This window comes from Macaca thibetana, chromosome 15 (genome assembly GCF_024542745.1).
Source record: "Macaca thibetana thibetana isolate TM-01 chromosome 15, ASM2454274v1, whole genome shotgun sequence".
Classification (NCBI taxonomy): domain Eukaryota; kingdom Metazoa; phylum Chordata; class Mammalia; order Primates; family Cercopithecidae; genus Macaca; species Macaca thibetana.
In genome coordinates, this window is record NC_065592.1 from 94,386,095 (window position 1) to 94,458,183 (window position 72,089).

The 72,089-nt window shown below is 40.5% G+C and overlaps 2 pseudogenes; one reads left to right on the forward strand and one right to left on the reverse strand.

Moving 5' to 3' along the window:
• Positions 1 to 3,640: 3,640 nt before the first annotated feature.
• On the reverse strand, positions 3,641 to 6,255 carry LOC126937174 (probable ATP-dependent RNA helicase DDX10; annotated as a pseudogene).
• Positions 6,256 to 16,769: 10,514 nt separating this feature from the next.
• On the forward strand, positions 16,770 to 52,832 carry LOC126937325 (40S ribosomal protein S2-like; annotated as a pseudogene).
• Positions 52,833 to 72,089: the final 19,257 nt, after the last annotated feature.

Below are 72,089 nucleotides of genomic sequence, written 5' to 3' on the forward strand. Positions count from 1 at the left end.
TTATTCCATTAAACACTGATTTTCCTTCCAGTTTTTGGATTTTTCTTGGCTACGTGCCTGGAAAAACCTTAAAACCTATCAAGAAGACATATACCATTCATGCCACACATATAATATCATTCATTGTTTTAATAATTCTTTTATTTATTATTATTTATATATATAAACAGCTCTGGAGGCATCCTATAGAGATAGAAACCATGGCACAAATCAGGTTTCACTGCCACTTTGTTTGTTAGTAAACCAAGTATCCCCAAGTCCTCTGGCTATCAGGGCCTGCAGGCCCCTTTTGTATCTGGATAGTAATAGTAGATCTCCCTACTGCCACATTCAGCATAACCACAGGAAGACTTGTCTTCAGGTTCTCATCCCTTTTGTATCTGGAAATCCCCAAGGAACACATTCTGTTTTCCAAATTTAATTCTGGGGGATGGATTTGGGAGTCTTGTGGCAGCTTCTCCAGGCTGCTTCCACACTCCCTTGCAACTTTGTTCCAAATGTGAAAACAAGGCTCTCATCTGACTCTCTGTAGTATACTTATGATTAAACGCAAACATTTTGCAAACTCTGCTGAAGAGCTGCAGGTAATTCAGGAAATTACAACACAGAAAAAAATCTTAAATATGAATTTGCCTATTATAACTCCATAATATCAGATGATGTCTACTGATTTTCCTTCTCTGTTCCAATCCAGTGGCAGTGTTTACCTCCACAATAGGAGTGAGAACATTTGACCAGGTTTCCTTTTATTCAGAGACCTGACACCCCAACTTTCTCTTGGGCTAACTGCAAAGAAAAAAGAATAACAAAACCCTTTCTCTTTACCTTCAGGCTGTGGTCCATGTTGCAGTAAACCTAACCTCCTTTTCAGATGAAACTCTACCTCTATTTAAGAAGGCCTTTTATGTTATTAGATAGAAGAGTTTAGCATCTGGTTTTCTCAGCTCACCCATTCCTGAAAAGCAGGATTTATAAATTCAAATATCTTTGTAATCTGGTAAATATAAATGGGTGATGGGCCGAGCACAGTGGCTCATACCTGTAATCTCAACACTTTGGGAGGCCAAGGTGGGCAGATCATGAGGTCAGGAGATCGAGACCATCCTGGCTGACATGGTGAAACCCGTCTCTACTAAAAATACAAAAAATTAGCCCAGCATGGTGGCAGGTGCCTGTAGTCCTAGCTACTCAGGTGGCTGAGGTGGGAGAATGGCATGAACCCGGGAGGTGGAGCTTGCAGTGAGCCGAGATTGTGCCACTGCACTCCAGCCTGGGTGACAGAGCGAGACTCTGTCTCAAAAAAAAAAAAAAAAATATATATATCCATATATATATATATGGGTGATGTGGGCTTGTTATAAGAAAAAGTATGCTGTCTTCAATCTTTTTGAAATAAATGGTCGGGCTTCTTGGGTGTATTTTTTAACACAACCTTTGATAGGAAAAAGTTTAGGAAATATTTAGCTTAAGTGTGATGACATTTATCATCTGACATATATAATAAATAGGGAAAGATGGGAACCGTGGTTAGTGGATAACAGATGCTTCACCTACAGAGAACCTGGGACTCAACTTTAGCTGTTGACACCACATGAGAGCATGAGTGGGGCATTCCCAACTCTTCCTACTATTTGGAGAGACAACAGGAATTCCCATTTCTATGAGGTGACTGGGTTTTGCTTCCAAAATTTAAAAAAACACTATGAGGGTTGATACTGTATGTTTCAAATGAAGCATGTTGGTAGGCCACATCTGACCTCTAGGGTGCAGTTTCTCAGCCTCTGTTGAAAAGGATTTGGGCTTCACTTTTGCAAAGCCAAAAGGCCAGAAGGTCAATGGAAAGTTTTTTGGTTTTGATTTTGTTTTGGCCAAATCTATACATAGTGTTTTTATTGTTTTGTGGAATAACAGCATCAACAAGTTATGACATTATAATAGTATTTTGTCTCTGCTACATAGACAAGATGAAGATTTGGGGAAGAACAGTAGTTCACCTGAAAATGTTTGATTTAGTTACAGGAATTAGTTTGGATAGAAGAAAGGACATGAGAGGTTTGGAATCAGACAGACCTAGGCTTAAACCCATCTCTGACATTCAAATGTAAGTTGGTGTAAAAGACAAACTCTGACTCACCTTCTGATCTGTAAAATGGGAATAATAAAGCTTACCTTACAAATAAGAGTAAGGCCAGATAATTCATACAACTGGCTGGTCCATAGTAAGCATTAAAAAATACCAGTTTCTTCTTTTCTACCTCCTGTTTACTTGGTTGTTTATTAATTTCCACCACTTGCCTTAGTTCCAAAGCCAGAACTTTTAAGTTTGTTTTGTTTCTCTGTGTAGGTTTTGCAGTGTTTAGAAGTGGGATGGCTATCTCAACAAGTTCCAATAAATTCCTAGTTTTATCAAATGGAAGACTGTCTGGTCTCTTGCCCAGGATTTGTTATGGCACTTCCCCAGTACATTTTGTTGTATTCCTAGTGTTGCATTAATCCATCTAGCTGTGCTCACTTGACGTCTAATGGTTGGTCCTGCTGACATAACCTTAGCAACCTTATTCTCCTTGTTAGTATCACCCACAGCAGCCAAGTAGCTCCTCCACCAATTACGCATTTAATTGTTTAACTAGTTGCATGTATTTCTCTCTTACATTGTCATTCATATTATTTTTAGTGGAATTTGGGACAGAAAAGCTACTATCATTTTTTCTCTTTGTCATTATTAGTTTGTACAGCCAGTGCAAAGCAATCGGGGGAAAACACAGGTTGTTTATCAGGAATGCTGTGTTCTAGTTGTTCTAGTAGCAGAAGGTCTGCCATTAGCTGTATGCCACTAGGCAATTCTCCTGCCCCTTGGGTGCTTGGTTATCTCTTTTGTAAATCGAAGTTAATAGTGTTTGCCCTGCTAGCTCTCTGGGTTGTCATGAGATAATAGATAACAAGGAATTTCACTCTACAAATGTAATGTGACTGAAAAATAAAGGTCATTATTTTAGAGTTTTAAGGAATGGGACAGGGTTCCTCAAACTCTGCTCTACACTAGAACCAGCTGGGGAACTTTAAAAGCACCCCATGCTCAAACACAGTTTATAGTCATTAAATCACACTCTGATGTGGAACCTAGGTGTTGGTATTTTTTTTAAATAGGAAATATGTTTATTATTGATCATCTCAATTCGAAAATGTTCTTTCTCAGGGCTGGTCCATCATACTCAGTCTCTTTGCAAATATTAAATACATCAAAATCATGATCAATTTTAACAGTAACACAGAAACTTCTGTACAGTAAGCAACACAGGAATTTCTAACAATGACACAAGAGCTCCAGAACTTGCCAGTAAAACAAAGGCAGCATTTCCAATGACAAGGCGTAGGAGCCCATGGATAAAATTCTAACAGAACACATGCTGGAAACTAGGGTCAGGAAATGGTATCATCCACCCTTGATCTGAGTATGCTCAGTGATGGCACAAAGCATGTCCTGTGAGAGGGACTTGGAGATAGATCGCTTCTATCCAGAAATGTGCCCTTTGGGAATGGGACATGTGGTACCTAAGTGCCCCCAAATCAATTGTTTTTCAACTTCCTGTCTACACAATCGTAACCAAGGTTTCAAGGAGAAGGCAGGCGCAGGAAGTATTTAGCTTTGACTTCTTAGCTGATGTAACACGAGCTCTTCATCCTCCGCTGAAGACAGGCCGGTATCCAAAGGCTCGGAAGTGTCCCACTTGGCCTTCTTTCTGTTACGACTTGTTGGTCCCATGTCTTCCACTTCACTGTTTTTCCTCCTCTTCATCCCCTGCTTCTTCTTGGTATCACTAATTTCATTTTCCATATCTTCACTATCTGAATCTTCAGAGCTTCTGTACTTATCTGGATCTGGGAGTGTGCTTGGATCAAATCCATCATCATCATCATTCCAATCCAGAAAGGCTTCCTCTTCATCTTTGGCCTTCGCTTGTCTCTTATTGGCTTCTTTTCTAGCTTCCCTTTCTTTCAGTCTTTCCTCCTGATGCTTTGCCTTAATTTTCTTCCTATATTCTTCTTTGTCAAATTTGTCCTCCTCCTGAAGTCTTCCCTTTGCTTTATCTAAGTTGATACCACCCGTGTCATCATCTTCCTCAGCATCCTTGATGGTAGATTTCTGCATTTGTGGCCACTGCTGAACCAACTCTCCTTCATCAGTACCTGTTATCTTCTTACTCACTTTAAAATTCTCTTCATTACTTTTTTTGCTTCTGCAACTTTGGTCACTTTTTTTCTTGATGCTAGATTTAGAAGGTTCTTTCTTCTGTAATGTTTTCTCCTCTTTAAGGTCAAATCCAAACACATTGTGCCACTTCACCTTCAAGAAATCAGCATCTTCTTCCTCCTCATCTCTGTCTAGGAACTGCATAGGAACTTCCTTGATCTTCTGTGCCTCACTGGTGTTAGGAAGAGATGGAGCTTGAGATCCTTTTGCCTTTGCCAGTTTCTCTTCCATTTCTTCTTCATCGTCTTCCTCTTCTTCCTGTTCTTCATCACTAGTATTGTTAGCCAGTCTGTGCTCTGCCCCTTTGAGTCTTTTTCCACCTTTCAGAAGGATGGACATTTTCTCATTGGAGAAGACTCTAAATTCTTCCACTTTGTCATCAGTGAGGGAGGGAGCCATTGACTCAATTACTTCATCAGCTTGGCTCATTACCAATTCTTTGATGGGTTGTTTCTGCACTTTCTGAAGAAATCTTATGCATGGTGCCACAGCAAGACCAAGAGACAGGGCATATTCAGGTATAGATAACTTACATCAAATACTTCTTTATCCTTCATCAGGTATACCAATTGTGTATAGGAGACGAAGCACCTTTGAGCTGTTTCTTTTAAATCGTGATCTTGAGCTAAAAAAGATTCCAATTTTTTTTCTGGACATCTATAAGATTTTCTGGATTGATTTTGATTTCCTCCACAGGTACTTTCTTCTGAAGAAGCTGCTGCACGATAGCTTTTTTCTGAGGCAAGCAAAATTAATAAAGTTTCACCATCCTCTTTGTACCCAGCAGTTCTACCTGCTCTGTGAATATATGTGTTGGCATCCTCAGGACAATCAAACTGAGGAGTGCAATTCACACCCGGGAAATCCGGCCCCCTGGCTGCAATATCACTAGCAAAGAGTACCGCAGCTCTATTACGGACAAACTCATTATAGACTTCCATTTTTCTCATATGCTGCTGTCAACCGTGGAGGGCAAGGATAGAAATACCAGGACATAGCTGGCAAAACACTCGGTACAGATATTGGACCTCTTTGCAACTGGAAAAAAATACAATGCTCTTCTTCAGATGGCTTCTCAAAAAGGAATACAGCAACTCATTTTTTGCTGCTGCTCACAAACTATGTAGTTCTGTTCCAAAGTGGCAGGGGTGCTACATTGTGCTTTTTATGAACCCAGACATACTCAGGGTTTTTCAAACTCAAGCGTGCAAGGTCCTTTACAGATTTAGTTTGTGTTGCTGAGAAAAGTAAAGTCTGACATTTCTTGGGGAGATTTTCAGTATCAGTAAAGGCCATTCCAAGGTTCTATCTACTTCATCAAGAACTAACATTTGGAGATCGTAGCGTGAAAAGATACTGTTTCATCCATGTGTTGAAGAAGCCGACCTGGTGTGCACACAAGTATATTTATGTTGTTGATCCTCTCAGCTTCATGTTTCAGATCCTTTGCACCAATGATGAGACCAGCTGAGAAGCCATGATTCTTTCCCACTTTTTGGAGAACCTCAAAGTTCTGATAGGCCAGTTCTCTCATAGGTGATATTATGAGAACTCCCAGCCCATCTGTTGAGGTCCATTGCAGACGATATAAGGCTTCCTGCACTGGAACAAGGAAAGCCAAAGTCTTGCCAGATCCAGTTTTGGCCGCTCCAAGTACATCTTTACCTTGCAAAGCCAATCCAGTGGTCTGCTTCTGTATCTCAGTTACCAAACGGTACTGAGCTTCTTGCAAACCTTTCAGTGTTTTTTCTGGACAAGGAAAAAGCTGAAAATCTTGTAATTTCATTTACATTTATCTTCTCATAGTTCTGCATGAGGCGGCTGATACCCTCGCACCCAACCTGCCATTTGGGTTTCTTCAGTTGCTTCCTCAACTGCTTCTTTTTTTTCTGCCTGTGGCTGTATTTTTTCTTCCAGCGATTGAAGCTCTGCACTGGGTCAGGTTGGGCTCCCGAACCCGGAGAGTCTGCAGTTTTGCCCATTACGGAGGCAGCGACAGCTCGGGTCACCCCCAGACATGAAGCACCTAAGGCCAGGCTCGTAGAATAAGCGTGGGGAAAACACACAGAGGCACATGCGTAGGTGTTGGTATTTTTAAACTACTCATGTGGTGCCAGTGCACAGCCAAGTTTGTGAACAGTGCTCCAGCACCTTGCTCTCAGAGTGTGGTCCATGAGGCCAACCATTAACAGGATCACCTGAGAGTTCATTAGGAATGCAGGTTGTCAAGTCCATTCTAAATCTTTGTATTTTAACAAGATCTTCAGGTGATTCATTTGCATCTTAAAATTTTAGAAGCACTGCTTTAGAAGTTACTTCATCTGTTTTATTCTGAAGTTGAAGAAAAATCCAGAGAAGTTACGGAGTTTACTGATGGTCACAGTTCTAGCTAATGAAGCCAGGACTAGAATTAAAAATTCTTGAATTCCAAACCTGTGCTTCTCTCCAACGCTGTGGATGTGGGCCTGTGTTATCCTTCACATAGAAGAAAAAGGTGTGGATAAATTGTCAATAATGTGTAGCTAATGTCTTTTTCAGATGTAGCTAATGGATTTGCTGTAATTCTCATCTCTCTCCAGACCTATCACCTTTGAGAACAATGTTCATGAGATGGAGAAACTTACTGGAAGCTGCACCTAGATAGATTGCTTTGGATATTTCGGGAGACAGTGGAAGAGTTTGCAATTTAATTGTGCTTGTTATTGAGTTTTGTTTTGTTTTTTTTTTTTTTGGTGTATGTGTGTGTGTGTGTGTGTAGCAGGGTCTCAGTCTCTTGCCCAGGCTGGAGTGCAGTGGCACGATCTCAGCTCACTGCAACCTCTGCCTTCTGGGTTCAGACGACTGTCCTGCCTCAGCCTCCTGAGTAACTGGGATTACAGGTGTGAGCCACTGTGCCTGGCCTGTTATTGACTTATCTTACTAAAATTATCTACTTCCAAAGCATAAATACTAATAAAAAATATTTATAAAATAAGACTTTTCTGCTCTTCATTAGCTGATGGACCAGTCTCAAGACTAAAAGACCATGGTATGAGACAAGAATACTAGTCTAAAAAGATGATGATATGGGAAAAGAATATAATTTTTTCTTTCAGTTATCAACTTGAGGCTTTTGGGAAAGGGAAAAACCTGGGAATTTAGGGATGCAGTTAGTTTTGTAAGAAGCCAACCGAACGTTCCAAAGACAGAGCTTATGCTGGACTCTGTGCTCAAATTGATCTAGCCAGAGTATGAAGGAAGCTGGAGAGAAAATGCAGGCTAGGTTGGTGTTGATCTGTCCAATCAAACACCACATGGGTTTAGCAGATGTATGCCATGCACATCGAGATGTGCTATTTTAAATTTCCTGGGGCAATACTTGTTAGAGAAGAGCAGTATGTTGGACTCATCAGGCTTCTTAGTAATATGTACCTAGCTCTCTCCTCCTCTCTGCACCTGCTGTGATACTGATTATACAGTAAGTAATGGCAGCTTTGCCTTGGGAGGTTATAGATATGCTGCAGATGAGGCATCTCTCCTGTGAAGGTGTGTAAATTTCAAATTGCTAGTTGCAGCTCCTTGCAAGGGGGCCATGGGGAGCAGGAGGGAGAGAACACCAGTGGGAGTGACACCCAAAGCCATAATAATTTCTGATGATTAACCTCCAGTTTTTCACATCCCCTATTATGTGTGTTTCCAGGATCACAGACAAAATGATTGCTCTGCTGCATGGAAAATCTGGCACTGTATAACTATCTAATTTTCCACGCATGATATCATAATACCTCTAGTAGCACTATTTGTAGCTAAAGCCTCCCTCTCCTCCTCCTCCTCCTTCCTGTTTTTTCCTCTATTTGATGTATTTTCCTTTCTTTCATTAATTGCAAGGGGCTTTAGCCCAGGGTGAGGATAGTGAGTAGTGCAATAGGAGTGGTGGCTTCAGAGCCTCCGGTCTGCATGGTAAAAAAATATATGTGTGTGTTTAGCTGTTTAGGCGAAGATTTCTAAAGACCCAGAGTGATATTATTACAGCTAGAATGTATTTAGAAACTCTAATGAAATGCATGTAAGGACAGAGGCAGGTAATAGAAATGAGTGACTGGATCAAGAGAACTGTGGTGGACTGGGCGGCTCCTAGCCTGTCTTAGAAGGGACATACCAGCCAGCTCCATCCATTGTTGCTATAGAGAGTGACAACCAGTGCTATGAAATCTCATTTTTAAACAGAAGCTAAAAATTCAAGTTTTACATGAAATTTTCTGCTCTCTAAATGTTCATAATTGAGGTTTCTTTTTAACTCCATCAACTATGCAGCCCAAAAACCACATCTGAAGGACTAGATTGGGCCTGTGGGGCAAGAGTTTGTAAACTTGATTTAGTCTGATGTCCTCATTTCATGGAAGAAAAGGAATTTGTCCAAGCTCACTCTTGACATTAGTGAGGTGCACAGTTGAGAAAAGAATGCAGGTCAGAATGCTCCTCATTCTTTTCACCTCTGAAGATACCTACAGTAGGATTTATGTGCCAGGCAGTGAGCCAGGTCAGGGTTAGGTTACAGATATGGCTCCAGCCCTCAGTGACCTCACAGTCTGGCAAGGGTGACAGACAAGCAAACAACTAACTATAATTCTTTGAGGTATGTGCAACAAAGAAGTAGCTATAAATGCAGAGGCAACATCAGGAGGAACAAGTTCATTTCATCTGTGAAGAGGGTGACATGGTGTGAAGAATCAGGGAAGGGCTTACAGAAAAGGTAATGCCTTGGTTGGGTATTGACGCTTAAATATTTTGATAATAGTCACGGTGTTTTGTTTGCTTGCTTCTTTTACATTTGTTAAGCAGCTGGGTTGTTACTGTGATTCTGATGAATTTAGGGGGGCAGGAATTGATAATAAATTGTCTCGTATTGACTTAAAGTTCACACATACCAACTTACTTGGACCTCATAATGTTTGGTGAGGGTAAGGAATAGGGCAGGTATTCGTAGATAAGGACATTGTGACTCGGGAAAACTAAATCAAGGCCCAATGTCACCTCATTATATATGCAGCAGTAGAACTGGGTGGAAGGGAAGTTTCTCATTTGTAGTTGGTGCTATTTATATTTTGGGTCCTGACTTAGCGTGGCAACACAAATCATCCATCCTGTGCTGTAAACCAATTCCAAGTTCTGGAATCCTCAGGAGTTTTTGCCTCAACTTTCCTGGGAAATTGTTCATTGGAGATAAGGTGAAGATAAAGGTTTGGCAAGACTCTGATTCAGAGTGCAGAAACACTCAGTCTTTGAGCCCGGCCCCATTCCACAAGTTGTAGGCCTGCAGGGCTGTGTTCAGTGGGACACTGGTGAGGGTAGAAGGTTGGGGGATAGGAGGCCTAATTTTCACGGAGTCCCAGTGTAGGCTAGCAGGAACCTTGGGAATGCTATTGTGTCTGGAATTGGTGGGTTCTTGGTGTCGCTGACTTCAAGAATGAAGCCGCAAACCCTCGTAGTGAGTGTTACATCTCATAAAGGCGGGGTGGACCCAAAGAGTGAGCAGCAGCAAGATTTATTGTAAAGAGCAAAGGAACAAAGCTTCCCAGTGTGGAAGGGGACTGGACCAAGTTGCCACTGCTGGCTCAGGCAGCCTGCTTTTATTCCCTTATCTGACCCCACCCACATCCTGCTGATTGGTGCATTTTACAGAGAGCTGATTGGTCTATTTTACAGAGTACTGATTGGTACCTTTACAATCCTTACACCTAGACAGAAAAGTTCTCCAAGTCCCCACTAGGTTAGCTAGATACAGAGTACCAATTGGTGTATTTACAAATCTTGAGCTAGACACAGAGTACTGACTGGTGTATTTACAAACCCTGAGCTAGACACAGAGTGCTGATTGGTGTGTTTATAATCCTTGAGCTAGACACAGAGTGCTAGTTAGAAAAGTTCTCCTAGTTCTCACTAGGTTAGCTAGATACAGCCTACTGATTGGTGTATTTACAAACCCTGTGCTAGACATAGAGTACTGATTGGTGTATTTACAATCCCCTAGCTAGACATAAAGGTTCTACAAGTCCCCACTAGACTCAGGAGCCCAGCTGGCTTCACCTAGTGGATCCTGCACCATGGCGGCAGGCAGAGCTGCCCACCAGTCCTGAGCTATGCCTCCACTCCTTAGCCCTTGGGCGGTCAATGGGACCGGGCGCCAAGGAGCAGGGGGCAGTGCTCCACGCTGGAGCCCACCGTGGAGGCGGGTGCTCGGACAGCCCTGCCCCGTGGGGAGGCAGCTGAGGCCCGGCAAGAACTGGAGCACAGTGCCAGGGAACTGGCACTGCTGGGGAACCCTGTGCACCCACTGCAGGTGCTAAGCCCCTCACTGCCCTGGGCCTGCAGTGCTGGCGGCAGCTCAGTGTGCCGGCCTGCCGAGCGGGCGCCCCTACCTGTGCCCCAGCTGGCGCTTGCCGGAACTCGTGCTGGCCCAGGACCACAGTGAGCAGCCCTGGTTCCTGACCTCGCCTCTCACTCCACACCTCCTGTCAAGCAGAGGGAGGTGGCTCCAGTCTCGGCCAGCCCAGAGAGGGGCTCCCACAATGCTGTGGCAGGCTGAAGGGCTCCTCAAGCACCGCCAGAGTGGATGCCGAGGCCGAGGAGGCACGGAGAGCGAGGGCTGTTAGCACATTGTCACCTCTCACTATGGGCATGGGGTTAAGTACATACAAACAATTTCACACTTATAGTGGGTTATTTTAGAAATTCATTGGCTGGCTGGGCGCAGTGACTCAAGCCTGTAATCCCAGCACTTTGGGAGGCTAAGGTAGGCAGATCACAAGGTCAGGAGATTGATACCATCCTGGCTAACAGGGTGAAACCCTGTCTCTACTAAAAACACAAAAAAATTAGCCCGGCGTGGTGGCGGGTGCCTGTAGTCCCAGCTACTCGGGAGGCTAAGGCAGGAGAATGGCATGAACCCAGGAGGCGGAGCTTGCAGTGAGCCCAGATCTTGCCACTGCACTCCAGCCTGGGCAACAGAGCAAGATTACATCTCAAAAAAAAAAAAAAAAAAAAAGAAATTCATTGACCATGTGACCCAACTTCTTAGGAGAAAATTGAGACAGTAAGAAAGGGGATACTTTTACTGAGTGCTCACTGTGTCTTTGCAGTTGCAAAGGTTGCAGTTGCACTAGGTATTTTTATGTTATCCAAGTTAACACTGCCAGAAAGCCTGAAAGATGAACATCATCAACTCTATTTTCCAGAAGAAAAGCTGAGACTCAAAGAAGAGGTTATGTAACTTGCCAAAGGTTAGATGGGTATTAAATGATGGAGCTTGTATAGAGTTAGGTCTGGTAGTCTGACTGAATCCAAAGAAACCTAAGAAATGGGACATAATTTTCTGCGTAATGAAGGTGATTTATTTCATATAATAATTTTACTTGGGGTACCTATGCGCACGTGTGCATGTATGTGTTTGTATGTGTATGCTTATGGTGATGGTGAGGTGTCAACAGAAAACAGCATAGGAAAGGCAGAGGAAAGAACCAAATGGGTGAATTTACTTCTAGTCTAATTTACCATGTTGGCTATTCACTTTCAGTTACTCTGCATTAACAGAGATAAAAGAGTCTGGTGGAAAATCTCAAAACTGGATTAATGAAATTATTTGTATTTGGCATTGGGTTGTGAGTGTGTGTAATGGTTTAGAAAATTATAAAACAAATAATGAAACCATTTAGTCAATGTTCAACTTAGGAGGAAGAGAAACGCTGTGCTTTTCATCAACTCTGCTAAATAACATCTCTCTCCTTCCTTCTTTCACATAGCAGTGTCTCTTAGGCAGGCACAAGTTATCCTTACAAAGGGAACTGGTTTCTCTCTCTCAATTTGCTTGTTTACTTTTTCAGATTTCCTGGAAGAGTTAAGGTAATTAAACAGCTTGGTGTAATTGCGGTACTTTTCAGCTTTCTTTCCCAATTTCTGTTAAACTATAGCCTATGGTTGGTTGTAAGGACGACTACCAATTAATTTACCTAACATAGTTTAATTGAACACCTACCATATGCAAGGCACTGTGCTACCTTCTGGGGAATACAAATATCAAAGTGACAAAGGCAGATATGCAACTTACTGTATTGTAGTTAGATTGTAACAAAAACAGGCCCAGATGATATCAGGCAGAGATGCTGGGAAAGATAATTCGATATCCTTAAAAAACAATATTTAAAAAATATTTGTTCTGCATTTATTTAGCAGGAGAGAGGTTATTACCAGCCTGAATTTTTAATTTTCTATTAAAGTGTACCCTCAGCTTTGATGAGCAAGATCTACTTTTTTTTTTTTTTGAGGCAGGGCCTTGCTCTGTCACCCAGGCTGGAGTGCAGTGGCACGATCTTGGCTCACTGCAACCTCTGCTTCCCAGGTTCAAGTGATTCTTGTGCCTCAACCTCCCAACTGGGATTATAGATGTGTGCCACCATGCCCAGCTGATTTTCGTATTTTTAAGGTCAATTTATATGTGTATATTTTCAGCTATTTATGGAATTGCATGTGGGTACCATGGTACCATTTTATGTCAATGAAAACCCCTCCTATAGATTGTTACTCTGGGCTACCACCCAACTGGCCCAGCCCTTAATGCTCTCTATAGAAGAATGGAGCTCATGGAGACAGGGGAGGGAAACCAAGGAGGGAAAGACTAGTTCTGACTGCTACTGAGCCAAGCCTCAAAGAATGATTAAAGTTTCTAAAAGCTGAGAAACTGAGGCCCAGGACAAGATAGGTCTGTCAGGAAGAGAGGGCAGTAGAGGCAAATGCAGGGCCAACTAAGCTAAGGTACAAGGGCTACAAACTGAAAGTGAGATATAGGAAGTCACTAGCTGACTGCAGAGGACAGATCTGATGAAGTATTACTGGCAGATTCAAAGGTCTTACTTCTACCATGGGACAGTTCTCATGAAGTGATAAAGCTGAAATTGGAATGAAGTAGGGGAGAGCCAGGCTGGAGCACTTCTCTTATTGGAGGCTACAGTCACTTGCTTTAAGTTATGCCTGTCCTTAAGCACAAGCATTCTGTGCCAGCTTCTACATTACCCTCACTGTTCTGTGCCTTGCTTTGCTTCAACAACCTTTCTTGAAAGGATGTGCCATTTAGTGGCTCCTTTGCCACTTTTTTCTCAATTGCTGACTTAGGATTTTTTTGTTTATTTGTTTTAAAGACATGGTCTTGCTCTGTTGCCCAGCTGGAGTGCAGTGGTGCAATCATAGCACATAGCTCATAGGTCATCAGATCCTCCTGCCTCAGCCTCCCGAGTAGCTGGGACTACAGGCATGCGCCACCATACCTGGCTAATTTTTTAGTTTTTTGTAGAGACAAAAAACTCACTATGTTGCCTACACTGGTCTCAAACTCCTGGCCTGAAGCGATCATCCCACCTCTGCCTCCCAAAGTATTGGAATTACAGACATGAACCACTGTGCCTGGCAGAGGGCTGACTTAGGAAGTGGCATGTCTTGAGATCATCCAAGGACTTTAGGTAGTCTGAGTTTGCTGTTTTTATGAACACAAACAGGACTGACATTAACAGGACTGACCTGGGAAGTTAATAATGGCAAGGAAGATGCCTGAATGCCTGGAGGAAATGAGTAGATGTAGGTGTCGACTGGTTCTGCTTGAAGCAAAGGCTCTCCATCCGATAGACCCTCTAGGAATACCTGGGAGGCTCAGCTTCTAGTCTCAAAGAAGGCCTGGAGCTTTGAGAATGTGGTCTTGTAGAGAGGATCTGTCAGATCAGTATTCAAGACGGTAGATACCACTTACATAATTGCAATTTCATTTTAGATTCTTGGCCTTCATATTTAGAAACAAATTCATACTTGTAATAGTTCTTGTTAAGCATTAGTGGAACAACATTTTAGCATTATTCCTCTACCACAGGCACAACACAAATACAATAGCTGAGGATATTTATAAAGGAGGGCATTTAGAAAGTGGGATTACATGTAGGCTTCCACTCCAAGTATGTTGGCATTGAGAACTTTTATTCAGTCATCTAATATTTCTATCATCTTTGATATTTTAAGGACATATTCCTAGCTTAATATTTTTATTTTTAAAAGGGTATTTGACAGAACAATAAATGGTATTTTAAAAAATAAAAAATTCTGCAGGTAAATAAGTTTGGAGAGTGTTGACTTAAGAAACTTAAACAATTTTTTTTAAGTCCAAGACTTTTCAGAGCTTTAAATATGGTAATATGCTTTTAGCAATTATAAGAAGAGTATACATGGTCACCTATTTTGTGGTAAACTGAGACCCACTAGAGACAACATGGGAAGCATTGTTCTAGATCATAATTTACATGTGATCTCTTGAGAAAGTCACTTTATATCTTTTTTATTTATATACAATTGTTTTCAACTTTTATTTTAGATTCAGGGGCTATTTTATTTTATTTATTTATTTTAGATTCACGGGTTTGTTATATGGGCATATTGCATGATGCTAGTTTGGGATACAGATGATGCAGTCATCCAGGTAGTCAGTATAGAACCCAGTAGTTAATCTTTCAACACTTATCCCCTCTGCCTCTCTCCCCCTCTCCAGTAGTCCCCAGTATCTGTTGTTCCCATCTTTATGTCCGTGAGTATCCAGTGTTTAGCTCTCACTTATAAGTGAGAACATGCAGTAATTGGTTTTCTGTTTCTGCCTTATTTTACTTAGGATAATGGCCTCCAGCTGCATCCATGTTGCTGCAAAGGACATGATTTCATTCTTTTTTATGGCTGTGTAGTATTACATGGTGTATATGTATCCATTTTCATCATCCAGTCCACTGTTGATGGGTACCTACATTGATTCCATGTGTTTGCTCTTGTGAATAGTGCTGTGAGGAACATACAAGTGCACGTGTTTTTTTGGTAGAATGATTTCTTTTCTTTTGGAATGAGATTTCTGGGTCGAATGGTAGTTCTGTTTAAGTTCTTTGAGAAATCTCCAAACTGCTTTCCACAGTGGCTGAACTAATTTACATTCCCACCAACAGTGCATACGTGTTCCCTTTTATCTGCAGCCTCACCAACATCTATTATTTTTTGACTTTTTAATAATAGCCATTCTGACTGGTATCTCATTGTGGTTTTGATTTGCATTTCTCTGCTGATTAACGATGTTGAGTATTTTTTCATATTTTTGTTTTGGCTGCTTTTAAGTCTTCTTTTGAGACGTGTCTGTGTCTTTTGCCCACTTTTTAATGGGGTTATTTGTTTTTTTTTGCTTGTTGATTTGTTTAAGTTCCTTATAGATTCTGGATATTAGACCTTCATTGAATGCATAGTTTGCAAATATTTTCTCCTATTCTGTAGATAGTCTGTTTACTCTGTTGATAGTTTCTTTTGCTGTACAGAAGCTCTTTAGTTTAATTAGGTCCTACTTGTTATTTTTTGGTTTTGTTACAATTGCTTTTGAGGACTTAGTCATCAATTCTTTCTCAAGACCAATGTCCAGAATAGTGTTTCCTAGGTTTTCTTCTGGGATTCTTATAATTTGAGGTCTTATAATTTTTAATACATCTTGAGTCAGTTTTTTAATATGGTGGAAGGTAAGGGTCCAGTTTTATTCTTCTGCATATGGCTAGCCAACTATCCTCACACCACTTATCAAATAGGGGGCCATTTCCTCATTGCTTGTTACTGTTGACTTTGTCAAAGATCAGATGGCTGTAGGAGTGCAGCTTTATTCCTGGGTTTTCTAGTCTGTTCCATTGGTCTCTGTGTCTGTGATGAGAGTGGGCATCCCCATCTTGTTCTGTTCTTAAGGGAAATGTTTCCACCTTTTTCCAATGCAATATTGTGTCCAGAATTGGTGGGTTCTTGGTCTCACTGACTTCAAGAATGAAGCCGCGGACCCTCGCGGTGAATGTTACAGTTCTTAAAGATGGTGTGTCCAGAGTTTGTTCCTTCAGACGTTGAGATGTGTCTGGAGCTTCTTCCTTCTGGTGGGTTTGTGGTCTCGCTGTCAGGAGTGAAGCTACAGACCTTCGCGGTGAGTGTTATAGCTCATAAAGGCAGCGTGGACCCAAAGAGTGGGCAGCAGCAAGATTTATTGCAAAGAGCAAAAGAACAAAGCTTTCATAGTGTGGAAGGGGACCCAGCGGGTTGCCACTGCTGGCTCCAGCTTTTATTCCCTTATCTGACCCCACCCACATCCTGCTGATTGGACATTTTACAGAGAGCTGATTGGTCTATTTTACAGAGAGCTGATTGGTCCGTTTTGACAGTGTGTTGAGCTAGACACAGAGTGCTGATTGGTGTGTTTACAAACCTTGAGCTAGACACAGAGTACTGATTGGTGTATTTAGAAACCCTGAGCTAGACACAGAGTGCTGATTGGTGTATTTACGATCCTCTAGCTAGACATAGAAGTCCTCCAAGTCCCCATCTGGCTCAGGAGACCAGCTGGCTTCACCCAGTGGATCCTGCATCCTGGCTGCAGGCGGAGCTGCCCACCAGTCCGGAGCTGTGCCTGCACTCCTCAGCCCTTGGGCTGTCCATGGGACCAGGCACCATGGAGCAGCGGACAGCGCCCATCAGGGAGGCTCCCGCTGCCGGGGAGCCCACGCAGCAGGGGAGCTCAGACTTGGCCGGCTGCAGGTCCCGAGCCCTGCCCTGCGGGGAGGCAGCTAAACCTGGCGAGAATTTGAGTGCAGCGCTGGCGGTTCTGCGCTGCTGGGGCACCCGGCACAACCTCCGCAGCTGCTGGCCCAGGTTCTAAGCCCCTCACTGCCCTGGGGTGGGGGCTCCCGCCTGCGGCTCTGTGTGCGGGGGACCACCGAGCCTGCGCCCGCGCCTGCGCCTACCGGAACTCGCACTGGCCGCCAGCACCGCAGCTCAGCCCCAGTTCCCGCCCGTGCCTCTCCCTCCACCGCAGAGGGAGGCGGCTCTGGCCTCAACCGGCCCGGAGAGAAGCTCCCACAGTGCTGTGGTGGGCTGAAGGGCTCCTCAAGCACCGCCAGGGTGGACGTCGAGGCAGAGGAGGCGCTGAGAGTGAGGGCTGCTAGCACATTGTCACCTCTCAGTATGATGTTGCCTGTGAATTTGTCATAGATGGCTTTTCTTCTTTTAAGGTATGTTCTTTTGATGCCAGGTTTTTTGAGGGTTTTTATCATAAAGAGATGTTAGATTTTATGAAAAGCATTTTCTGCATTTATTGAGATGATCTTATGGTTTTTGCTTCTAATTGTGTTTATGTAGTGAATCACGTTTATTGATTTGCATATGTTGAACCATTCTTACATTGCAAGAATAAAACCTACTTGATCATGATGAATTAACTTTTTGATTTGCTGCTGGATTTGGTTTGCTAGTATTTTGTTGAGGATTTTTGCATTTATGTTCATTGGGGATAGTGGCCTGTAGTTTTCTTTTTTCATCATGTGTTTGCCATATTTTGCATCAGGATGATGCTGGCTTCCTAGGATGAGTTAGGGAGGAGTCCCTCTTCCTCGATGTTTTTGAATAGTTTTACTAGCATTGGTACCAGCTCTTCTTTGTATGTCTGGTAGAATTCGACTGTGAATCCATCTCGTCCAGGGTTTTTTGGTTGGTTGGATTTTTATTACTGATTGAATTTAGTAACTTAATATTGGTCTCTTCAGGGTTTCAATTTTTTCCTGATTCAATCTGCATGTTTCTAGGAATTTATGCATTTCTTCTACATTTTCTAGTTTGTATGCATAGAAGTGTTCATAATAGTCTCTGAGGATCTGTATTTCTGTGGGATTGGTTGTGATGCCACCCGTGCTGTTTCTGATTGTGCTTACTTGGTTCTCTTTTTTTCCTTTGTTAATCTAGCTAGCAGGCTGTTGCTATTGCTTATCCTTTCACAGAACTAACTTTGAGCTTTGTTGGTCCTTTTTGTGGATATTTGGGTCTCATTTTTTTGCAATTCTGCTCTGATTTTAGTTCTTTCTTTTTTTCTCTTAGCTTTGGGGTTACTTTGTTCTTGTTTTTTCTAGTTCTTCTAAGTGTGATGTTAGATAGTTAATTTGAGGTCTTTCTTTCTTGATGTAGGCATTTAGCACTATTAACTCCTCTTAATGAGAGGTGAAGCCAGCTGGACTTCCTGGGTTGAGTGGGGACTTGGATAACTTTTCTGTCTAGCTAAAGATTGTAAATGCACCAATCAACACTCTGTAAAAATGCACCAATCAGTGCTCTGTGTCTAGCTAAAAGAATGTAAATGCACCCATCAGCACTCTGTAAAAATGCACCAGTCAGCGCTCTGTGTCCAGCTAAAGGATTGTAAATGCACCAATAAGCGCTCTGTAAAATGGAACAATCAGCACTCTGTAAAATGGACCAATCAGCAGGATGTGGGCAAGGACAAATAAGGGCATAAAAGCTGGCCATCGCAGCTGCAGCAGCAACCTGCTCTGGTCTCCTTCCACGCTGTGGAAGCTTTGTTCTTTTGCTCTTCACAATAAATCTTGCTGCTGCTCACTCTTTGGGTCTGTGCCATCTTTAAGAGCTGTAACACTCACTGCGAAGGTCTGCAGCTTCATTCTTGAAGTTAGCCAGACCAAGAACCCACTGGAAGGAACCAGCTCTGGACACATTAACACTGTTTTTGCTCTATCCCAGAGATTTGGTATGTTGTGTCTCTGTTTCCATTTTTATTTAAAAGAATTTTTTGATTTCTGCCTTAATTTTGTTGTTTACCCAAACATCATTCAGGAACAAATTGTTTTATTTCATATAATTGAGTAGTTTTGAGATCGTGATATTGATTTCTATTTTTATTCCACTGTGGTCCAAGAGTATTCTTTGTATGATTTCAGTTTTTTTTGAATTTACTGATACTTGCTTTATGGCTGAGCATCTGGTCAATCTTAGAATACGTTACATGTACAGAGAAGAAGAATGTATATTATGTGGTTGGTTGTTAGAGTATTCTGTAGATATCTGTGGGTCCAGTTGGTCAAGTTTTGAATTTGAGTCTAGAAGTCTTTGTTAATTTTCTGCCTCGATGATCTGTCTGATGGTATCAATGAGTTGTTGAAGTCCCGCACTGTTATTGTGTGGCTGTTTCTTTTTATAGGTCTAGAAGTACTTGTTTCATGACTCTGGTGCTTCAGTGATGGGGTCATGTATATTTAAAATAGTTAAGTCTTCTCATTTAATTGAACCTTTTTTGTTATGTAATGCCTTTCTTTGACCTTTTTTTAAGTCTGTTTTATGTAATATAAGAATAGCAACTCCTGTTTCTTTTTGTATTCCATTTGTGTGATAGCTCTTTCTCCATTCTTTTACTTTGAGCCTTAGTGTTGTTACATGTGAGGTGGTTCTCTTGAAGTTAGCAGACGGTTGGGTATTATTTTGTTATCCACCTTGCCACTGTGCTTTTTTTTTTTTTTTTTTTTTTTTTTTTTTTTTTTGAGATGGTGTCTCACTCTGTCGCCCATGCTGGAGTGCAGTGGCACAATCTCGGCTCACTGCAACCTCTGCCCTCCGAGTTCAAGTGATTCTCCTGCCTCAGCCTCCCAAGTAGCTGGGATTACAGGTGCCTGCCACTACGCCCGGCTAATTTTTTGTATTTTTAGTAGAGATGGGGTTTCACCATCTTGGCCAGACTGGTCTTGAACTCATGAACTAATGATCCACCCACCTTGGCCTCCCAAAGTGCTGGGATTACAGGCGTGAGCCACTGCACCCAGCCCATTGTGTGCTTTTTAAATGGAGTGTTTAGAGTGTTTACGTTCAAGGTTAATACTGATATATGAGGTTTTGATCCTGTTGTGATGTTGTTAGCGGGTTGCTTTATAGTCTTGTGTAGTTGCTTTTACAGACTTTGGGCTATGTGCTTATGTGTGCTTTTGTGGTAGCAGGTATAATTCTGTTTTAATGTTTAGAACTCCCTCGAAGAATTTCTTGTACGACTAGTCTAGTAGTAATGGATTCTTTCACTGTTTGCTTGTCTGGAAAAGATCTGATTTCTCCTTTGCTTATGAAGCTTAACTTGGCAGGATATGAAATTCTTGGTTGGAATTTCTTTTCTTTAAGGATGCTAAAAATAGGCCTCGATCTCTTCCTGTTGTGAGGTTTCTGCTGAGAAGTCTGCTGTTAGCCTGACGGAGTTCTCTTTGTAATTGATCTGACGCTTTCCTCTAGCTACTAAGATTTTTTCTTTTGTGTCGACTTCGGAGTGTTGATGACTATATGTCCTGAGGATGGTCATTTTGTATAGTAATTAACCTCACAGGGGTTCTCTGAATTTCTTGAATTTGCATGCTTACCTCTCTAGCAAGATTCAGGAGTTTTATGGACTACATCTCAAATATGTTTTCCAGGTTGTTTATTCTGTCTCCTCTCTCAGGAATACCAACGAGTTGTCGCTTTAGTTTCTTTACATAATGGCATATTTCTCAGAGGTTTTGTTCATTTAAAAAATTATTTTTTCTGCCAGACGCGGTGGCTCACACCTATAATCCCAGCACTTTGGGAGGCCAAGGCAGGCGGATCACAAGGTCAGGAGATCGAGACCACGGTGAAACCCCGTCTCTACTAAAAATACAAAAAAGTAGCCGGGCGCAGTGGCGGGCGCCTGTAGTCCCAGCTAGTTGGGAGGCTGAGGCAGGAGAATGGCGTGAACCCAGGAGGCGGAGCTTGCAGTGAGCCCAGATCGTGCCACTGCACTCCAGCCTGGGCAACAGAGAGAGACTCTGTCTCAAAAAAAAAAAAATTATTTTTTCTTTATTTTGGCTGACCCAGTTGATCTGAAGCATCAGTCTTTGAGCTCTGTAATCTTTCCTCAGCTTGGTCTAGTCAATTGTTAAGGCTTACAACTGTATTTTGAAATTTCTGTGGTGAATTTTTAATTCCAGAAATTCAGTTTTGTTCTTCCTTAAAATGGCCATGTTATGTTTTAACCCTTGAATCATTTTACTTACTTTTTTGAATTTGGTTTTAACTTTCTCTTGAATCTTATTGAGCTTCCTTGTCATCCAGATTCTAAAGTCAATGTCTGCCCTTTCGGACATTTCAGTCTGGTTAGGATCCAGTGCTGGGGAGCTAATGTGATCTTTTGGAGGTAAGGAAACGTTTTGACTTTTTGAATTGCTAGAGTTCTTGTACTGGTTTCTTTTCATCTTAGGGGGCTGGCATTTCTTTATCTTTTTGAAGTTGCTGTCATTTGGATGGGGCTTTTTGTTTTTCTATTATTTTTTCCCTTGAGGGTTTGACTGTAGTGCATATCATGTATAGTTGATTGGCTTCATTTCTGAGTGCTTTCAGAGGGTTAAGGCTCTGTATAGGTTCCTTAGTTGTGGCTAGTTTCCTGCATTGGGTTTCACAGTCGATGCATGCTGTAGGAATTTATTTTTGTTTGATGCTGTAATTCAGGCTGTGATCTGGTAGATGTCCCTTAAGAGTAAGAGCTGGCAGATAGGTTTTTAACCCTGTGCACTTTGTGTTTCCGTGCATTCACAGTAATGCTCTGCGAAGTGGGAAATGGGTGGAGTGGGGATTACCCCTTTACCAAGTTTATTCCCAGGTCTTGGAGAAGCTGCCTCCAATCACTGGTGCTATGCCTGCATTTCCTGAACCCCAAAGTGCTCCTGGTTGACTGCACTCTCCCCTCCCTTAAGGGAGGCCTGAGCTGAAGGTTAGGCCACCAGAAGACTTGCAGCTCCCCAGGACTTTCTGGTCATCTGAGCTTGGCAGAGTCAGAGGATGTTGTGGGGTATGTCTGTGGGTGGTCTGGTGATGCCCACAGGGTGGGCAGGGTGGTGGGGCTAATGGTGTGCAGCTGGTGTGGCGCTTACAGCCTGGGGTTTTTGCCCAGAATACAGTTATAGGGACCACTTAGCTCAGGCTCCCCCAGCTGGGACTCCTTCTGGTGTCTGTCCCAGGAGTAGGCCTGACCAGCTAGTTTTGTCCCAAACCTTCTGGGCCCAGATCTCTGGGCTGGTCAAGGCCAGAGGGCTCCCTCAGGTAGCAGCTACACTGCCCAACAGGCTATACCCATCTTGTGGAGGGAGGGACACCAAGCTTTGGTGCTGGCACACAAACCCACACCTCACTCTTCTCAGTGTTCTGAGAGTGGGGGCTCCTTCCCTGCTTAGGCTGAGGTCACGCATCTCAGCTGGATACCCATGGGCAGTGTGCCTGAAACCTGGGGGATTCGAACCGACCTTTGACTTTGTCCTCTGGCCCCCTGGGGTTGAGTATCACCTGTGCTGGAGGCACTGAATTGCTCCCAAGCCACCGGCAAAACACCCAGGGTAGTGGAAGCCGTGCTGTGTGCACCCTCTTGTAGGAGTGCCCAGGCAGGACCTTGGGAGGGGCCAGCTGACAAGGGGGCACACAGGTCAGATGTTCTCCAGACCTGTGTAAAGGCAGCCCTGGTTTCTCCTGACCCAGCAATCAGCAGGGGCTACAGTTACTCAAAGCAAGATGGAGAGCCTTGGGGATAGGCACATATAGTTGCATTTTGCCGCAGCTGCATGTTAAACCTTCTGGGCTCCATGGAGGTTCAAGCTCTGCCTCTGCCTATTCTCCAGCAGTTCCCTGTGCCAATTCAAATGTCTTTTCAGGTCGTAGGATCTCTTGTAGCTAGGACCCCAGAGGTCTGTGGCAGGAGTGTTGCGTCCTGGAGCTCTTTTACTCTTCCCTTCTTTAGTACCTATTAGGGATCAAGAGCTGGTCCTGGTGCTTAGTGATGTCATGCAGGCTTCCTAGCTTCCTCCTCTTTGATCTCACTGTCTACATCACCTTCCTATTGACTTTCAGCATTTTGTCTCAAAAGATCTGTTTGAAGTATGATGGTTTACTCAACATTTTGGTTTCTCTCAGTGGGAGAGGTGTTTCCTGGCTGTGTCTAGTCAGTCATCTTTACCTCTAAGCTGTAGTTTTGTAATGTGCAAATTGACCATGAGAGCACTTGGGATAATTTGAAGTCAAGTGAGATCTTGCGAACTGTTTAAAGTACTGGAACAATTTAAGGTGCTGGGAAAATGTTAGTTATTATTAGTCTACAAAATTTATATCTAAAAGATATTTTGTGATTATTATTCAATACAATAATTTTTATGTTAAGGAAAACAATACAAAATCAATCACAAGCTTATTTAATATTGAGTAATGATAATACCCTCAGGTGAGGCTAGAAATAATTTACAGGTATATCATAGCCGGCTTTACCAATAGAATTTCAGTAAACTAGAAGTACTAAGAAGATCAGGTATTAATTATCACACGATGAAACTTGACTCATGAACTTAGAGATTCCACAAGATTCATCAATGTAAATTTAGGGAATATAGAGTAATTATATGAAAAAGAGATAAACAAGAGAGACCTCCTCATCTTCCCGATTATTTGTGTGAAATGTATAAGTTATTTTAGATTGGGGATTGGGTCTTATATCATCTTATAGTTGTCTTTCAGCACCTGGAACAGTGCTGGATGTAAATTGTATTAATACAAATTCACAGAGAGATTTGTTCCTGTATCTGCATTTCTGGAAAAATGTGGTTTAAATTAGATTACTGTTAAGTGGGTTCAAACCTAGTTGACAATACGATTTGTGATGCTTCAGTGTCAATATAAGAATATTTATTATTTGAATGAAACTCCACAGCAGTCAGTCTTTGGGCAACTCAGTGGGGACCCATTAAGACAAATTATCTTAAAGCGGGAAAAAGAATCTCAGTATCAATCAAATAAATTCTTCGTGTTTTTGTTTAAGTATATAAGAAAAAAGGAGCTAAGAATCAAACATCACATACTGAGGGTTACCAAATTAAGATAATTTAAGATACAATTGATGGAATAAGCAGGTCTTTGCCTAGAAAGGTGAACTTCTGAGGTCTTTGGATATACTGTTTTCCAAGAACATATACAATTTTTTTATGAGCTGCATTCTCTTGTGTAGGCCTTGTTATATTAGACTAGGTTGTGTTTATATTTTAGTTATCTTTCTTTGTAAAGCTAATATGTCCCCACAGCCATTAAATTTATGTCATTGGCCTCATTGGCACCATGGTACTATGTGTAAAATTAAATAATACAGTGTATGAAATCAATTAGGTTCTTATTGAGCTATTTTCTGCATTTGGGGATACTATAATTAAATAAGATAGTTAGGAAAAGGATAATGTCCAGAGCTACATTGTCCAATACGGTAGCCACTAGCCATATGTTTATATTTAAATTTGAATGTAAATTAATTAAAGTTAAATTTATTTTAAATTTAATTTATTAAATTAAATTTAAATTCAAAATTCAATTCCTCAGTCTCACTGGCCATAATTTAAGTGCTCAGTATTCACATGTGGCTAGCTGCTATCCTATTGGACACACAGAAACAATATTTTCATCACTTCAGAAGGTTCCATTGGACCGTGCTGTTTTCCAGAATAGCAAAGTAAATGTTGAGATATAACTGTCAGATTTGAGTTTTTTAGCCTCAAGAAGAGGAGCTTGGAATAGAGGCTAAGTTAATAGTCATTGACTACATGAGAAGCTTTGGTAATCATCCTGCAGTTTAAGAAAGGAAGAATAATAAATTAGGACCAGGTAAAATTGTGGCAGGAAGGATTCAGATAGACTTTTTAAATTTTATTTTATTTTTAATTTTTTTGTGACAGAGTCTCGCTCTGTCACCCAGGCTGGAGTGCAGTGATGCCATCTCGGCTCACTGCAAGCTCCGCCTCCCGGGTTCACGCCATTCTCCTGCCTCAGCCTCCCGAGTAGCTGGGACTACAAGTGCCCCCACCTCGCCTGGCTAATTCTTTGTATTTTTAATAGAGATGGGGTTTCACTGTGTTAGCTAGGATGGTCTTGATCTCCAGACGTTGTGATCCGCCCACCTCGGCCTCCCAAAGTGCTGGGATTACAGGCGTGAGCCACCGCGCCCTGCCTCGATAGACTTTTTTTAAATTACTTTCCAACTTTTATTTTAGGTTCAAAGAGTATACGCGCAGGTTTGTTACATGGGTAAACTACGTGTTGGGGGCAGGGTTGGTGTACAGATAATTTTGTGACCCAGATAATCTACATAACTCGATAGGTAGTTTTTCAGTTCTCACCCTCCACCCCCTCTCCACCCTCAAGTAGGCCCTGGTGTCTGTTGTTCCCTTCTTTGTGCCATGTGTACTCCATGTTTTGCTCTCACCTGTAAGTGACAACATGCAGCATTTGATTTTCTGTTCCTGCATTAATTCACTTAGGATAATGGCCTTCAGCTTCTAGATAGACTTTTTGAAGTCCTTCTCACATGAAAAATTAAACCTTTGGAATAAACTAAATATAGAGAATGTGCACATGTTTCCTGGATCATTGATAAAAATGTATAGAACAGTGATTTCTAATATTTTAATGCCCTAGATGTTTACATGGATGGATCTTACTCTTCTATAAAAAATTAACTTTAAAGAAATTCACATATCATTTGTCCCATGCCTCCAACCTTGAGTATGGTATTGCTTTTTAGTGTCTGTTTCTTGAGAAACCACTGAGGAAGAAAAACTGCTAGGAAATCAGTAACATTTTAAAGTCAGTATCTAAGTATAGTTAAAAAGTATTTTGTGTTTGTGTAAGACAGACTGTTTTTTAGCCCTAGCCAATATTTGCTGCTCTTGTGGATTCTTGAACCGGTTTTAGTAACTGAGCCCCACCATCTAGAGGAGGGTTGTTCTCGTCTGGGAGCTGCTGGTCTACACATTCACCTCTCGGAGGGAGTTAAAGTGAGTTGGACTGGAGGCTACAGGCAGAGGTAAATGACTTTTAACATTCCTTCTGGACCTCCACTTCATGATTAAGTACTTCTGCTCATACGTTTAAGTTTTGCTACTTTTTTTCTGGCCTGTATCCAGATTTTTACCAATCTGATCTGAAATGAAATTTTTCATTTGATTTTAAATCAGGCCATTGTAGGCTTTTGAAAGCTCAGTGATAGCTTCTCATGTCGTAGCTTTAGTGCCTTGAAAGATCATTTTATTAAATGTAAATCCAGATGATCTCCTTTATCTAAGATGTCCATTGGTATAAGCGATGTGCACACATTCTACACCTGGCAGGACCTTCAGTTATGCATGAAAATCTTGAGTTCCCTTCTTAGTCATGCAACCTTGAATTCCTTGAGAATGTGATTTTTTCATTTTTTATTTTCTTTAAATCTACATTAATAACATAGGGCTGTGAACATCTCATTGAAAAGGATTAGCCCTTGAGAGAAAAGGGATTTGGATTCTTGACTTGTGCTCATAAGCCCAGGATGGAGAGTTCAGGACCATTGGTTATGGTCATGGGAAACTTGGCCATCCTGTGTGTAATCCCATGTGGACAATAAAATCTGTTTGGGAAGCAATTATGAGGGTTAATTTTCTTTTAATCTGCTTTATTCTGGGGACTGGACTCTGGTGTCAGGCAAATAGACTCAACAGTCCAGCCGAGGCAGCCTGCATCGTGGTTCACTGAAAGTCTAAATCCCTTCAGTCTCTTTAAGAACAATGTTTCTTTCAGAAGTGCCAGAGGCACTGTGTGTAGAAATCAACATTCAGGGCATTTTAGCTATAGGAAAAGCTCAGTCTATAACTGGAGATGAAATATTTCTCTTCCCATGGCTCTGGCTTAGCCTAGGAAAAAGAGTTGTTTTTTTTTTTTTTTTTTTTTTTTTTTTACCTAAGTGGTCTACAAAGACATTCAGCTGACAAAGGTAAATCATTCTTAAGTTTTTAATGTTCACAAATTCTTACAAATGGGCATTTATTATCTACTTTTTGCCAGGCACTGGAGATATGATTCTCTTTAATGAGGAAGCCAAACAAGTCAACATGCAGGTGTATACAGTGCAGGAAGTTTGGGGTTAGAGTGATGGAGATTTCCATGGTAGCATAGAGGAGAGAAATCTAACTCAGTCTATGACAGTGAATGGGGGAGCGAGGATTAGGGTCTTCCAGGTCTTCCTGGAAGATGAAATATCTAAGCTGAATCTTGAATTATTATTATTTTTTTAAGGTAAGGAGTTGCAGTTGGGGGAAGCTGAAGTCATAAGGAGGATACAGTACGATGCATGCAGAATGCTAAAAAGCCTTCATTTCTAGTAGAGCATAAATAGCACACTGTTGAGTATCAGGAGAATTAGAAGCAAAGAAGCAAATGTTCCCCAAACGTCACGTGATCATCTCTTTCCTTTTAGCACAATATCCCAAAGGAAAATACCTGAAGTGAAATACATACATATGCACACATGCACACATTTTTTCAAATATAAGGAAAGTGGGTGCTCTGAAAACAATAAAGGCAGTGTTTGAATGAGGCTTACTTGAGGTCAAAATTAAAGCCATCAGCCAATAAACCAGAACTCCAATCTTGTCAGAGTCAAAGAACAAAGAAAAAGTTTAAGTTCTGACCAATTCTTGAAAACCTGGAAAAATTTCCCCAGTAGCTCCTCAAATGGCCTAATGGCAAGTATTTCTGGACTTTTTGATTACAGTCATGTGCTGCATAATGATATTTTTGTCAACAACTTACTGCATGTACAATGGTGGTCCCATAAGATTATAATGGAGTTGGAAAAATTTTATTGCCTAGTGATGTTGTAAGGCATTGAAATATCATAGCAAAACACATTACTTATGTGTTTGTGGTGATGGTGGTGTAAACAAATCTGCCACACTGCCAGTTATATAAGAGATTAGCACCTACAGTTATGTACGGTACATAATACTTGACCATGATAATAAACAACTATGTTACTGGTTTATGTATTTACTAGGCCATGCTTTTGTTTAGAGTGTACTTCTTCTACTTATTAAAAAAAGTTAACTTGTAAAATAGCCTCAGGCAGGTCCTTCAGGAACTATTCCATAAGACGGCATTGTTATTATAGGATATGACAGCTCTATGCATATTATTTCCCCTGAAAACCTTCCAGTGGGACAAGGTGTGGAGGTGGAACACAGTGACATTGATGATCCTGACCCAGTTTGCGCCTAGGCTAGTGTTTGTGTGTCTTTGTTTTTATCAAAAAAGTTTAAAAAGTTAAAAAAAATTAAACATTTTAAAAGGAGAAAAAAGTTTATAGAATGAAGATATAAAGAAAATATTTTTGTACAGCTGTACAATGTTTGTGTTTTAAGCTAAGTGTTACTACAAAAGAGTCAAAAAGTTAAAATAATTAAAAATTTACAAAGCAAAAGAGTTACAGTCAACTAAGATTAATTTATTATTGAAGAAAGAAAAATATTTCTTTATAAATTTATAGTATAGCCTAAGTGTATAGTGTTTATACAGTCCCAAGTAATGTACGGTAACATTTACTAGATTTCGCATTTACTCACCTAGACCTTCACATTTATTCACTTGTTGATACACCCAGAGCAACTTCTAGTCCTGCAAGCTTGGTTCATGGCAAGTGCTCTGTATAAGTGCAGCATTTCTAAATTTTTTTTTACTGTATCTTTACTGTACCTTTTCTATGTTTAGGTAAGTTTAGATACACAAATATTTATCACTGGGTTACAGTTGCCTGTAGGATCCAGTGTAGTAACATGCTGTACAGGTTTGTAGCCTAGGAAAAATAGGCTGTACCATACAACCCAGGTGTGTTGTAGGCTATAGCCTCTATGTTTATGTAAGTATACTCTATGGTGTTCGTAAGAGGACAATATTGCATCATAACACATTGTCCAGAATGTACCCTCATTGCTAAATGACACATGACTATACTTTTTTATTATCCTGATACAGAAACAAGTGTGCAAGCAGCAGAAAGAACAGTTGTCCCCTCATTTCAAAGGGGATAAGCTTTGTTGTTTTGATGATGAGCCTCTTTAGCAGACAGCTAACCACATGCATGCTCAACTTCATTTATAGCTTGCTGGGCTCAATCTCCAACATAATATTGGCCTGAAATACTGCCAAAAAGAAAAAAAGGGAGGTATTCTCTATGTAAATAAAATTCCATCCTTTTACTTAAAGGATTTGGGCATTTTAGTCCTTCATTAACAAACTCTTTGAAGTGTGGGTCCCAGCACATCTGTAAAGGGTTGTAGGCTTTCGTAAGACTATTTTTGGATTTTGAACAAATTTAACAATTTCTACAGCATGAGTGTCTCATTGTTTCTTAAAATCGTAGGATTAGAAAAACATATCACTTTAATTTTCCTCTGTTCTAGTCTGAGACTGAGATTTTCATATTGGTCAGAAAAGAACATTTCCCAAAAGCAATAGATTTTTACAAAGCCATGGATAATTTTTATTTTCTTTCTCAGCACAGCGTGAGGAGAATTGGAAAACTCTTATGAGAACTGATAAAGAATACAGAACATGTTCTTTGTTTCTTGGCAAAAGAAACTTCTATCCTAAGTTTTGTGGTTGAGGGAAGCATAAATCAATCCCCTAAAGAGCCGAAATCTTAGTTGGATTCAAGTGGGAAACCACTTTCCTGGTTATGCTTGAGTGGCATCCTTTGGCTGGTTTGGGTAACACACAATTTCCCCACATTGGAAGGCTTAGGAGTTCCTCTTAAGTGGGTTGAATATGCTATGCCTTTTCATTCAAAGAAACTCAATCCACATATTTTACAGAAGTAGGAGGTTGTCTTTTGAGGCTGCTTGGGAAAGAATGTCTTGTGGCAAATATCAAGCCACCTGAACAAACATGAACACAGCATGGGTCTCCCTAAGCGGGCTTTTCAGGATGGAAGGCAGAGTAGTCACTCTGTCTTCATCTCTAGAAAAGCTGAGTGGAGTTTGCTTTCTTAAGAGTGATATGAGACCATCTGGGCCTATCTGGCATCCTGTCTAAATCTTTAGAGGGAAAATGGTGGCAGCCAGGTACATCATATCTTCTATGAGTTATAGAGGCTGACTTTAGGAGTGGTAACAATGCCAGATTTGGGAATGAGCCATTAGACTCTGTTAGTTTCTTACCCAGCCCTATTTTGGATGCCAGATCAGAGAAGGTGAATGGGAAAAGTATGGACTTTTGAACTAAGGAAGATAATATAGATTGCTATTGCTTCAAGCATCTGTGAAAATATAGACAAAGAAGAAATAGGTATTAAACAAGATAGACCTTTATAATTGGAAACATCTTACGTTAATATACTTTACCATCCAGGATAACTGTGGCATTTAGCTATAGACTTTCAAATGGAATAGCACCCTAATTCTTCCGAGAACAGTACTCTTGATTTGGTGTTAAGGCTGCTCATGGGACCAGATTGTGTGAGAAGGTCCATGTAGTAGGCTACGAAATGGCCCTCCAAAGGATATCCACTTCCTAGACTGTGGAAGCTATAAATGATAGCTTAGTTGGAAAAAGGGTCTTTGCAGGTGTGATTAAGTTAAGGAATTTGAGATGCAAGGATTTTTTTTTTATTTTTTTGAGATGGAGTCTTGCTCTGTCACCCAGGCTGGAGTGCAGAGGTGCGATCTTGGCTCACTGCAAGCTCTACCTCCCGGGTTCATGCCATTCTCCTGCCTCAGCCTCCTGAGTAGCTGGGACTACAGGCACCCGTCACTACGCCCAGCTAATTTTTTTTGTATTTTTAGTAGAGACGGGGTTTCACCATTTTAGCCAGGATGGTCTCGATCTCCTGACCTCGTGATCCGCCCACCCCGGCCTCCCAAAGTGCTGGGATTTCAGGCATGAGCTGTCACGCCCAGCTGAGATGCAAGGATTATTTTGGACAAGCTGGTGGGCCCTAAATGCCATCACAAGTGTCTTCATAAGAGAGAGGCAGAGGAACACTATACCAACAAAAGAGGAAATAATGAGGCAATGTGACCACGGAAGCAGATTGTGGTAATTTAGTCACAAGTTAATGAGTGCCAGCAGCCATCAGAAGCTGGAAGAGGCAAGGAATGTTTTCTCCCCTACATAGAGCCTCTGGATGGAGAGTGGCCCTGCTACCATCTTGATTCTGGCACAGTGATACTGATTTTGGACTTCTGGCATCCAGAACTGTGGGAGAATAACTTTCTAGTGTTTTAGGTCACCAAGTTTGTTGTTGTTGTTTTTAACAGCTACCATAGGAACTAATAAATTTATCCAGGATGGTCTTGATCTGCTGACCTCGTGATCCACCCACCTCGGCCTCCCAAAGTGCTGGGATTACAGGCATGAGCCATCACGCCCAGCTGAGATGCAAGGATTATTCTGGATGGAGTTGTTTCAGTCCAAGTCCAAATATATTTTCAAATCCTGAAATCAGATCATTGACAAGTCACTGAGAACTCAGTGCCACCAACATGGAAATGGGTGGTAAACTAGGGGAAAGGCAACAGTTCAGGAGCTGGTGACGCTGGTCTACCGCAGCCCAGGTCAGGAGGCAAAAGGCAGCAGATGAGACTGGAAGAACAGAGAAAGAAGAGAAAATGCAGGCTGGGAGCAGTGGCTCATGCCTGTAATCCCAGCACTTTGGGAGGCCGAGGCAGGTGGATCACGACGTCAGGAGGTGCAGACCATCCTGGCTAACACGGTGAAACCCTGTCTCTTCTAAAAATACCAAAAATTAGTCAGGCGTGGTGGCGTGTGCCTGTGGTGCCAGCTACTTGGGAGGCTGAGGCAGGAGAATGGCGTGAATCCGGGAGGCAGAGAGATTGTGCCACTGCACTCCAGCCTGGGCAACAGAGCCAGACTCCGTCTCCAAAAAAAAAAAAAAAAAAAAAAAAGAGAGAAAGAGCAAAATGAAGCTAAGGAATAGGATTGGCTCATGAGAACTTGGATTCTGGTAGCTTTCATGTAGTTTGACCTGTCCCTGTAGGATTGGGAGAAGGTCTTGAAGTCACATGCCACCATCTCCAGATACTGAATCCTCAATAGGGCCTTGTGGAATACAAAATAATACCCTTTTTCTTGGATTGCCACCGGAAGGATTAGTATAGCAGCAGTATAAGAGGGAGTTTAATAGTCCTGAAGTATTCGCATCTCTTTATCCTTAATGGCCAAACCTTGTCCTCATTATCTTCTTCCATCCCCACTGCCTGAGAAGAATGAAGGTTTGCAGATGTCTGAAGATGACTTGGACTGAAACAACTTGATCCATAATGTGAGCCCATGACTCTAAGTTACTTACATGTTTTCCGCTCCTACTTTTCTGCTATGTGGGCTTCCAAATATCACTCATTTTCTCTTTCGTTTTTACTTTATGGGGCTTATGGTTACATTAGAGGAGTTGATATTGAACTTTCAAAATGTATTATACAGTACTCTGAATTGTTTTAAAGAAAAACCTAATATTAATATCTATCATCTATCTGTTGATGACCTGTGTGTTTATCTATAATAAAGTACTAATAACAATAAAATCCCCTAGGCAAATGACTTTTAGGATTATTATAAGTTTGAAATGTGTCAGAGATAGTTTGGGGAACAGAGAAAGTTCAGATGAGGGAGGTTTACTGCCTCTCATATTGTGAAGGTACAATCTAAGATGACTTTTTCAGCTCTTCCACTTTGGTTTATTTACTCACTCACTTCTTTGCTATTTCATCCGTTCATTGATTCAGGCACCTGCTAAGTACAGGTACTATGCTAAGTGCTGGGCCTACAAAGCCTGAGAAACCTCCGTCCTGTCCTTAAAGGGATGCAGGGGCTCTGACTTGGTAGCCTGCCCAGGTTTCTCTTTTTAAATTGGAATTTGCATGATTTCTCCATTTAACCACAGATCTCGTCTCTCCCTTCTGTGTTACACATAAATGGATTTATATATTTACATTATCTGCCTGATCTCTGTAATCCATGGAGTTTTAGACTTAAATTTTATTTGAGAAGAACAGTCTCTGGGGCTGTCCTCATTCCAATCTTTAATTCTTGAATTATTCCCAACCTCCCGTAGCAACTGGAGACATAGAGTCTGGGAACCAAGACGAGAATGAGGGAGTTGATGTAAAATGCGTGTACACCCACTGAATGAGGATGCAGTGGCAGAATTGAATGTCTTGGTTAGACATTCAGTTGGTAACAAAAACTCATAATGCTAAAAAGTCTGATTCTTGGTCCTAAGGGAAAAACATTATTCTTTGTGGGAGAATTGGGAGTCAAACTTAATCTTTGAGGAATATGAGAACTCCATAGGTAAGAAAATTAACCTAACTCCCAGATGGATGACACTGACCTGGTCACCTGGTCACTACAAGAACAATTAAGATCAAGTTCCTAAGTGTTATTCCTGACTTGAGGCAACTGGCAAAGACTTGGCAGTGTCAGCTGACAAACTTCAGGATATTCTGAGTGTGGAAGGATGACTGGCAGGTATAAGAATTCAGGTTTGAACCAACACATATACTTGTTCTAATCAGTGCCTAGAATAGTATTGGTCACATAGCAGGTACTTAAAAAATATTTATTAAATTGGATCCTTTAGTGTACTTGGGGTAGGTGAGTTGGAGGTAGGCAGAGGTAGACCTACGAGTGGAGCATGTATAGTTTTTTTCCTCCTTTTCTACAAGGTTTATTTCTAAAAGGCAGAGGGCCAAAGAGGGTAACTTAGTCTGTTGTGCCAGGGCTTGTGGATAAAAGAGAAGCAAGTGGCTTAACTTCTCTGACCCTTTAGTTCCCTTATGTATCATAAAGGATACGAGAAAGTTCCTTGAGAAGGCCACTGCAAAATTATGAGTTTTAAATAAAAGTTATTAAACGTTATATGTGTACTTTATACAGACAACAAAATTTGCTCTCTCGAATGGAAACTGAATAGAGAACGAAGAAGGTTTTATAACTGTCTTTTATAACCGTCTACCTAGCTACTACCTCTAGGCTTTGATAGATCAGCCCCATCAACAAATAGCCACCATTTAATAACAACAATGACAATAATAATAATTAGTGGTAGTAGTAACAAAAACCACTAATATGGAGGCCTACTCTAAGCCAATCACCATGTTAATGTCTTTCCTCATATTCATTACTGCATTTAAACCTTGCAACAACCTTGAAAGGTAAGAGTAACTTTTCAATGTCGTTAAATACTGAAGCTGGAGCTCAGTGTAATTAAAGAACTTGTCCAAGGCTTCACAGCTAGTAAAATATAACCAGGTCATAATGCAGGTCAGTTTTGTGCCAAATATATAGTCTTACTCGTCATCACTTTCCCTCCCCATCCTACATGCATAAGAATGAAAAAGATGAGCTTCTATTTTTGTGTCACAAAATTTATATAGTCTAGGGTTGTTTAATCCAAGCGTTTTGATAACCTTGTACAATAAATAGTATGGTAGAAATTGCTATTATCTCCACTTAACAGAGTAGGAAACTGTGGCTCAGCGAGGCCTTTTAATTTCCCTAGAGTCATCCCAGGAACTAGAGCTCATGTCACCTTGACTCCGAAGTTGCCTTTTTTCCATTATACTGATAGGTTTTCTGCTTATCGAGCAACTCCGCTGTGTGAGACACAATTCTAGATGCTTTTAGGGGGAAGTAATCATTAATTCTCACAAATATTCCACAAAAGAAAATGTTCTCAGCCCCATTTTGTTGATGAGGAAACTGATCTTCAGAGAGTTTAAGTAAGTATAAGTGGTCTGTCATCAAAAGTTAGTACACCTGGATCTGTCACAATTGCTGACGCCTCCCATATAGCCATATTGTGATTATTTATATGATTTATTGGTCACTGAGGTGTCCCTTATAGCATGTTCCCCTTTCCCATATGCCTATTGTAGGAATCATAATGCTACCATTGGACATTTATTTCTTTGGGATACATTATTTCTCCCTCTGGTTGGAAAAGCTTACTATGGAGATAGAGACTTTGATGGAGAGCACAGAGGAAGGGATTTTTTTTGAATATGAGGTCTGACTTTTGGAGGACTTACCCAAGTGGGGTTTCCCCAGTGGGGAGCTGAGGAAACCAGTGAGCAGCAGAAGACATGACAATGGAAAGTATGAAAGTGCCTTACTCTTCCAGTGGGTCATGATGAGGGCATGTTGGTTAGATTAGAGATTCTCAAACACAAAGATCATCTGGAGAGCCTCTTATAACACGGATCGCTGAACCCCACTCCCAGAGTTTCTGATTCGGAAAGTCTAGCTTGGAGTCTGAGAATCTGCAGTTCTAGCAAGTTCCCTGGGATACTAAGGTTGCTGGCTTAGGGGCTACACTCTGAGAACCATGGTTCTATAGTCTGACTGAGAATCATGAGGTGAAATGGTATCTGGAAGGGGAGAAACGCCCAGCACTATGGTGTCTGGTCATCTTCTACTAGGTAAAATGATGTCTATTATGTACAAAACGTGATGGGGGGAAGACACAGATAGGGGAACAAGAAGCCAGTAGGAATTTAAGACTTTCTTTTTTTGAGACGGAGTCTCTCTCTGTTGCCCAGGCTGGAGTACAGTGGCTGAATCTCAGCTCACTGCAAGCTCTGCCTCCTGGGTTTACGTCATTCTCCTGCTGCAGCCTCCTGAGTAGCTGGGACTACAGGCGCCTGCCACCTCGCCCGGCTAGTTTTTGGTATTTTTTATTAGAGACGGGGTTTCACCGTGTTAGCCAGGATGGTCTCGATCTCCTGACCTTGTGACCCGTCCGTCTTGGCCTCCCAAAGTGCTGGGATTACAGGCTTGAGCCACTGCGCCCGGCCTGAATTTAAGACTTTCTTACATGAATACCAGATATTTTATGTTCTCATTTTTTAGTGGGTAAACAGCATAGCTAAAAAATTTGTAAGGAAAACACAGTTAATAAACATTAAACACTGTCTTCCATGAATGTAAATTTAGACAATACAAAAATATAGAATTGCTATTTAATACATGTATTAGAAGTAACTCAGAAGCAACATACATACACCCGGATAGAACTGGAACGGTCATTTATTGATAGGAAAAATCCTGGTTTCTTCCTTTTCCTGGCATATGTGGTTGACTAGAAAATCAGACAACAGACCCTTATTATAATGCATTTGTGTAAAATGGTGAATTTTCTCTTTATATCCTTTACATTTAGAAGATTCTGATTTGATTCAAAATTTCAGACACTTTGCTTGACCTCATGAATTTAAGGTACAAACGGGTGGCTCAGAATTCTTGGCTGTTTATTTCCTGAATCCCAGAGAGTCGTGTGCTTAATAACTGATGATGTGTGATGAATTTTCAGTGAATGCCTCTGGGGGGAATGTTCTGACTTGCAGCTCAGAGAGAAGCTGGAGCAGAAAGCAAAGGAGAAGGTTGCAAATCCCTTAATGAAATTTTTAATAAAAGAAGCTTTGAATGCATGCTTTTTTCAAATCGTTGCATCCAACCATTTTCGAGAGTCGACATAACTGATCAAGAGAGTGAGTATTAGGAATGCAAAAAGACAGCACAATTAAAGAGAGAGGCACATCTGGGAGCAGGAGAAGGCCAGAAAGTAGCTTTGAACCTGAATCGGGAAATTTTCATGGTGGGCAGTTCTTTTGGAGACTCTTTTGGATTCCTGTCTTTCAGTTTCTTAACTTTAAAGAGTAAAACTGCGCAGCACTTTGTATGGACCACCTCTACCACCACCCCATTCTGTTCCTAGCGTTTCCTTAGTGAGAGGAAGCAAACTTTGTGCAGGAATGCTACGGGGCCAGTCTTTGCCAGGAGAGTGATGGGAACTGAGAATCAATGAGGAAGGTGCTTCTTGAGAGCTAAGTCATCAACTTCACTTCTCTCCCAGGCTGTTTTTGCTCTTCACTCCATGGAGAGCCTCTTTTCCAGATGGCACTGAAGGCACCTGATGGATTTCATTTCTGCTAGTCAGATGGTCAGAGTCCTTCTCAAAAGGGATAATGAGAAGATGGCAGGGGGTCTCAATGAAGAGATATCCTGTGATACCTAGGTCCCCAAAGTACTCTTACCTCTCAGTAAAAAAGGCAGTGGTCTTGTTTGAAAGAAGGAGAAACAGCCACTTTCTTCCATTTTTTTTTTGTTTGTTTGAAAATAGTAAGTATTGCTTTTAAGCCTTCCTCAGAGTCAGAACACAGGTATGCATTGACCTCAAAGGTCCTTCATGGTATATTCTCTAACAAATGTAAATAAAACGCTGTGGCAAGCCTGCTGAATGAGAAAGACGATGAGGAAAGGCACAGTTGTCTTCTCAACAATTATCTGCAGACTTCATTAATAAATTCTCCTCTGAAGCAGCAATCAAGCAGATTCTTCCCCTTGGCAAGATGTTTAACGGCTTCACAGGAACAGCTGTAATCAGACCAAGATTAGAACAGAGGGAGGCTTACTTTACGTATTTCCTCCTGTAGTTTGTGAACAAGCGTACGAGGTACTAGGCAAGTAGGTTTCCCAACAGTTCTGTGTATAGCCCCTCAGGAGTCCTCATTCATTGACATACTTATATGTGTGGTTGAAAGTTTCCTTCTGCCCTATTTTTGAATCTTTTGTGTTTTATCAGAAACAGAATGAAGTACCCTCTCTGTATGTTTACACTGAAAGTTGGGGAAGGGGTATCTCAAAAGACCCCACTGAGGTGTAATTCATTGCAGGTTGTGTTATAGGGGAGAGAAAATAAAGGGGTTGAGGAGAAAAAAAAGATTTTTTTTTTTTTCAAAAAAGGATTTTGTGGCTTTTGGCACTGTTAATAATTTGTGTGGAAAAATAATGTTTTTTTTGTGTGTTTAATCCTGTGCCAAGGCAGCTGCTGGTGCAGTAGCGTTCTGCAACAAATTAGAGGGCAGTTAAAGCGAGATTTTCCACCATCAAGAACAAAGCAAGGCCAGTTAGCATGAGGACAGCTTGTTCTAGTTGCTAATGTGCTTAAAAACTTGCTGCACATAATTTGAAACAGCTTTTGTGTGAGGATGCCATGGCTCCGGTTTCTGAGGTCTAGTTCTAATTCCAAATCAAATGGAAGCAGCTGAATTAGAAAATGACAAGTTATGCACTGACGTTGTCTGTCCTGGCTACAAAGATAATTTTTTTCATCATTGCTATTGATATGAAAGTTAATTCCCCTCAATATTAAAATATTTAATGGGTGACAGCTGTCTGAAATATGAAGCCTGCAGCCCCTATTTACCAAAGGAGAGCTCTCAATAACTGTGTGGCAGTTCTAACACACTTACAAATTATTTAAAGATGTATTACCTTTGCTGGTAAAGAAGCAGATGTTAAAAAGATTCAGTGCCTCCTTAAAAGTTGATCTGAACCTCAGGAGTTTTAATCAATGTAGCTTTTTATTTCACTGGCTTGGAATTAAATGGGATTCCTTGGTTGCAATGCATTGGAAAAGAGCATGCTGGAGTCCAAATACCTTTCAGTGCTTAGAATTTAAAACTTTCATTTGTAACTCGGATGGGCTGTAGAGAATTAAATCTAGGTGGGAGAGAAATAGGAGAAGGCAGATTTTTAGTTGGAGTTTTTTGCCTACTTAAACACGAGCTGGGCACAGCTATAGTGGTGAGAGGTTTTAGACCCCGTGTGCGCAAGAAATGAGTTCAGTTCCTAAATTCACATTCATCAGGCTGAATATTAAGTTCTTCTTAAAGGCCAAGTGCACCACTGACACCCTCACTCATAGGATTTCAAATGGTATAGTTATAACTATTCTAGAAAATACTAATAAACGACATTAAGGTCTAAAGAAGGCCTTGAAGAAATTTCAGAGATCAAAATTTCTTTGTAGACTGTATACACATGAAGAAAAATGAAAGGATTTTAGCTAAGTTAAGATAAATAGAAGAATTTTATTCAAAGGAAGTTTCAGAAAACCTGTCTTTCATCCATATTATACCGTTGCATCTGGGAAAAATTATGCACTTTTATTTTTTCTACAGAATATCAAATATGGGCTTCTTGAATTCATTTACTTTCAGAAAAAATGCAAATTGACCAAGTATTTAGTATGTATAAGCACTTATTTCTCTCGAGTTGAAGTTAAGTGAACTGGAAATTAGGGATTGGAGGAAAAAAAGTGTGGGGAGGGCCTCTTAACACTCAGGAAAATGGAGCAGCTACTCAATTGGTGAAGGGCTACTGAGTGTGGTTGTTCAAGTTGTACACTGCACAACTCAGGGAATGCTATTCAGTTTGTAGTTAGACAGTGTATAATGTGTATGACCACCTTATACCTGAATTGGTGTGATTTTAAGGTACATGGACAGATTTATCTGTCTAGATATTCCCATATGGACAATCACAGCACCTGATTATCTTGTCCAAGTACCTTTATAAGGGATGAGATTTAAATATTTTATATAAGGGACATTATCAGTGAAGAATGATACTGTAGTTAGCTAACACATTAACCTCCCCATCCTTTTCTTGGCAAAAGAAACATTGTCGCTATTATAAATCAGGATGCTAAAAGGAATGAATATAGGACAGATCAGTTTTAATAGTGAAATAGGAAAATATTAGAAGCTGAAGGGCCTGTTTAACCAAGGAAGATGCATAATATGGTATCTTAAGCAGCAAAGAAAATCTGGGGGTATTGAGGACCTGAGTTGAGAAGATACAGAAAAGAGCAGGAAAAGCTTCGCATATTTTAGAATTTTTCATAGGGCTATCTTAATTACAGAAACAAATATTCATTTAAAATTTCCAATTATTTCTATCTCCAGATTAGTAGGAAAAGGCCTGCAGGAATATGTTAAAACATTTTTTTTTTTTTCTTATTCAACTTCTACAAAGGCTAATTGGTGTTTCCAAGATTTAGCATTTCAACAGATACTTGTTGGGTAGCTCTTATCTAACAGACATGGTAGAACATATGCAATGGCACATGTCAAAGTTCCTAATCTCAACTGGCAGACATTTGAGTAAGAGACATAAAGTAAGCTAAGCACATTCACATCAGCATAAAGAGTTATAAGGATTTAAAGAAGGTGAAGATCACATATGGTTGAGGTCGGGGGTGGATCAAGGAAAGTTTTCTGATGAAGATGCTGTATTTAGGTCAGGAGATGGAGACCATCCTGGCTAACACGGTGAAACCCCGTCTCTACTAAAAAATACAAAAAATTAGCTGGGCGTGGGTGGCGAGCACCTGTAGTCCCAGCTACTCGGGAGGCTGAGGCAGGAGAATGGCATGAACCCGGGAGATGAAACTTGCAGTGAGCCGAGATGGCGCCACCGCACTCCAGCCTGGGCGACAGAGTGAGACTGTCTCAAAAAAAAAAAAAAAAAAAAAAAAAAAAAAAAAAAAGATGGATCTCAATAGATGACACAGCTAGTAACTGGGATTAGAACTATGTTCCACGGTTTTAAAAGTCCCAAGAATTGTAAAAATTTAGATGGGTTGAAAAATTTTCAAAGATCTTAATACAATTAAGTTTGATTATAATTCCATTTGATTTGCTCATGTTTTATGCTAGCTATTCTTGTTACCTTTAGGAGAGAGGTAGGTTAAAAAAAATAAGAGACTTGCAATGATAAGGGATAAAAGTAATATTTGGATAGGTATTGGCATAAGAACTGTTTTTGTGATATAATCTGATTGTCTGTTTGCCCTCAGGAAAATATAATTAGGTCATTTCCAGCCACACTCCTGTTCAATCTTTAGCTACTTAAATTTTATCAGCAGCATAATTATTTAGAATGATGACACACAAGTTATCTTTAGCCTTATTCTAACACACAAGTTATCTTTAGCCTTATTTACTTTATTTTGTTTTGCTCAATCCTACTGAGATCCTTCGACATACTGTGCAGAATATAACTCAGAATTGTCCTGAGGGATGTTGAGCTGTTACTCCATTTCATGGGTTACTCCCGAGGGTATCAGCTTCCTGGGACTTCCTGGTGAAATATGCTCCAATGACCAGATAATGCTTTTGGGCAGAGAGATGCAGGAAGCCACTGGCTTGTAAGGGAAGCATCCACAGGTGATCTCCAGGAGGGCTGAGGGAATATGAGTGAAGCACCAACAGAGTTTGGCATGGTGTATATAAAAAGATAAAGAAACAAAGAGTAGGATTCTGTGGCCAATGCATAGTTGAATGGAATAAAATAAGTTTCTTTATTATTAGACTTCTCAGTAATTTTAATATTCATCACGAACAGATTATACAGCTTTTATGAAACTTACTTGACCAAGGAACACATTTTTGAAGGAATATTTCACAAGGCTAATGGTGCCTAGAAAATAGTTTGCAAATATCTCATTTCCTGCATTGACACAGTGTCTTTCTGTTCAAAACACACTCCTAGGCCCCAGATGGGATTAGAGAGATGTAGAGGTAAATCGGACTTAAACCTTGCCTTTAGGTTGCTTATGATCCAGTAGGGAAGATGAGGCATGTGTGAAACAATCATAATGTATGTATAAGAAATTACAGTGATATGGGGATTAAAGATTATCTCTAGGTGGGATACAAGGAAGGCTTCCTGGATGAAGTGGCATTGACCTGGACCTTGAATTTAGGGTAGGCTTGGAGAATGTTAAGAGGGAGGAAGTGTCACTTTAGGCTTAGAAAACATAGGAGGGGATTTAATGGGGGAATAAGTGTTGAAACGCTAGTATATACAGATGGTCATAAAGTCTATAAAAGGTTGGCCAGATAAGAAACAAAATATTGTCTAAAACTTCTCTCAGTAATAAACTATATATATATAAAATATGTATAAACATATATATGTAATATACATATACACATAAACGTATCTTCAGAATCCTAATAATTACCTTTCCGTGTTCACATACACCCTTATGCTCTCGGTTGGTGAATCTAGAAAATAGTTCAAAATGTCATGGAACTACCTGGTAGTCTGTGGACAGCTCCCCTGAGATTTCTCATCACTTTCACCACATCTGGAGCTGTTACAGTTGTGGTATCAACTAGCAAAAGGAGGACATTGAAAACTCCCCTCCATAGAAGACTACCTATTCCAGGAGCAACTACACTCCAGAATCTGTCCATTTAACCCCCAAACTTAAAAACACTGTACTCCTTTAACCTCTGCAAGCTCTCGTAAATGCTTAGGTGACTACCTGTAATATAAGACCAAGGTGATTAGTTCAGTTCTCATGTCAGTGTAAGTATGAATGATTGGTTTCATTAAAGTTCTGCTCCTGGTACAACAATTCAAATCATATGAAATTATATTGTTGAAAATATACCAAAAGCTTGAAGAAAAAAATTAATGACTTCTTTTCATTTTTTAATTGTTGCCTTCTAATCCTTATCCAGATGCATACATATTTTTTTCTTACCATGAGTGATTATAATTTTGTAATTTTATTTATCGATGTATCTTACCTTTTGTTTCTCCTTATTCTTTTAAATTTTTATTGAAGGATCTATTTTAAAAGACTAATTTGATTGTTTTGTAAAAAATCATTATAAAAATGTCAATCAAAACTCAAAACTACAAAAAGAAAGTAAAGAAAAAACCCTCAAAACTCCATATCCCAAAATAACTATCATTAACATTTATTATATGTAATTCTAGACATACTGGCATTGTGTTTCAGTGAGAAAGGCAGATAAAATGAAATTGAGATAGTTGCTGAACTTTAGATAAATCTCTCTTTAACAAAATATAGGGCTTCCTAAAGTATCCCTTTAAAGTTACTCATCAAAGTAGTATAGATAGACTATAAGAGATGGTAATGGTTTCTTTGGTTTGGTTTGGTTTTTTAGCTATGTGTTTAGGCGGGCACGGTGGCTCACGCCTGTAATCCCAGCACTTTGGGAGGATGAAGTAGGCAGATCACTGAGGTCAGGAGATCGAGATCATCCTGGCTAACATGGTGAAACCCCATCTCTACTAAATATACAAAAAAAGTAGCCAGGCGTGGTGGTGGGCCCCTGTCGTCCCAGCTTCTCAGGAGGCTGAGGCAGGACAATGGTGTGAACCAGGGAGGCAGAGCTTGCAGTGAGCCCAGATCATGCCACTGCACTCCAACCTGGGTGACAGAGCGAGACTCCGTCTCAAAAAAAAAAAAAAAAAAAAAAAAGAGAGAGAAAATTAGACTTCTTCCTATTTCTCCCACCCATTTTAATCTTTGTGTTATTATATTATTATTCTTCTAATGTCATCAAGTTGTATTTGCATTATATTCTGTAACCATAATTTTGTAGTCCTGAGTTATTTCTTTTGGTTCATCTCCAGGTTAACTGAATAAAGGGCTCTCAGGTTTTTTTTTATACTTGAGCTCTTTCATGCTGTAGTGTAGCACTGTTTAATAGAACTTTTTGTGATGACAGAACTTTTTAAATGAACTTTTTTTTTTTTTTTTTTTTTTTTTTGAGACGGAGTCTCGCTCTGTCGCCCAGGCTGGAGTGCAGTGGCGCGATCTCGGCTCACTGCAAGCTCCGCCTCCCAGGTTCACGCCATTCTCCTGCCTCAGCCTCCCGAGTAGCTGGGACTACAGGCGCCCACAACCGCGCCCGGCTAATTTTTTGTATTTTTAGTAGAGACGGGGTTTCACCGTGGTCTCGATCTCCTGACCTTGTGATCCGCCCGCCTCGGCCTCCCAAAGTGCTGGGATTACAGGCGTGAGCCACCGCGCCCGGCCCTAAATAGAACTTTTTAAATGAACTTTTTGTGTCTGTGCTGTTCAATCCAGTAACTACTAACCATATGTGACTTTCGAACACTTTAAATGTGGCTAGTGTGACTAAGGAACTGAATTGTAAATTTAATTTAATTTTAAATAATTAGTTAATTAAAATTTAAATGACCACAGGTAGCTAGTGGCTACCACTACCATACTAACACTGGTAGTATGGTGACCAACAGTTCTGTCTGTCTTTAATGCTTTGGCATATCTTCAAAGCTTTTATATGCTTATATCAAAGATATAGAATATTGGGTCATTGTTTTCATTAGAATTTTGTAGGCATTGAGTGTTGCTGTGAAAAGTTTGGAGGCTATTCTGAGTTTTTCTTCGTTATTTGACTTTTTTTGTTTTTGTTTTTGTTTTACATTTTGAGAGCTTCTGCAGCTGGGGTGGGCAGGGAGAGGAGGCTGCCTACATCTGTTAAAACAGGCAGGATCCATGATATTTTGAACTATTTTACCCATTTACCAAACAGTACTAATAACAGGGCTGCACGTCCACATGGGTGTGTCAACATGGGAAGGTTATTATATCTGCAAGATAGTTGACATTTCAGTTTCACAAAAGAGAAACTTGAGAGGTTAAATAATTTGTCTAATATTATGCAGACAGTAAATGGCAGATATAAGATTTGATCCAACTAGTCTGTTACTTCTACCACCCTATAAATTTAATTTTTTTAGCAGCAGAAAATCTTTCCCTGAAAATAAATTCTTGTGTAGAATTCTAAAATATAATTTAAAAAACTATTTACAATTGTTTTAAATTCTATAAATTTATTTTATATTATTTTTTCAAGACAGAGGCTTGCTCTGTCTCCCAGGCTGGAGAGTAGTGGCATGATCTTGGCTCACTGCAACGTCCGCCTCTCGGGCTCAAGCTATCCTCCCACTTCAGCCTCCCAAGTAGCTGGGACTATAGGTGTGTGCCACCATGCTGCTTGGCTAATTTTCTTATTTTTTGTAGAGACAGGACCTTGCCATGTTGCCCAAGCTTGTCTTGAACTTCCTGGGCTCAAGAAACCCATTATCTCAGCCTCCCAAAGTGTTGGGATTACAGGCGTGAGCCACTGCGCCTGGCCAATAAATATATTTTAAATGTCAGGTTTTAAACATTAACTATTAAAAAGCCAACTCATGGCCAGGTGAGGTGGCTCACACCTGTAATCTCAGCACTTTGGAAGGCCGAGGCGGATAGATCACGTGAGGTCAGGAGTTCTAGACCAGCCTGGCCAATTTGGTGAAACCCCGTCTCTAATAAAAACACAAAAAAAATAGCCAAGCATGGTGGTGCGGGCCTGTAAACCCAGCTACTCGGGAGGCTGAGGCAGGAAAATTGCTTGAACCCTGGAGGTGGAGGCTGCAGTGAGCCAAGATCACGCCACTGCACTCCAGCCTGGACGACAGAGCGAGAGTCCATCTGAAAAAAAAAAAAAAAAAAGGCAACCCATGAGAATAATAAAGCAATTTTAGTTAACACCATAATTTGAAATCAGAGGTTATGACCAACAATTACAGCCTTAACATTACTCAGCATCGAACTTCTGTCTGGTTTGGTTTGCCATATCGTGGAATTAATGACTCATGCAGATAAATAGTTGTAATGATCTCTCTTTTTAATAGCGTGCATTCAGCTCAGGACATTCCTCAATTAAACTGATTCAGAAACTTTAAGGGGAGTAATAGAGAAAGCTTTGTTTTAAAGTTGAATCATCTAGTAAGTGCTTGTACTTATTAGTTTTATTAGCACATCTAATAAGTGCTTGCATTTCTTTTTCTTTTTCTTTTTTTTTGAGACAAAGTCTCACTCTTGTCCCCCAGGCTGGAGTGCAATGGCACGATCTCGGCTCACTGCAGCCCCCACCTCCTGGGTTCAAGTGATTCTCTTGCCTCAGCCTCCCAAGTAGCTGGGATTACAGGTGCCTGCCACCATGCGTGGCTAATTTTTGTATTTTTAGTAGAAATGGGGTTTCATCATGTTGACCAGGCTGGTCTCCAACTCCTGACCTCAGGTGATCCGCCCGTCTTGGCCTCCCAAAGTGCTGGGATTATAGGCATGAGCCACTGCGCCAGGCCAAGTGCTTGCATTTCTTAAATAGGAAGGTCAGTCTCCAACTTATAGTAAACATCAAAAGTTCTCTGTAGTATGCTGTGTGTCACTGGTTCAGTTATAATTGAATAGGTGAATACTGAGCTATGCCAAGTGTTTGAGCCAAGTGAATATGTATGAGTCTTTCCTGGTACAGGACTGAGCAGAGTATCCCACGAAGCACTAGATATTTACCTGAGCAAATTTTCAAAAGATGAGTTTAGACCTGTAACTTTTCCAATTAACTATACATTTATAAGAAGTTCATAAAATATGTAAAACAAGTAAAGGAGACTTTCTTCTGATATGTATAAAAAGAAAAAAGGATTAAACTGGCAGCATAGATTAAATTTTGGTGATTTTCATTGTCACATAATCTGATAATTACTTATTAAAATCAATAGCTCTTTTTTCTAAACACAGTTTAAAATATGCTTGAAAATCTATTTGAACCAAATGACCCACAAAACACTGCTGAACAGTTTGAAATACCTTTTAGTCCCTCTATCAAGCCTCATAGGCTTTGATGGTTACAAATATTTGAGTCTGTGTGGCGTCTGTCAAAAACATTGCCCCAGGCTTTCATGATTTTGCTCCTAAAGCTATTGGTTTATGTTCTTTCTTTTGTGGCCAGGGTAAAAAGGTGGCTCACTCACACCTGCTTGTTCTGACTTGACAGTGTTAGAAGGGATCACTTTTCCTGGTTTCAGATCTTGAAGACACTGGAGCAAAGTGTGTGTGTGTGTTTGTGTGTGTGCATGTGTGTGTTGTAAAAAGTTGGTATACATTACTGAGGTTAGTGGTTCAAAAATGATCTAGGCTGATTATATTGAATATGAATACAAATCCTGTATAAAGATCCTTACCTGATCAGCTCTTACTAGAAGCACCTACATCTTTTTTTTTTTTTTTTTTTTTTTTTTTTACCCAGCCTGAATCCACTTTTGGTAACTCTGGAAAGGAATCCCAGAAGTGAACATTCCTCTCCTCTGGCTTTCTCTTCAGTTGAAATTCTAAGCTTCTGTGGTCCCTCATTTGAGTTCTAATCTGTGGCCCTTATCTCTTTTAATAAAGAAGGAACAGGTCCATGCAAGCAGAGAGAGCAGGTGTCAGATACATGCAGACATTGCAGTTTGAAGTATGCCAAACACAGATCACACACTGACTTCATGTATGGTAATGAGCACTTGTAAGTTTAGGAACAGCCCAAGCATTAGTCGAGACTATGAAGTCCTATATCAAAATTTCAAGGAATAACTTTTAAAGTGGAGTTTGAGTGCCCATAGGAGTTAATGTATTTTACAGATATCTCCTATATGCAATCTAGGATGTGAGATAGATTTGTTAATTAAATGAATGACGGTAGGAACCCTGGAGGACCTGTAATCAACAATCTTTTTCTGCTGTATGAGTCCCACTGAGGTGCAAGACATTCTCTACAGCCATAGGCCAAGTGAGTGCCAGCTCATCTCTTACTTATTAAGTGCTTACTATTTAGCCAAATATTATCCTTGACTCTGGAAAGACAGCAAAATAGACATGGTCCCTGTCCCCATGGAACTGATTGTATTGTGTGAGAGCAGACGCTTGAAGAGAGATTTCAGTACAGACTACTAAGAGTGGGATAGACTTTCCTGAAGTGATTTCATCACTTCCTTTAAGCTTCTAAGGTCCTGCTGCTGCAGCTGCTTCTGTAATCAGCAGCCAACATTTATATGCTTGATTGTTTTATTCTTCACCAATCCCTTTACTATAGCTACTATTATTGGCCCCATTTTATGACTAAGTAAACCGAGGCTAAGGAAAGTAAATAGCTTGTCTGAAACCGTTCTTTTGTTTAATCTGCTAATGTGAAAGGATGTGACTGCTTCAAATACGAGAAAATACTGTCAAGAGAATGAGAAGACAAGCCACAGACTAGGAGAAAATACTTACAAAAGACATATCTGATAAAGTATGGTTATCCAGAATACACCAAGTTCTCTTAAAACTCAACAATAGGAAAATGAACAACCCAAATTAAAAATGAGCAAAAGACCTGAACAGACATCTTACTAAAATAGTTACATAGATGGCAAATAAGTATATAAAAAGATGCCCCACATCGTATGTCATTAGGGTACTGCAAATTAAAGCAATTAGATAATACTATGCCTGTTAAAATGGCCCAAATCCCAAACAATGTCAATGCCAAATGCTGGTGAGGATGTGGAACAAAAGGAACTCTCATTCGTTGCTGGTAAAAATGCAAAATGATATAGCCACTTTGGAAAATAGTTTGGCAGCTTCTGACAGAACTAAATATTTTCTTACTGTATAAACCAGCAGTCTTGCTTTCTGATATTTATCCAAATGAACTGAAAAGTTAGGTCCTCAGAAAAACTTACATATGGTTGTTTCTATCAACTTGATTCATAATTGCCAAAACTTAGAAGAAAAGTAGATGTCCTTCAGTAGGTGAATGGATAAATATGCTGTGATACATCTAGACAATGGAATATTATTCAGGGCTAAAAATATATGAGCTGTCAAACTATGAAAAGACATGGAAGAACCTTAAATGCATATTACCAAGTTAAAGAGGCCAATCTGAAAAGGCTCCATACTGTATGGTTCCAACTATTCTGGAAAAGCCAAAACTATTTAAAAGATCAGTAGTTTCCAGGGCATAGGCAGGACAGAAAGATGAATAGGAGAAGCACAGAGGATTTTTAGGGCAGTGAAACTATTCAGGATGATACTGTAATGGTAGAGACATGTCATTATACATTCGTCAAAACTTACAGAATGTGCAGTATCAAGAATGAACCCTAATGTGAACTGCGGGCTTTGGATGATAACGATGGGTCAACGTAGGTTCATCAGTTGTAATAAATGTACCATTCTCGTGTGGGATGTTGATAGAGAGGAAAGTTGTGTTTGTGTGGGGGAAAGCGATATATGGGAAATTTCTGTACTTACCACTCATTTTTTCTGTGACCCAAACTTCTCTAAAAATTAGGTCTGCTTAAAAATACTGTTAGCTGTTTTGTTAAGATTTATCAAGAAAGTTAGTGTAGCAATCAACTGGCCCCAGGTTCAGCATTTTTTTTTTTTTAACCCACATTGGGGTAAGGTTAACCTTTTATTTAGTAGAGTTCTAGGTAGCCTTGAATCTACTAATCACTTCATTTATTTTGAAGTCTTACACAACTTTGGGCAGATGTCAGAAGAAGATACTAGGGAAAAAATACCCTTAAGCAAGAAGAAGGTTATATACCTTAATTTTTTTTTTAACTTTAGAAACCTCACTATGTTAAACTTGCTCATTTGAAATCTATTGTTAATGGCTCTTTTCCTCCCACAGATGAGGGTGGGCAGATTATTACCAGTCCATGCTGACTTTGAACAGGGCATACATTATGGGAAGGCCCCACTGAGTTCATTATTAATCCCATATATAATAGAAAAAACCCTGAAAACCTCTACCCAACCCTGACCCTTTGTTTCCTGTTTGCGTTGTTGTTTGTGGTGGTGTGCCGCTGCCTGACCTATTATAAATGCCAAGTGCACACAGCTCCTTTGAATTTCACACTGCAGCCATAAATCGTTTGTCCATTTATAAATAAACTAAAATGTGGGATATGATGGAGCTCAAGAGAGCATATTGTCTGAAACTCTTGGATCTCATTCTCAGCGCAGATGTGCCAAAGCTGTTTGGCACAGTATAAATAGAGCTGGATGTTAGGGCTGTTCACAGCCCCCTGGGGGCAGGTGGGCTGGGTACTTGGCTGAGATTGCCTCAGAGCATTAGAAAATGGTAGTTGCCTGAGACTTCTTATGTTTTCTCCTGAAGCATTACTCTCTTCCTGGTTCTCTAGTATAACTGTGAGGGTTGATTTGAAATAGCCAGAAGTATTAATGATTGAGAAAAAAAGTATTATATTCAGACTACATAAAAAGCAGACTCTTCTCTACAGAGATAAATGTAAAGAGAAAACAAATTCTAATTCTAATCCTATTTTATTTGGTTCGAAAATGCTAGGAAGTTCTGGACGATTGTACTCCACATTGATGCCCTACTTTCTACATTAGTGTTTTTTCCTTCCATGGAATTAGAGCAGGAGATGGTACCTCATGAATTAATGCTAACTGGTTATTGAACAAGAATTGTGTGGAAGTGAGTTAAGAGATGGTCTTGTGTCATGGAAAGTGTAGTAGTAGCTGGACACTGGGGTGCTGCCTCTAGTTTTGCTACTAATTGGGGCTATAAACTGATGCTGAGCACTTAAATTATAGGGCCTCTGATGCCTCCTGTGTAAAATCTGAGAAGAGAAGAAGGTTGACTTAGCCTGTGGTCACCAAGGCTCCTCCTTGTTGTGCCTTTTTAGAGTTTTGTGAAAATAACTGGGATTCCAGGGATCAGCTTTGGATGTCCTCCTTTGAACATCTTCCCCAGACTTTTTGGTCAGCTTAGCGAGGGGTCCACAGTGGCACTGACACTGTCTGCCCTGCACTGCAGGATGAACAGATGATAGGAGAGTACTGATTCCCCAACCTTACGTGGTCTAACACTTTGTAGTTTAAAAAGCACTTCTGCATATATGATCATCTTGAAAATTCCCTGAGATGGGGACGGTTATTGTCCAGAGCTTACAGGTGAGGAAACATCTATAGAGACACAAAGTGTGCTTAACCACACCATACAGAGTCAGCCAAGGAAGTCATAGCCAGGTAGTATAGGCTTAGGAGTTGAAATGACCTGGATTTGAATCAACTGCCATTTATTCTTTTTGTGATCTTGGGCATCGTTTAATCTGTTTTTGCCTTTGAACAAAGAAGATCATAATACTCAAAGGAATGTGTAAATATAATGTGAATGGGAGGGCAAAGAAGTGTTTTTATATAATATATGAAAAATGCTGGCTGTGAGTGGCGGATCATGCCTGTAGTCTCAGTGCTTTGGGAGGCCAAGCTGGGAAGATTGCTTGAGGTCAGGAGTTCAAGGCCAGCCTGGGCAACATAGTGAGACCCCTCCCCCATCCATAAAAAAATAAAATTAGCTAGGCATGGTGGTACATGCCTCTACTGCCAGCTACTCAGGAGGCTGAGGTGTTCGAGGCTGAAGTAAGCTATGATTGTGCCACTGCACTCCAGCCTGGATCACAGAGTGAGGCCCTGTCTCAAAAAAAAAAAAAAAAAAAAAAAGTGCTTTGCACAGTATCACCTCTGTAGTATATTCTTAAAAATGATAGCTATAATTACTTATTATTAAGTGAAGGCTTTAGGCCTTCTAATTCTATATTCATGATCTTTCTACTACACCTTGCATCTGTTGGTAACAGACATTTTTATGATCTCAGTTACATTAATGTTTGGAGATTAATGTGTCTAAAAATTGTCAATTAATGGCCAACTAAGTCCTGTGTGTTTAAGGACCTTCTGAGAGGGCAATATTAGTCAGCTACTGAATGGTGTGAAAAATGGGTCATAAATCAGCCTAAAAGAACTGGAGCCTTTTATTCCACACTTCTCAAGGAAAACAGAAACAAAAACCAACCAACCCTCAGTTTTTTTAAAAAAAGATTCTTATAAAAATAATACACAGTAGTTTATTTTAAATTGTTTTGAAAAACAGAGAGTGCAAATAAGAAAGAAATTAACGTTTTTTCTCTGAGAAAACACAAAATGGCAGATGATGCAGCTGCAACGGGTGGGCGGAACAGGGGACCCAGGAGCCCTGGGATGGGGGGATAACCACGGTGGCTTCCCTGGAGACTTTGTGGCATCCTGGGCCAGGGTTGTGGCTGTGGTCGGGGCCGGGGCCAAGGCCGCAGAGCTTGTGGAGGCAAGGAGTGGATGCCCGTCACCAAGCTGGGCCACCTGGTCACAAGGACATGAAGATTAAGTGCCTGGAGGAGATCTGTCTCTTCTCCCTGCCCATCAAGGAGTCTGAGATCATTGACTTTTTCCTGGGAGCCTCTCTCAAGGATGAGGTTTTGAAGATTATGCTGGTGCAGAAGCAGATCCACGCAGGCCAGCGCACCAGGTTCAAGGCATTTGTTGTCATCGGGGGACTACAATGGCCACGTTGGTCTGGGTGTTAAGTGCTCCAAGGTGGTGGCCTCTGCCATCTGCGGGGCCACTAACCTAGCCAAGCTCTCCATTGTTCCCGTGTGCAGAGGCTACTGGAGGAACAAGATCGGCAAGCCCCACGCCGTCCCTTGCAAGGTGACAGGCCGCTGTGGCTCTGTGCTGGTGTGCCCAGGGGCACTGGCATCGTCTTGGCCCCCATGCCCAAGAAGCTGCTGCTGATGGCTGGTATCGATGACTGCTACCCCTCAGCCAGGGGCTGCACCTCCGCCCTGGGCAACTTTGCCAAGGCCGCCTTTGATACCATCTCAAAGACCGACAGCTACCTTACGCCCGACCTCTGGAAGGAGACTGTGTTCACCAAGTCTCCCTATCAGGAATTCGGTGACTACCTTATCAAGACCCACCCCAGAGTTTATGTGCAGAAAAGATCCAGGCTCCAACTGTGTTTTTTATACAAGAAAAATAAAGTGAATTAAGCTGGTTAAAAACAAAGAAAAGAAAGAAATTAACAAAACATATTGCATATGGTTTCATCACTTATAAACAAATACAACTCACCTGATGATATAATTTATTTGTTTTCTTTGAAAGGAATTATTTTTGTTCTTGTTGATCACAATTACTACCAACTGTATGTGTAATTGAGTAGTCTAAAAATATGGGCCTCAGCTGTTGATGATCCTCATAGTGATTGTTTCATGGTTTTGAGGAAAGTAAGGGGAGTGGGAACACACTGAGTATCTACTTTGGCAGTTTTTTTTTTTTAAAGGCTTAAATTTTATTTCAAACTGCAAAGGAAAAGCCACACAGTCTGCAAGTGAAGCTCAAGTTTCCAAGTTGGAAACCTGATTCCAGCTTGTTGTTGATACTGTGTTACCATAGATAAGACCACTCATTTTCTTTGAACCTCAGTTTTACAATCTAAAAGTCACAGAAGCAGGCCTAGGACTGCCCCCAAACCGATTTTTCAATTCCTAAAGCCTCCTGTTGTGTAACTACAAGAATGGAGCCTATCAACCTCACAAGTCTTTTCAGATTCACTTCCGCATGGGAAGATGCCTCCAGCTGTTCTCCAAATTCTAGCCACCAAGGGCAACCAGATGGACACTACATACAAGTTTGCTGTTGTCACGAAATGTGCTGCATGAGAACCATGTCAAACTCAGTAGCTCAAACCACAAGTATTTATTCTTACAGATATGCAGATCCAGTTCAGGGTTGATAATGAAGCCGAGCTTGGCTGGGTGGCTCTGTTGCTCTTGGCCAAACTCATTCAGATGTCTGGGAGTTCTGGGAATCTGGTGGGGACTGGCTGATACAAGCTAGGCTCAGCATGGGCAGTTAGATCCTGTTGCCTAAGTCTCTCATCCTCTTACTGGATCCAGTGGGTCAGAGGGTCATGTCGTAGCAGAAGCACAAGAGAGAAGGCCAGTCATGCAGGGCTTTTCAAGTCTTTGGTCACAGTGCACTTGCTAACATTTATTTGGTAAGCCACATGGTCAAACCCAAAGCCAAAGGGTAGGGAAATGTGCTTCATCCTTTTAGGAGGAGGAGTTGCTAAATCACATGGTAAAACAGGTAGATACAGAGAGGGCTGAAGAGTTGGGCCATTGATGTTATCTACTAGATACCATTCTTTTGGCAACGTGAAGCTGCATATTTCACCTCCCACACACATTTGCACTGGTTGGTCTCAGGAAAAGATTTTCTTCACCTGATACCTGTCCTTAAAGAATGGAAGATCTGGGTCTACCTTCCTTGGGACTCATTTTTCTTGCTAATCAGGTATCCAGGATTGCACAGATCAGTGCTACTCAAAGTGCTGTTCAAGGCTGGCAGAATCAGCAATGCCTTGAGATTGTTGGAACAAATTCTTGGGCCCCATATCGGACCTATTGAATCAGAAACTCTGGGGATGGGGTCCAGGAATCTGCATTATGAAAGGTTTTCTGGGTGAGTCTAATGCTCAGTAAAGTTTGAAAAACACTGGTATGGATCGAATCTTTGCCACGATGTTTCTGGTAGCATCATTCTTACGTTACCTTGTCTTCTGTTATTTTGAGCTACCATCTTTCATTACCTGACCTTTCTATTGGGGGTGTCAGGATGATAATAATCCAAGGTAGCGACCTTCTTTACTGGACCACGGGCCAAAATCAGCTTCTGGATACTTCTGTCCCACTTCAAGAGTGGAATTCTAGGAGACCATGTGTAGAAAACTGCAGAACAGAGCACTGCCCCAGCTGGTGCCCTGAGGCTTCATATCAAGTATGGAAAACATAGGAATAGGAGGTCACAGGCATATGCAAATCTTAATTTTTAAACTCTGCCCAATAGATACACATGTGCAATAGATACAGATGTGACACAAATAAATGTCACATTTGTATTGTCTCAATAATTTAGATGAATCACTCGACTTCACAGCTAGAGGTGAAGCAAATAAAAGACTGTTTCTTCATACTTCTAAGAGAGTGAAAGTCATGTTTTATGTGTTTGCAAAATTATCGGAGAGGGAGAACAGTCTTTGTTCCCCCTTGTCAGGGGAACTCTTGTCTAGGACTGTGTCAATCCTAGTAGTTTTATGCTTCATCTAAGGGGAGAGATGTTACATCTTGTTTCCATTTAGCAATTAATATAATTCTTTATTGAAAATATAATATTTAACCATACTATATAATATGATATAATTTAATATAACTCCTAAACAAATATACTGCTTCTCCATTCTCTTCTCACTTTGATATAGCAGAACTGGATTTATAAGGTTGAATATCAGCATTTAACATTCCTAAGATGAAAATATCCAAAGTGTCATAACTCAGCACAACTGTATGTTAACTGTGCACATTGTGTTTCACAGGGAAAGAAATGAAAGAAAATAAAGGGAAAGTAGGTAATTGCTCACAGGATAGAAGAAGATATTATCCTGCCAGTTTCTTCCTGGAACTGTATGCATCATGTCCTGTGTTTGTGATATAGCACAGGGAGTCATTGCTAACAATGAATAACATTATTGGGATGACAGCAGTTTAAGTGCAAAAGAAATTTGAGTTCTGACAAACCAGGCAGACACACACAACACGAAAAATGTATAATGCATCACCATGGCTGGTTGTGTCTGTGGCAGTTAAGATACTGATACTGATTGAGAGGCTCATCTGTTCATTTGATTGTGTCTCATGGTTTAAATCTCTCTAAAGGGTTGGGGTGGGGGTGGAAGAAGCTAGTTTGCTCTGATTGATGGTGCAAAGAGGGGGTTTTGGTCTGCTTCTCATGTAAATGTGAGGAATAAGCTTCTCTGAGTTTGCATTGATTTTATTATCAGAGATAATAAATGGATGAATTCTAAAAAAGGAGAGGGAATGTAAAAGCCTTGAAAGCTTTGAAAGTTGCTGTGTTAACCACACAGCCGGTTACAGATACCTTTGCTAGTGTTGCTGTCACTGTTTATTTGATAACTCGATCCTTTATGGAAGAGAACTTGGAGCCACAGTTTATTTTTTTTTCCCTTTTCCTCTCACACCCAAATTCATGAGACCTGCCATCTTCCCTTCCTCAGTGTTTCCAGAATGTATGTTTTCTTTTCATTTCTGCGGTCACTGTCTTCTTCATCCCCAGCCTAATCATTTCTCGATTTGACCTTTGCCAAAGCTACCTAACTGGTTTCCCTACCTCCAGTATTGGAAGTCCTTCTTTGAGGTGGACATCGGTGACATTTTTATCCTTTAAATCATAAAGTCTTCCATGGTGCTTCATCCATCACCCATGACAATGCCCTCCAATGAGAATGCACAAGAGGACCAGATAGGTTATAGGAGAGACATTAGGAAACACACATATGCACACACAAATGATTCTAAAGAATTAAGAAATTATCAGTTAATACAAGGAGTGATAATGGTACCTATATTCCATCCATGTGTCACGTCTGTAGTTGAGGTTATCAATGGAAAGAGAGGGAATTCCGTAACACAGAGCAGTAGACAGCAGTGTCCTTTTGAACCTGCTTAACTGGGCTTACAGATTACATCATCCAATTTTAACCAAAAGAACTCCCAGAAAAATGGGTAAGTGACTTACAAAGCAATAATAAGACAATGGCAGAGCTGGAACTTTGCCTTCTTTTGGCACAACCTCTTTCTCAGCCACATTATGGGGCAGAAACAATAATGAATGACCTAATTAGATCTGAGAAAGAGTCAGCCAAAAAAGAAATGGAAATTATCAAGAAGATTATTTTAATCATTAACAAAGAACCTCTGAAGCAGTGTAATCTATGCCTTGAGATATTAGCTAATGATAGTAGTAGATATATGTAATGAGCATACATTATGTTTGCTTATGTAATTCTTTGTAGCTGATGGGATGCACCATGAAAAACTAGCTCACATGATGAGTTTCAAGCTCCTCATTGTGGAATGCCAAACCATCACACCTCAGCTTCTAGCTTTAGCCTTAGTTATTATCTGTCCATTCCCTCATTTCACTAGACTCTCCCAACTAATTATCTGTGTGACTTTGGGCAAGTCACTTAACCCCTCTGGGCTTCTGATTCCTTAGCTGGAAAATGTTTAGGAGTAGGACTAGAGGATTTTTGAAGGATTTGCCAATCCTATTGTAATAGGATTGCTAATAAAGGCATACCTGAGATGGCTAATAAAGACATAGCTGAGAGTGGATAATTTATAAAGCAAAGCGACTCACAGTTCCACACGGCTGGGGAGGCCTCAAAATCATGGTGGAAGGCAGGTGGAGCACAGTCACGTTTTACATGGCAGCAGGCAAGAGAACATGTGCAGGGCAACTTCCCTTTATGAAATCATCAGATCTCCTGAGATTTGTCACTATCATGAGAACAGCAAGGGAAAAACCCACCCCCATGATTCAGTTACCTTCCACCAGGTCTCTCCCATGACATGTGGGGATTATTAAAATTCAAGGTGAGATTTGGGTGGGGACATGGAGCCGAACCATATCAACTGCACAAGTTTTCCTTGACTTATGATGTGGGCTATGTCTTGATAAACCCATTGTTTAAGTAGAGAATATAACAAGTTGAAAATACACTTAATAGCCAGATAAACCCATTGTAAAGTAAAAAAATTAAAAGTCCAGATGCTTCTTAAATTCTAGTGGATTTGGGTCCCATTAAAAAAGTGGAAAAATTATAAGTCAAACTCTCCTAAGTTGGGGACCATCTGTAATTCAATTGTAATTTTATGTATCACCATTTAGGAATAAGATTTTTTTTATATAAGTGGAGTTTATTTCTTCAATTGTCAAAATTTTTAGAAATTTCTCTATTTGTGATAGAATTTCTTTAAAATATCTCACACTTCCTATTCTTCTTAAACAGAAAACGGAACATAATTTGACCTTTCTCTTGATAACATAAGATCATTAATATACTACAATTCACTATATTGCACTGTCCTCTTATATAATGTTATCTCTAATTGCCACTGAATTATGCAGCTTATTTGCCCTAATGCTAAATGGTTCCAGACTGCTATTCTTTCCAATTCTAATGTCTGACTTTATACTTGTTTCTTTTTTTTTTTTTTTGAATTTCACTTTAGGGAAGAGTATAAACATCTTTATTATTATTACTTTAAGTTCTAAGGTACATGTGTACAACATGCAGGTTTTTACATATGTATACATGTGCCATGTTGGTATGCTGCACCCAGTAACTCATCATTTACATTAGGTATATCTCCTAATGCTATCCCTCCCCCCCCCCCCCCCCACAATAGGCCACGGTGTGTGATGTTTCCCTTGCTGTGTCCAAGTGATCTCATTGTTCAATTCCCACCCATGAGTGAGAATATGCAGTGTTTAGTTTTCTGTTCTTGCAATAGTTTGCTGAGAATGATGGTTTCCAGCTGCACCCATATCCCTACAAAGGACACGAACTCATCCTTTTTTGTGGCTGCATAGTATTCCATGGTGTATATGTGCCACATTTTCTTAATCCAGTCTGTCACCGATGGACATTTGGGTTGATTCCAAGTCTTTGCTATTGTGAATAGTGCCGCAATAAACATACGTGTGCATGTGTCTTTATAGCAGCATGATTTATAATCCTTTGGGTATATCCCCAGTAATGGGATGGCTGGGTCAAATGGTATTTCTAGTTCTAGATCCTTGAGGAATTGCCACAGTGTTTTCCACAATGGTTGAACTAGTTTACAATCCCACCAACAGTGTAAAAGTGTTCCTATTTCTCCACATCCTCTCCAGCACCTGTTGTTTCCTGACTTTTTAATGATCGCCATTCTAACTGGTGTGAGATGGTATCTCGTTGTGGTTTTGATTTGCATTTCTCTGATGGCCAGTGATGATGAGCATTTTTTCATGTGTCTGTTGGCTGTATGAATGTCTTCTTTTGAGAAATGTCTGTTCATATCCTTTGCCCACTTTTTGATGGGGTTGTTTGTTTTTTTCTTGTAAATGTGTTTTAGTTCTTTGTAGTTCTGGATATTAACCCTTTGTCAGATGAGTAGATTGCAAAAATGTTCTCCCGTTCTGTAGGTTGCCTGTTCACTCTGATGGTAGTTTCTTTTGCTGTGCAGAAGCTTTTTAGTTTAATTAGATCCCATTTGTCAATTTTGGCTTTTGTTGCCGTTGCTTTTGGTGTTTTAGACATGAAGTCCTTGCCCATGCCTATGTCCTGAATGGTATTAGCTAGGTTTTCTTCTAGGGTTTTTATGGTATTAGGTCTAACAGTTAAGTCTGTAATCCATCTTGAGTTAACTTTTGTATAAGGAGTAAGGAAAGGATCCAGTTTCAGCTTTCTACTTATGGCTAGCTAGTTTTCCCAGCACCATTTATTAAATGGGGAATCCTTTCCCCATTTCTTGTTTTTGTCAGGTTTGTCAAGGATCAGATGGCTGTAGATGTGTGGTATTATTTCTGAGGACTCTGTTCTGTTCCATTGGTCTATATCTCTGTTTTGGTACCAGTACCATGCTGTTTTGGTTACTGTAGCCTTGTAGTATAGTTTGAAGTCAGGTAGCGTGATCCCTCCAGCTTTGTTCTTTTGGCTTAGGATTGCCTTGGCAATGCAGGCTCTTTTTTGGCTCCATATGTACTTTAAAACAGTTTTTTCCAATTCTGTGAAGAAAGTCATTGGTAGCTTAATGGGGATGGCATTGAATCTATAAATTACCTTGGGCAGTATGGCCATTTTCGAAATATTGATTCTTCCTATCCATGAGCATGGTATGTTCTTCCATTTGTTTGTATCCTCTTTTATTTCACTGAGCAGTGGTTTGTAGTTCTCCTTGAAGAGGTCCTTTACATCCCTTGTAAGTTGGATTCCTAGGTATTTTATTGTCTTTGAAGCTATTGTGAATGGGAGTTCATTCATGATTTGGTTCTATGTTTGTCTGTTACTGGTGTATAAGAATGCTTGTGATTTTTGCACATTGATTTTGTATCCTGAGACTTTGCTGAAGTTGCTTATCAGCTTAAGGAGATTTTGGGCTGAGACAATGGGGTTTTCTAAATATACAATCATGTCATCTGCAAAGAGGGACAATTTGACTTCTTCTTTTCCTAACTGAATACCCTTATTTTCTTTCTCTTGCCTGATTGCCCTAGCCAGAACTTCCAACACTATTTTGAATAGGAGTGGTGAGAGAGGGCATCCCTGTCTTGTGCCAGTTTTCAAAGGGAATGCTTCCACTTTTTGCCCAATCAGTATGATATTGGCTGTGGGTTTTTCATAAGTAGCTCTTGTTATTTTGAGATATGTTCCATCAATACCGAATTTATTGAGAGTTTTTAACATGAAGGGCTGTTGAATTTTGTCAAAGGCCTTTTCTGCATCTATTGAGATAATCATGTGGTTTTTGTCTTTGGTTCTGTTTATATGCTGGATTACGTTTATTGATTTGCATATGTTGAACCAACTTTGTATCCCAGGGATGAAGCCCACTTGATCATGGTGGATAAGCTTTTTGATGTGCTGCTGGATTCGGTTTGCCAGTATTTTATTGAGGATTTTTGCATCGATGTTCATCAGGGATATTGGTCTAAAATTCTCTTTTTTTGTTGTGTCTCTGCCAGGCTTTGGTATCAGGATGATGTTGGCCTCATAAAATGAGTTAGGGAGGATTCCCTCTTTTTCTATTGATTGGAATAGTTTCAGAAGGAATGGTACCAACTCCTCCTTGTACCTCTGGTAGAATTCGGCTGTGGATCTGTCTGGTCCTGGACTTTTTTTTGGTTGGTAGGCTATTAAATATTGCCTCAATTTCAGAGCCTACTATTGGTCTATTCAGGGATTCAACTTCTTCCTGGTTTAGTCTTGGGAGAGTGTAAGCGTCCAGGAAATTATCCATTCCTTCTAGGATTTCTAGTTTATTTGCATAGAGGTGTTTATAGTATTCTCTGATGGTAGTTGGTATATCTGTGGGGTTGGTGGTGATATCCCCTTTATCATTTTTTATTGTGTCTGTTTGATTCTTCTCTCTTTTCTTCTTTATTGGTCTTGCTAGTGGTCGATCAATTTTGTTGATTTTTTCAAAAAACCAGCTCCTGGATTCATTGATTTTTTTTGAAGGGTTTTCTGTGTCTCTGTCTCCTTCAGTTCTGCTCTGATCTTAGTTATTTCTTGCCTTCTGCTAGCTTTTGAACGCGTTTGCTCTTGCTTCTCTAGTTTTTTTAATTGTGATGTTAGGGTGTCAATTTTAGATCTTTCCTGCTTTCTCTTGTGGGCATTTAGTGCTATAAATTTCCCTCTACACACAGCTTTAAATGTGTCCCAGAGATTCTGGTATGTTGTATCTTTGTTCTCATTGGTTTCAAAGAACATCTTTATTTCTGCCTTCATTTCGTTATGTACCCAGCAGTCATTCAGGAGCAGGTTATTCAGTTTCCATGTAGTTGAGCGGTTTTGATTGAGTTTCTTAGTCCTGAGTTCTAGTTTGATCGCAGTGGTCTGAGAGACAGTTTATTATAATTTCTATTCTCTTACATTTGCTGAGGAGTGCTTTACTTCCAACTATGTGGTCAATTTTGGAATAAGTGCGATGTAGTGCTGAGAAGAATGTATATTCTGTTGATTTGAGGTGGAGAGTTCTGTAGATGTCTATTGGGTCCGCTTCGTGTAGAGTTGAGTTCAATTCCTGGATATCCTTGTTAACTTTGTGTCTCGTTGATCTATCTAATGTTGACAGTGGGGTGTTGAAGTCTCCCATTATTATTCTTTGGGAGTCAAGTCTCTGTAAGTCTCTAAGGACTTGCTTTATGAATCTGGGTGCTCCTGTATTGGGTGCATAAATATTTAGGATAGTTAGCTCTTCCTGATGAATTGATCCCTTTACCAATATGTAATGGCCTTCTTTGTCTCTTTTGATCTTTGATGGTTTAAAGTCTGTTTTATCAGAGACTAGGATTGCAACCCCTGCTTTTTTGTGTTTTCCATTTGCTTGGTAGATCTTTCTCCATCCCTTTATTTTGAGCCTATGTGTGTCTCTGCATGTGAGATGGGTCTTCTGAATACAGCAGACTGATGGGTCTTGACTCTTTATCCAATTTGCCAGTCTGTGTCTTTTAATTGGACCATATAGTCCAATTAAATTTAGTCCATTTACATTTAAGGTTAATATTGTTATGTGTGAACTTGATCCTGTCATTATGATATTAGCTGGTCATTTTGCTTGTTAGTTGATGCAGTTTCTTCCTAGCATCAATGGTCTTTACATTTTGGTATGTTTTTGCAATGGCTGGTTCTGGTTGTTCCTTTCCATGTTTAGTGCTTCCTTCAGGATCTCTTGTAGGGCAGGCCTGGTGGTGACAAAATCTCTCTTGTCTGTAAAGGATTTTATTTCTCCTTCACTTATGAAACTTAGTTTGACTGTATATGAAATTCTGGGTTGAAAATTCTTTTCTTTAAGAATGTTGAATATTGGCCCCCACTCTCTTCTGGCTTGGAGAGTTTCTGCTGAGAGATCTGCTGTTAGTCTGATGGGCTTCCCTGTGTGGGTAACCCGACATTTCTCTCTGGCTGCCCTTAACATTTTTTCCTTCATTTCACCTTTCGTGAATCTGGCAATTATGTGTCTTGGAGTTGCTGTTCTCGAGGAGTATCTTTGTGGAGTTCTCTGTATTTCCTGAAGTTCAATGTTGACCTGCCTTACTAGGTTGGTGAAGTTCTCCTGGATGATATCCTGCAGAGTGTTTTCCAACTTGGTTCCTTTTTCCCCATCACTTTCAGGCACACCAATCAGATGTAGATTTGGTCTTTTCACATAATCCCATATTTCTTGGAGGCTTTGTTCATTTCTTTCTACTCTTTTTTTCTCTAAACTTCTCACTTCATTTCATTCATTTGATCTTCAATCACTGATACTCTTTCTTCCAGTTGATCGAGTCGGTTAATGAGGCTTGTGCATTTGTCACGTGATTCTCGTGTCATGGTTTTCATCTCTATCAGTTCATTTATGGTCTTCTCTGCATTGATTATTCTAGTTATCCATTCATCCATTCTTTTTTCAAGGTTTTTAGTTTCTTTGTGCTGGTTACGTAGTTCCTCCTTTAGTTCTGAGAATTTTGATTGACTGAAGCCTTCTTCTCTCAACTCGTCAAAGTCATTCTCCATCCAGCTTTATTCCATTGCTGGTGATGAACTGCGTTCCTTTGGACAGGGAGACGTGCTCTGATTTTTTGAATTTCCAGCTTTTCTGCACTGCTTTTTCCCCATCTTTGTGGTTTTATCTGCCTTTGGTCTTTGATGATGGTGATGTACTGATGAGGTTTTGGTGTGGATGTCCTTTCTGTTTGTTAGTTTTCCTTCTAACAGTCAGGACCATCAGCTGCAGGTCTGTTGGAGTTTGCTTGAGGTCCACTCCAGACCCTGTTTGCCTGGGTATCAGCAGAGGAGGCTGCAGAAGATAGAATAATGCTGAAAAGCGAGTGTTACTATCTGATTCTTGTCTGGAAGCTTCGTCTCAGAAATGTACCCAGCCATGTGAGGTGTGGGGTGTCGGTCTGCACCCAGTGGGGGATTTCTCCCATTTATGGTACCCAGGGGTCAGGGACCCACTTGAGCAGGCAGTCTGTCCATTCTCAGATCTCAACCTCCATGCTGGGAGAACCACTGCTCTCTTCAAAACCGTTAGACAGAAACATTTACATGTGCAGAGATTTCTGCTGCTTTTTGTTTAACTGTGCCCTGTCCAGAGGTAGAGTCTACAGAGGCAGGCAGGCCTCCTTCGGCTGCAGTGGGCTTCACCCAATTCGAGCTTCCCAGGGGCTTTGTTTACCTACTTAAGCCTCAGCAATGGCAGGCACCCCTCCCCCAGCCTTGCTGCAGCCTTGCAGTTAGATCTCAGACTGCTGTGCTAGCAATGAGGGAGGCTCCGTGGCTGTGGGACCCTCTGGGCCAGCTGTGGGATATAATCTCCTGGTGTGCCATTTGCTAAGACCCTTGGTAAAGCACAGTATTAGGGTGGGAGTTACCTGATTTTCCAGGTGTTGTGTGTCTCAGTTTCCCTTGGCTAGGAAAAGGAATTCCCTTCCCCCTTGTGCTTCCCAGGTGAGGTGATGCCTTGCCCTGCTTCAGCTCTCACTGGTCGAGCTGCATGCGCTGACCAACACTGACTGTCCGACATGCCCCCGTGAGATGAACCCCGTACCTCAGTTGAAAATGCAGAAATCACCCGTCTTCTGTGTCGCTCACGCTGGGAGCTGGAGGCTGGAGCTATTCCTATTCGGCCATCTTGGGTGTCCCCCAGTACTTGTTTCTTACAACCAAGTTGTGAAGTGATACTGATACTTCATACTCATTCGTTGTACATGCCCTCCTCTCCCATCTGTCATCTTTCAACTTTCTGGCTGTAAGGTGGAATGGGCTGGGAAAAGAGACCTATGTCTAAAGTAATAGTGGTTATAGAACCATTTAACCACCCTATACTATGCTTAAGTGCAGGGTGAAGGATGTGAAGTAAGACTGGGATTCAAAACTTAACTCCTCCATGCCTCAGTAGCCTCATCTGATAAATGGTGGGAATTAAATCAGATACTGATTGCAACTTGTTAGAGTAATACCTTGCAGTTCTAAACACCAACACATTTTAACAAGAAGATCATAATAATGCATAGGTTTATTAAATGATCATTATGTGGCAGACACTTTGCTAGGCACTTTATGTAGATCTACACATTTGGTCCCCACAAAGGTTTTGTGTCTCCCAGATGTGTCTCCCAGAATCTCTCTTTTACCTATGAAGAAATGAAGATTATTCTTCTTCTTCTTTTTTTCATGTGCTACTTTTAATTTTTTAAATTTTAATAGCTTTTGGGGTACAAGTGGTTTTTGGTTACATGGATGAATTACATACTGGTGAATTATGAGATTTTAGTACACCTGTCACCTGAGTAGGGTATAGTTTGTGCCCAATATATAGTTTTTTATCCCATACCCCTCTACTACCCTCCCCCTTCTGAGTCTCCAGAGTTCATTTTATCACTCTGTATGCCTTTGTGTCCTCATACCTTAGCTCCCACTTATAAGTGAGAACATATGGTATTTATTTTTTTTTATTCCTGAGTTACTTCTCTTAGAGTAAGGCCTCCAGCTCCATCCAAATTGCTGCAAAAGACATTATTTAATTGAATTTTATGGCTGAGTAGTACTCCATGGTGTATATATGACACATTATCTTTATCCACTCATTGGTCGATGGGCACTTAGGTTGCTTCCATATCTTTGCAGTTGTAAATTGGGGTATGATAAACATACATATGCATGTGTCTTTTTGATAGAATGACTTCTTTCCCTTTGAATAGGCACCCAGTAGTGGGATTGCTGGATCAAATGGTAGATCTACTTTTAGTTCTTTAAGGAATCTCCATACTATTTCCATAGTGGTTGTACTAATTTACATTACCACCAGCAATGTGTAAGCATTCCCCTTTCACCACATCCACACCAACATCTATTGTTTTTTGATTTTTTAATACTGGCCATTATTGCAGGAGTAGGGTTATATCTCATTGTGATTTTAATTTGCATTTGCCTGATATTTAGTGATGTTGAGTATTTTTTTCATATGCTTGTTGGCCATTTGCATATCTTCTTTTGAGAAATGTCTATTCATGTCATTTGCCCACTTTTTGATGGGATTGCTTATTTCTTTCTTGCTGATTTATCTGAGTTTCTTTTAGATTCTGGATACTAGTCTTTTGTCAGATGCATAGTTTGAAAATATTTTCTCCCATTCTGTGGATCATCTGTTTACTTCGTTGATTTTTTGTTTTTTTTTTTTTTTTTTGCTGTGCAGAAGCTTTTCAGTTTAGTCAGGTCCCATTTATTTATGTTCGTTTGCGTTGCATTTGCTTTTGAGGTTTTAGTCATGAATTCTTTGCCTAGGCCAATGTCCAGAAGAGTTTTCCTAAGGTTATCTTCCAGAATTTTTATGGTTTTAGGTCTTTTGAGTTGATTTTTGTATAAGGTGAGAGATCAGTTTCATTCTTTTACATGAAGCTAGTCAGTTTACCTAGCACCATTTATTAAATAGGGTATCCTTTCCCTAGTTTATGTTTTTGCATGCTTTGCCAAAGATCACTTGGTTGTAAGTATTTGGCTTTATTTCCGGGTTCTCTATTCTGTTCCATTGGTCTGTGTGACCACTTTTATACCAGTACCATACTGTTTTGGTAACTATAGCTTTGTTGTATAACTTGAAGTCCAGTAATGTGATGCCTCCAGATTTGTTCTTTTTGCTTAGGCTTGCTTTGGCTATACAAGCTCTTTTTTGGTTCCATATGAGAAATCAATGGCATACCTTGGTTTCATCAAGGTTACACACCTTGCTGGCCATCCTATGTGGGGAAGGTGCTTTGCCTACTACCACTCTTCATCTTCAGCCAGGCTATAGCAGGGATGGTGGATTCTCCTTGATTTTTAATCTTCAGCAGGTCTGGTTGTTTTCTTTCCACCTGGGCCTCTGCCAAGCACCTGATGAACAACAACTGTAATGATGTTCTAGTTGCCTTTTAAATAATCTAAATTGTCATATGACAGTGATGTTCTCAGGGCAGGGTCTGTGTTTAGTCATGTCTCTGGCCTCAGGAACTAGAAAATCATCCAGTTTATATTAAATGTTCTGAGTGGGATGAGACTTTAAGTTAAAATCAGTTTCCATATTTTTTTCCTTCTATGTTCTAAAAATTAACTCTCTTGTCATTACAAAAAGTTGAGGGAAGTTGGGATCCTGGAAAGAAATTATCTGTCAGGAAGCGGTGGCATTCGCATTTTCCACTGTGGGATGACACTTGCTGCTCCTATAGGACAATTAGCAACTCTTGGAATAGGGGAAAGGTCTTAAGCAGGTGGTGTTTTCCAGGCTTTGGTCTTGATCCTTTGGCCAGGGAGGAGAAGGGAACGGGAAGGGAAAATCAAGAACACCACTTATGAAGCCTCTGTTCAAGAATGTATCATATTTCAGAATTGCCATGCAAACAGTCACTTCAGATGGGAATTTGGGCATGCTCAGTTTGGTGCCGAATCCCCAGATGCATGATGTAAAATAGTTCACAGATGGACTTGAAAAACAGCAGGATGTAGCTGATTATTTAAGTGGTGAAAAGTCCTCTTGATATATCAACTCACAGCCTAGAAACATCATAACATTCTCTACCTGTCCTTCAGAGGGAAAGCTGGAGAAGCAGAAAGGAGGCTGGTCTCACCTGCTTCCTTTAGGGAGTAGAGAATGAACTTGTGAATTGAGAATGAAGCAGGCAGCATCAGCTCTATGAAAGTGAGCTCTGAGAAGTGATGTGCTCGTTTATTCTCCTCCCCACCTTCCATCTCTCCCTCTTAACTCTCTCCCCCAAAATAATTAAATGCAAAAGCTACTTGAGTGCAATGGTAAGTTACAAATTTAAACCCACAAGAGTCAGAAACTGTAGAACTGAAGGTCCTTAGGGGGACGTTAACTTTGCCACTTTTATATCATTATAGTAAGCTATTCATTTAATAGCCTAATTTGTAATCACAAATACCATGGGAAATTTTGCTGTACCAACCTCTGGCTTCAGTTTTCCTGACTTGGTTGGTGATTTTGAATGTTGTAACCTTCAGAAATGCATATTTTTAGCATTTAGCAGTCCGGATCACTGGCAGATTAAATTACTTATTGGCCACATTTTTCTCAGCTCTATACCCTTTCCAATATACAATGAACTTGGCAAAGTCTAATGAAGGTACATCTATAAAGATAAGATTAAATAATATAATTGTGCTGTTTCCATGTATTTAGCTGATTTGTATGGCCTAATGAAAGCTTATTTTTACCTGGAGGATAGTCATAGGGAGCTATGAATTAACCAGTGATAAAGATTCTGTTTTGAATTTGTCCGTAAAGGACCCCTCTGCTCAATTGAGTGCACTATGGGGCCTAATTAATGTATCCATACTCTTCGTCCTGTGAGTCCTGTGAGTTTGTAACTCCTTCTTACACCACAGTGGGCTTGATCATGTGATTCACTTTGGCAAATGTGACACACACAGAGGCTTGAAAAGCACTTGAGATTTTCTGCTTATTATCTTAAGCATATCCTTGAGCTAGCCTTCTAGATTTATAAAAGAGCCAAATCATCCCAGCCAAGGCCACTCTAGACAAACCAGATCCCGGCCCACATTCTGGCTGACTGTATGCATGTGAGTGAGTTTGGCCAAGATCACCCAAACCTGGCCCAGATTAGGAGAACCACCCAGCCAACCTGTAGATGCAAAACAGACGATTAGGTAATGTTTTAAGCAAACAGCTTCAGTATGTTTGGAACGCATTATTATTGTATGACAATAGAAAACTGGTGCACTTCCCTAAACACTTTTTTTTTTTTTTTGAGACGGAGTCTCGCTCTGTCACCCAGGCTGGAGTGCAGTGGCACGATCTCTGCTCACTGTAAGCTCCGCCTCCCGGGTTCACGGCATTCTCCTGCCTCAGCCTCCTGAGTAGCCAGGACTACAGGGCCCCGCCACCACGCCTAGCTAATTTTGTTTTTGTGTTTTTAGTAAAGACAGGGTTTCACCGTGTTAGCCAGGATGGTCTCGATCTCCTGACATCGTTATCTGCCCGCCTCGGCCTCCCAAAGTGTTGGGATTACAGGCGTGAGCCACCGCGCCTGGCCAAACCCCGCTTTTTAAACGTAGTTTGTTTGAAGGTTATGAGCTTCATATGGTAGAATCAAAACTTCTGGCATTAAGCCCTTCCTGCTATTCCACAGTCCCTGCTGGTAGGTGTTGCAGCACCACTTCGTATTTCTACTGCTATTTCACGCTGCAGAGAGAAATGCTATTCAAAAACACGTAGTGGGAGCTCTGGTTTCTGCAGCTTGCCCCCGCCTTCCCCACTTCTGTTCCCATCCCCTTTCCCATTTGAGACTCGGCTAGAGGCGGCAGCAGCTCTATGAGTCTTAGATGATCTTGTGAATGAGGTCTTCAATTCTCCATCTAAAAATGTGTTAAAGGCAGAAGAGTTTCTTGACACGCAACAGCAGGGAAGAAAGCCCCTGTATGAGGCAGCCTTCCACTTGACGGTGCATTTCGAAAGGCTTCATCAACAACCCCCAATTACAGCCAAGAAGTGCCCTATCTCTTCAGAAAGAGGACAGATCGTCTCCTCTCATCCTGATTCAAAGATCCCAAAGCACCAGATTCACACACCAAAAAGTGCATTTCTGACTACACAGGGTTTTAATGATTTTATTATATGCCTCACAATCTGTTCCTAAATCTGTTCCCATGTAGTTTACATTGACCAATTATTAGCTGGACTTAAGGACTTTTGTTTGGGGCATTAAAGATGGTAATGAGGGAATAATCTTCATTAGAATGACCAACTTTGATGAAAATGTAAATTGAAAATGTCTGATACAGTATTTTAGACTTATTGTTCCAGAGTAAATGGTTGTGATATTATCTCAGTCAGAGGAAAAGCCCCTGCCTGGACAAAAGCAAGCATCACCTTTAATAACCAACAGCATATGCTTAGCAATTGGAAATCTATGGTGAGTATTCTGTAGTGACATGGAAGTTATTTATGCTTCTGTTAGATGGCAGACAGTACAAATACTGGAAATTTAGCATTTTGTACAGAACACTGAAAGTGCTCTACAAGTTGAGTGTGAAAAGTTCTTGGGCTTTTGGCCAATGGAAGGTTGCTACATGCCCGTTGTGGGTAGGCTAAACAAAGAAGAAAGAGTGACCCACAGACTTGTTTTAGAGCACACTTCTATAAAATATAAGAGTCTGGCATTGCCTGATTGAATTTTATTTTTTTCTTACTACCAAGTTGTTAATTGATATTTCATACTACCTCATCGTGCGTGTTCTCTTCCAGTCTTTCAGCTTTCAACTTGCTGACTGTTAGGTGTCATGGGCCGGCTAGACAGACTTGTGTGGTTGTGCTCACACAGAGCTAATGAGTGAGGTATATACGGACTTAGCTAGACCTGTGTTCGAATTTTTTATTTACCATTTATTAGCTTCATGACCTTAGATAGCTCTAAGTTTCAAGAATCTCATTTTTAAAGTGGGAAAATGGAAAGATAATAGCTAACATAGCTTATTATGAGGATTAAATAAAACAATGTATGTATGTCTGGGGTGGGGACTGGAACACTTGGTAAATATTCCTGTCCCTGCTTTCCTCTGTGTTCTAACACTTAGAGAAGCTCATGATGTGCTACAGCAGAAAGAACTGGGCATATGAAATATTTTTTAGTACTCTGAATCCTCAGGGTAGCTCTACATGAAGCCAGCAGCTAGCTAATGAAGCCTGATTTCTTGGGCATTTGCCTCTTATGGCTGACTGGCTTGTTAACTGAATTATTCAAAGATTTTCATAATATGTTTGAATTTCTTATATCCATTCAGTGGCTAATGATTCCTAGCCAGGCCTGGGGCCTCAGTTGAGAGAGAAAAACATATCTGTTCAAAAGATGAGAAGTTTTTTTTTTTTTTTAATTTAAGAAAATGATTATTATCCTGCTGGATACCTGCAATTATTAGTTTGAGATTCATTTGAAATTGGATGATTGGATAGTGACAGTGAATCTAGACAGTCAGCCTGGAAAGGAAGTTGCTTTATTGATTTATTTTCATAGGAACTCCCAGAGCTGATGATCACGAAAGGGGAGGAGGTTCAATATTTGAATATTATAGTCTACAGAAGGAAAAGTTGTGTTGGTCATTTGTAAGCCAGATAGCAAAATCTGAATTTTTCCAACTTGTTTAACCTCCCACTAATGCCATTGTTTTATATTACCATTAAGGTTAAAAATATCATCTATACGGATGTCATATCTATTTAGGGTGTTTATCTTACAAGCTCCCAGCCCTGTGGTGAGCTCTGGACTATTCATCTATATCACCAAGACATGCTTCTTAGATTTCTCTAAGGTGTTATATGCTTGTTTTTAAATACAAAGATATTCTTGGGACTATCTCCAGAGAGACACCTGTGCAACTGAAAAACGACCCTATTTGAGGTAACTGCTGGGTCCACATTAAAAATACAGTGAGGAGAAAGTATTTCTGACTTTGGCCGGGTAACATTTTTCTATTTTAATAGAAGGAATAGTGGGTTGGATGTGTTATCAGGAAGGAAGCTGTTCCCCTCTTTATTCAAATTATTTTCTTCTCTGGATCCAAAATGTTTGGGGATGCCAAACAAAGCCCCCCAAATTTTAACAAAGTTTAACATTAAAATTTTAGCATACTATCAAAGCAAGAAAAACTCATTTTTTTTTCCCATTGGTGGTTACTTAGCCAGATAAAAAAGCTCTATCTGTAGGCATCTTCCCATTTAAAAGAGAAATATAAGAAAGAGAAGCACCCAGATTGAAGGAGTATACATGGTTAACCATAAATAGTTAGAATTTGTGAATAGCTTTACATCTATAATTCAGGTGCCTTGTTAGCAAAACGTTTATGCTTGTCTGTGAGCCAGTTCTCTTCAAAATGTTTATTTATTTATTTTTCCTCTTATATTCTCTGAAGAAGGTTGGTTTGTTGGATTTTGTTTTTTGAGATGGAGTCTTGCTCTGTCACCCAGCTATAGTGGAGTGGTGCGATCTTGGCTCACTGCAAGATCTGCCTGCCAGGTTCAAGCCGTTCTCCTGCCTCAGCCTCCTGAGTAGCTGGGACTACAGGCGCCCGCCACCACGCCTGGCTAATTTTTTGTATTTTTAGTAAAGATGGGCTTTCACTGTGTTAGCCGGGGTGGTCTCGATCTCCTGACCTCGATATCAGCCTGCCTCAGCCTCCCAAAGTGCTGGGATTACAGGTGTGAGTCACCGCGCCCGGCCGGATTTTTTAAAAGTTTTATTCTCTCTGTTGTCAGTGATATTGTCTGTCCAGTGCTGCATTGTTTTCCAGATTGTTTTTCTTTCCCAAGAAACAGTGTGTTTTGGGAACCACTTCATCTCAAGGACATGTCAAAGGAGAAAAATATGCCACATTAGTGACCCCTGCCTGGTGGGACATAGGCTTTGAGGGTGAAGAGCTATGGAAAGAGGCCAAAGGTTCATAAACTTCCTGTCTACTACATAATGTGCTTCTCACATGGAGGCGTAGTTCTTTGTTTTTGAATGTGTATACATGGTTATGCTGAAGAAAATGATAATTCATTTAAGGTTATTGCTCAATTCTAATAACTTTCTGTTTTTTTTTTTTTTCCCAGTCAGTGGTTCCTAAAGGTACATCTGTTACATGTATTTTTTTTTTTTTTAAGTAAAAATGGAGCCCTCATGTTTGAAATGTTGGGACACCCCTGCCCTGAAGTGACAAAAGTGAAGATAAATATGTTTTAAAACAAGCCATTGATAAATCAGGATAGAAAAGAGGTTTGTATGAAGACTTAATGAACTCAAACAGGAAAATTCGAGAACCAGTCTTATGAAATGGTAAAAGCAAGACAGGTTGGGAAACTGACTGCTTAGTGTTTTGGTTATCTACTACTGTGTAACAAATCACCTTGATCCTTAGTGACTTTAAGTAACATCATCTTTTGTAGTTCTCTGTGCTGACTGGGCTTAGAGAGGCTGTTCTGCTCTATGTGATGTTGCCTGGGGCTGCACTCATCTGAATTAAGTGCTTGAAGGCTTCCTCACATATTTAGCCCTTTGGCAGGGACAGTGGGACTATCAGGTCTGTCTTGTTCTCTGTTATCTCAGGGCCTCTCATTCTTCAAGTGGTCTCCCTAGTAGGGTAAC